This window comes from Schistocerca americana, chromosome 6, assembly GCF_021461395.2.
Source record: "Schistocerca americana isolate TAMUIC-IGC-003095 chromosome 6, iqSchAmer2.1, whole genome shotgun sequence".
Taxonomy (NCBI): Eukaryota; Metazoa; Arthropoda; class Insecta; order Orthoptera; family Acrididae; genus Schistocerca; species Schistocerca americana.
Genome location: NC_060124.1, coordinates 275,480,326 through 275,552,414, shown reverse-complemented (window position 1 = coordinate 275,552,414; position 72,089 = coordinate 275,480,326).

The window sequence follows — 72,089 nt, the reverse complement described above, 5'->3', positions numbered from 1 at the left end:
CACGTGACCAACAAGAAATTAATTACAGAAATTACCGACATGACGACAGACGATATAATCATAACGACAGACCTGAATTTCATCAGAACTGGCGAGATTCAAACAGGGCAGGGCCTTCTCGTCAAGGTGAATTTGTAGAAGTTAGATCTCTAAATTCCAGGAACGATGCACGCCAACAAAGAGACAGACAATGACTCGCACCGCAGGCAGCCACGTGCGCCGCCTGGCTCAGAGAAAAATAACATAGACGCTAAGCTTGAGAAAAATTTGAGCATTCTTTACCGATGTACCATATACCACATGATAATTCCGTTGAAGCTGGAGCTCTGCATAGTAAGAAGAGTAAAGGTTTACATCACATTTCAAATGTAAAACCGTTTATTGAAAGATAATCTGCTTTTTAACTTTGCCTTTGCTGTAAAACTTTTCACTTCACGTTACTAGTATGCTTTGTCAAACTTAGAAACTGTTAACATGGAACAATGTTTGAAGTTAAATATCCAGTCAAGAGGCAAGAAAACTTATTTAAACAGAAATTACAAATGCATTGTTATAATGAACAGACGACACAGTGTTATTGTGTGTGTACATTCTTGCTTGTTAGTTGCACGTTTATGTAACGACTATAAGGCTTACATACTTAGAACATGTACTGCTAATGAGATTTGAATGCAACATTTTGGTTTACTTGAAAAGATATTCTTTATTTGAAGTACTTTCTGTGAGATTAAGGATTACTTAGTATTTGGTTTCTTTGACAGCTACACGATTATATCACGACGCTACTAATATGTGACACAATTTACATTGTTGCTTTTGTGCTGTATCTGTTTTATATCTGCACAGTTTTTCTGTATTATTCTGGAAAGTAAAACATGTTTTAGTAGTAACTTTTGTGGTATAGCTACAATGAGACAGTCTTTTTCGTAGCACAACAATACGTCACATTATAGTACTTTCTTGATCGCGGTAAGGTACGCAATAACTACGATATATATACGCAAGGCATTTCACTTTCGTTTGTGGTGAGGTAAGTACACTGACTTCAGCAGAACTTTGCTTACAGAGGACGATAACTACGACACTTCCACAGAATTATCTTACAGCAAGACTCACATTTAGCGCTACAGGACACGCATTTGAGTGGTTAATTTTGTACTTAAACCATTTATTTTTTAAATTTTTGAATTACAACGAAAGTTTTCCGTGATACATTTCATTCCATTGCTGTAATCTGTAACAACTGAGGGTATAATTACATTAATCCTCAGGGGTACACGCCTACTTTGTGTACCATGTGTCTGGCAGCAGAAGGAGCCCTAGCTAATATGGTATTTGCTTATACAACTTTACACATCGGTACCATATTTCTCTATCACATAAATTACACAGCTATCTGATCATTTAACTGAGAGAGACAAACATTTATTTAACTACATCAGTGACAGATGTTTACGTAATTACACAGTTGGATAATTTCACACTTATGAAATTGTATTTTTTCTGTACTTTGTGAACTGTTCATATTTTTTGGAACCATTGTGATACTATGAGAGCTTTGAATGTCGCATTTGGTTTGAGATCATGATTTTTAAAGTACGTTTGAGGTAGATGACACTATTGAAATGAGCAGAGAATTCTTTTTAGGTTTTGAAATTATTGCAGAAAGCTACGACGATTTTGAGACTTGAGTGAGGTGCTATGACGCTATTGTTACGATGACTATGTGTATTATGCTGTTGAGGTATGTTTATGATCAATAAGCTGATGATATGTGAGGAATTTGATTATGGTATGTATTTATTATGATGAAATATTGAAGACGTGTCGACGAATATGTATACGTATAATAAGGTAAGGAATAATGAGTAGTGATTAGGGACTCTGATTTGTGGAAAAGGATGTTGGAAACCATGAATCGTACTTTAAGAGTTATGAAATGTGTGTAAATGCGTGAATGTACCACAATGCCGACGAAAATTTTTTGGACACTGTTACATTTACAGGATTTTGTTTCTACAGATTTGTAACGCAAATATTTCGACCTGTGAAATCTTATTTGTATCAAACTGTCACTGTAGCGAAAACTGATGTCGTAAATATTTCGGTAAGGAAGGTAGGTCACTGTAAGCACCCAGCTGTGCGACAGTCGCCTGGAAAAAAGCCATTAGTGTGTGCCTTTCAGAGGCACAGGTGGAAAAAAAAGAGGCCATTATCCTCGCTATTGACATTTCTTTGTAGAAAGCATTGCAAATACGACACGCCCAAACTTGAAAACATATGATTACACTGTGGAGCTCTTAATTTATGATATTCACTGAAATGCGTAATGAAATGACGATAAATATTTTATGTCTATACACCTGATTATGACTACTGTCTTTCTAGTTGAGAGATTTTTTTTACTACCTTATGAAATGCCATATGGCTAATGAATGATGTTTCATGCCTTCCTTTGTACATATTTGCTCATTTTGTTTAATATCTAGTTTCTAGCTGCACTGCAGCATTGGTTAAAATAAAATTTTATAGATGTACTAATATAGATATTTTCTGTCTACAGATCCAGTAAATAATAATTTTGTGATACTTCCAAAAAAAATTAGGGAGCACAAAAAGACATTTCCCTTCACAGGAACTGCATACATAATTTTCTTTTCAAGTATTTGGTAATTTATTTCATAGAATAAGTTTTTGTGGTGCACCACTTTAATGACAGATATTAAGATGTGAATAGACATTTCCCTTATCTGCATTGTTGTCTTTATTGTACTATTTTTTCTGCTTGAGCTTTGCCGTGTTTAGGTATAAGTTATAGCATTTGCTGGTGCTGTTTGCCATGCATAGTGCTACTGAATGTCACTTTGTATTACTCTGTTAAGCCAGTTTTACTACTGATTTATATTTCTTGTTGCTGCACATTGGCTCATATTAGTTGTAATGTTGCATTTGCTCTGCTAATTTAGATTTGCTGCTGCTTGCTTTGACAATTTCCATTCTTTTCATTGCTGTTTGTATTAATTGTTTTGTGCTGCTGCATTGCCTCACCCCTTAGTTTAGTATCTGATCTCAGTAGATTTAAGTTAGCTTAAGAGGGGGTAGACTATATAAGAGAATGAGTTGCGATGAATTGGAAGAAATGCATTGAGAAGTTATACGAAAAAAGTACAGAAAGCAGGTATAGGTAGCATTTTCTTGGAAATAAATGATGAGGTAAGATAATGGAAAATAAATAATGAGGTAAGAAATATGTGAACATATAAATACAGAAATCATGCTTGGATAGGATTTTTTTGGTGGAAACAAATGTTGAAATAAGACGAAAGATCTATGGAATGAAGTTTTGGGTTGGGCTGCAGTACCAAATGATACACTGAAAACAAACCCTGTCCTTTCCTTGTGTTATCCCACTATGTGTTTGTGTACCCTTGGGTATTTGTGTTCTTCCTGTTTTTATGTGTTTATCTGATGAGAGTTACGTTGTAGAATTTTTCTGATAATATGTTATTTATTCTGTTTTGTTTTAATGCTCATGTGTGAAGTTGATGTTTCAAAAGTTATTCTGATCTTTTATGTATTTACTTACGTCATAATTCCTGTAACACTGATGTATATGTATATATCTATTCTTTTGTAAAGCCCCTATTACTACAAATGTTATCTGTATTGTCATGTTCTTTAATGATGTATTTTGTACCTTTGTTATTGTATTCTTATGTTATAAGATTGTAATTGACACAAGTTCATCAAATTAAATAACTTGTAAGTTACATTTCACTGCACACGTTTCTGTTGGTCATAGTATATGGACAATATGTGAGAAGTAGGGACTGATAGTGTTTGCACGTGTGTTAATAATTCAGCAAGGGACTGGTTAACAGCATTGCTGGTTCTAAGGACAAGTGCACAAGTGGTGGTTTATGGACTTGCTATATTGTCCGCAAGACTCTTCGATGGTGATTGTGCACCTGTACAGTCGCAACAGATGGCTGCTGGCCGTCTCTACATGGACTACAGTGGGTCTGCATCTTTGATGGACCACCAATACCATTATTTCTACAAGGACTGCAGTGGGTCTGCTCTGTGATGACCTACCTACCAGTATTCTTCAAAACTTCGAATGACTCTGCTGTTGGTTTGCTCTGTTGTGGCCCATTACCTGTCTGCATGTCAAGAGTCAGCACTGTCTTTCTGTTGGAGGGACAACACTACTTCTTCAAGAGTGCATGGAAATCCACTACTTCCGTGTGCATACTCTTTTATTGCTCACACTTTGAGAAAAAAAAAACACTGCAATTTTACTGTGATGAATGATCAGGACTGCCTTTATTGACTGTGAGAAAATTTTAGCTTTTGACCAACATTGTATCAATAAGTGTGTGCATATGATTTCTTTATTATTGTAATTGTGAAAAAAATTTGACAAATATGTATTGGCCAGTGCCCAAAACAATTTGTAAATTTTTTTGTGGGGAGCACGGGGGCTATGCAAGTAGGTGTTTAGGTTTTCTTGTTGGTAACGCCACGTAGCACTCTGTATGAAAATCACTGGCTGTGCTGTGTGCAGTCTGTAACTGGTTGGCATTGTTGTAATACACGCCATTGTATCGTTGGGCAGTTGGCTGTTAACAGCGCGTAGCATTGCGCAGTTGGAGGTGAGCCGCCAGCAGTGGTGGATGTGGGGAGAAAAATGGCGGAATTTTGAAATTTGTAAGAAACTTTTTTTTTAATTATAAATACAATGGCGAGTATTCCAACAAGGCCAACCAGCCACAAAAAAAAAAGTTTCTTACAAATTTCAAAATTCCGCCATTTCTCTCCTCACATCCACCACTGCTGGCGGCTCACCTCCGAACTGCGCAATGCTACGCGCTGTTAACAGCCAACTGCCCAACGCTACAATGGCGAGTATTCCAACAATGCCAACCAGCCACAGACTGCACACAGCACAGCCAGTGATTTTCATACAGAGCGCTACGTGGCGTTACCAATAAGAAAACCTAAACACCTACTTACATACTGCTTGAAGGTGCTGTCGTCGTCGGGGAAGGCGTGAAGCACCGAGGGATGAAAGTAGCCTGTAGCAATATTCACGTAGTCCACAGATGTCATCGTGCCTTCGAAAACCACCAAACTTCCCACCGCAATGAATGTCGCCCATAACATTATGCTATCCCCCACGGTCCAGTCTCGATGATTACAAGTCCACTTCAGTAGTAATTGAAGACGTCGTTGTGGTAATGTTTGAACTTCAGAGGTCGTTTCCTGGGGAGCTGTGTGCTCTGAACGGTGTGTTCCGGAACACTTATGCCTGCTCAAGCATTGTACTCTGTTGTCAGATCTGACACAGACTGCCGCATATTCTTCTTTACAGAGCTGGTAAGCGTCCAACATCTTGTCCCTACTCGTGGTTTCACAGTCTTCCAACCACTTTACACAGCCGTCCACGACAGGATTTCGCGAACAGCCCAGCAGCTTAGTCGTTTCCGTGTTTCTTTGTTCCCTGGCGCCGGGCCATAACAGCCTGCACTTACATTAGTAGCTCTCCCCATTCTCGGGCCGTACGATCGCTAGAATGACATCCCATTCGTCTCTGCTACGCCTTTATACTTTCCTTACTGCATCGTGTGACCACAATGCGAGCAGCAGGCATCCTATCACGTTGCGAGTCATAATGTTTCGGCTCATCAATTTATGATTCGTCTTATGGCGATGGAAGACTGAGTGCTTGTAGCGTTCAATGGCATATTTGTATTGCTGAGAGGTTTGGTGTAAAGGGTGAAACACCGCGCCGACGAGTAGCCAGTTATGAAATAGTGCCAAGGAGGCTCCCAAAGTTAACGTTACTCTCCGACGAAAGGATCACGCAGTGAGAAACTGTGAAGAGATTCAAGGCTGAGCAACAGATAATGAGGCAAGGCCTGGTGATGCGCTAATTTACCCCCACCTCCTTCCCCTACTTGCTAAACAAATATAGGTAATCCATATTTCATCCATCACCAACATTCTAAAGGGCAATGAAAGACTAAACGCCATCGAACTACCGTGCGTCTGTAGTTTAAGCTATAGAGAAATCTTGCGCTAATATTTAAGTGTAGGTACACGTGTTTATTTTATTTATCGTAAGGCATATCTCGCTATTCTTTTACACATCATATGATATCTAATTACAAATTGACATCCAGACACTGAATATAATTGATAGCATCTGTTGCGCTAGAGATGTCGATGAACTATGTGTTGCATTGTTTGTTTTTCAACATCGCAGTCGCAATTTGGAGTTTGTATCTTTCCCCATTTGTAGAGGGCGTCAGCACTTCTTTCGTGACAAATGTGTATGCGGTTTAAGACTGTCCACACTTTGCGTGAGTGATTAAAGACGGACGGTTTCTCATTTACCATGAAGCTTTGGCCTTTTGGTGGGCAGTGTTCTCACCAGTGTTGTTTCTAGAGATTGTATATGCAAAAGTTGGAGGTCGTCATTTCTTTAGCAGTGAGTAGCGTTGGCCATCTCGAGTTACATATTCTGCCCTCCAGGTCAGTTGCTTTTTTTAATACCACTTCACTTTTGTTTGTGTTCGGGCTCTTAATCCACACTGGAGCGCAGTATCCTGCCACTGAGTAGACAGGCCCAATTGTTGACTTGCGGAGTAAGTTTGCTATGCAGCCCCAAGTAGTGCAGTACAATTTATCGATAATATTCCTTCGTGCTCTCATTTTACTTGGAGTCTGTGTCAGGTGTTGAAAGGTGGCTACACTGAGTCACAGCGCCAGAGATTGCGCCAAAGAGTATTATTCAGCCGCCTCCACTGGCAGTGCTTGTTGAGATGTGGTAGTGGAGAGTGCTTATTGAGAAGTAGCAGTAGGCAGTGCTTATTGAGATGTAGCAGTGGTGAGTCGTAGTTGAGAAGTTACGGTAGTGAGTGCTTGTTCGGAATTTGTAGTATTGTTTTGATGGGCTAGACACCAGATGTTATTGGATTGGGGATGCTGTGATGATCAGAGTGTGCTTTTCGTCAATATATATGAAGGTAAAAAATTCCGTTGTTTTTTTTCATTATTTCAATTTCTTAAACAATAATGCCTCTTGGTCACAGGTTCAGTCAACAAAGCATCTGGCTCGTGTTCTTGTATTAGACTGCATTTCTGGTTTCTATGTGCAATTATAGTATTTCTGGTTTTTCTTAAATTACTTCAGTATAAATGGTATTTAAAATATCTTGTCGTATTGAGGAAGAACCGTGCCAGATGTGTACGTTGAATCACACTTCCACACACAGAACAGCGACACTTGTGCCTTATTGTTTCGTAGCTTTCATAGTTGCTGGGGACTTAATTAATTAATTGTGTTTACGGAAATTTCGTTTCATTCTTTGTTGTTGTTCTATGCAGTCAGATTGGGTACAAATCAGGGCCAACCGTTTACGAGACTTCGTAATCGTACATACAGTTACTAAAAATTTAAAAGTATTTGCATTCATTATTTAATTAAGCCCCCATGCACCCATATCTTGTAGTAACATCGGTAGAACATTACGTAGGAAATCAGCATACATTGCACCATTTAGATTGCCATCGATAAAATGGGGGCCAATTATCCTTCCTCCCAGAATGCCGCACCGTACATTAACCCGCGAAGGTCGCTGATGTTCCACTTGTCGCAGCCATCGTGGATATTCCGTTGCCCAATAGTGCATATTATGCCGGCTTACGTTACCGGTGTTGGTGAATAACGCTTCGTCGCTAAATAGAACGCGTGCAAAAAATCTGTCATCGTCCCGTAATTTCTCTTGTGCCCATTGGCAGAACTGTACACGACGTTGAAAGTCGTCGCCATGCAATTCCTGGTGCATAGAAATATGGTACGGGTGCAATCGATGTTGATGTAGCATTCTCAACACCGACGTTTTTGAGGTTCCCGATTCTCGCGCAATTTGCTTACTACTGATGTGCGGATTAGCCGCGACAGCAGCTAAAACACCTATTTGGGCATCATCATTTGTTGCAGGTCGCGGTTGACGCTTCACATGTGGCTGAACACTTCCTGTTTCCTTAAAAAACTTAACTATCCGGCGAACGGTCCGGACACTTGGATGATGTCATCCAGGATACCGAACAGCATACATAGCACACGCCCGTTGGGCATTTTGATCACAATAGACATACATCAACACGATATCGACCTTTTCCGCAATTGGTAAACGGTCCATTTTAATACGGGTAATGTATCACGAAGCAAATACCGTCCGCTTTGGCGGAATGTTGCGTGATACCACGTACTTATACGTTTGTGACTATTACAGCGCCATCTATCACAAAGCGAAAAAAGTGGTCCAACTAAAACATTCATATTTCTTTACGTACTACACGAATACGTAATAAAAAATGGGGGTTTCTATTTTTTTAAAACTCAGTTGATATCCGTTTGAACTATGGCAGCGCCATCTAGCGGGCCACCGTAGCGCCATCTGGTTTCCCCCTTGAAGCTAGACGAGTTTCGTTCTTCGTAGTTTTTTCGTTTGATGCTTATTTCGTGAGATATTTGGCCCGGTCACTGTCAATGGAGCACCCTGTAGACTGATCAGTCCAACGTACTACCAGTGCCACCGGACGTGGCGTTAATGATGCTAACCAATGGAAAGAGATTGTACGGTACCAGTATCAACGTAATTGATCGTAACAGGAGTTTTGTAAGGCTTGGGTAGGTTTCAATCTCCTGTTTTTGGCAGCAGCATTTAGTCATCCCTCCAAGTGGTGTTTGGGAATTGAGGGCGGTTCAGGAGAGGGAACTTGGATTTGGTATTCTGTTCGCTTTCCGGCTGTCATCCTGACTTGTGCCCACTTGCTTTATCTGGAAATTGTAAGTGTCGCTCAGGCTTTAGTGCAATCCATCTTCTAAGCGCCTTGCACTTAGTTAATTCTGTCGTGCATCTTCCAGGCTCACTTCTTCGTATTTAACATTTCTCTCATTTATCTCACATTTGCTAGCTGCCCAGAAGAGGAAGTCTCCCAACAAAAAATGCTGATCCCACAGTGCTTAGCATTACGTTTGCTTTAGTTTACGCCATTTTCAAGAACATTGCTCTGCGCTATTTTGTTGTCTCTTATTCACTTGGCTCGAGCAAATATTCACAACCTTGACTTTATTTTTCAGATCCCAAAATTCCTATAACTTCCCCGTGGTTAGATGACGCTAAAATAAAAAAATAAAAAAAACATGACAAGCAGTTGAGGTCAAGCATTGTATTCAAGTGTATGAGAAAGGCAGAGGTGTTAACGAATGAACTGCGCTAGCATGTTTTATAGCAAGACTAATTTGTTTGCAAGCTATTGATGTCTCTTTCGACATCTGCCCGGGTTGTTATTGCGCCATTATTCATGTTTATAGTGTCAGGTGAGCAATGACGGAACATCTGCATATTGGTTCAAATGGCTCTGAGCACTATGGGACTCAACTGCTGAGGTCATTAGTCCCCTAGAACTTAGAACTAGTTAAACCTAACTAACCTAAGAACATCACAAACATCCATGCCCGAGGCAGGATTCGAACCTGCGACCGTAGCGGTCTTGCGGTTCCAGACTGCAGCGCCTTTAACCGCACGGCCACTTCGGCCGGCTATCTGCATATTTTCCGTTTAATTTTCGCATGCACTTAACACTAGCTAATTATTTGTTTGTCTCACTGGTGATAATTCCGCATAATGTAGACTCATTTGCGTAACAAGTGTATCATTTGGCTTTGCGAAGACCTTCCCATGAAATAACCAGCTAATTTCCATAGCACATCTTTTACCAGGATAAACGCAGAAACAAACATGTAATTTGTAGTTGGTGCAGGAAAATTGCACTATTAGTGAGTACTGGTTCATGTTATGTAATTAACTACTGTAGGATACTCGTTCGCTGGTATCAACATAGCCTACATATAAGGACACTGTGGTTTGTATGCCCTAATGTTACACCATCACATTGAGAGAAAGGATTACTTCCTGTATGGTTGAGGAACGCTCAATGATTACATCCCAGACAGGTTATTCCTTATTCGCAATAACTGTGAGGAACGCGGGATTCTAGGGAAGGTTTATTGCATTTACCTGCAATATTTATCTTCACTGCGTTTCGATAGTTGATGTTCGTCTTCTTATAGGCATTTTGCTTTTCTATATAATGTGACCTTCAGGTCTGCTGGTGGTGGTTTAATATTTTTAAACGTACTGGTTTGAGCGGTGTCTTTGCTAAGTAATCGACACTGTTCCATCATATTTAGTGTTAGCCCGCCCGTTGATCCACAGGGCTTTTTTCTTCTTCGTGAGACTTTTGTTTTTCTAGATGGCTCTCATAACATACGACAGCGTGCTGAAAAGTAGTGCCACCGAATTTTTATGTGAAAATTCTTAAAGCATTTTCATTAATGAACCGTGAAAATTTACTTTCGAAATCTTTTCTTAAGGAATTTACTTTATTTACTAGAGATTCATCAAGAACATTAACATACTATGTGAGCGTGGAAGTAACTGCCAAGGAGTAACTGAAGGAAACATATTAAATTTCAACCAATGGAAATTTTATTCCTAAAGCTTTTTCAAAACAATTTTAAAATTATAAGCAGAAAAGCACCATCGAAATATTAAGTTACAATTATTCAGAGGCAGAATAATTTTTTTTTCTTTTTTTTTTTTTGTTACAGTAGGAGCCTTCGTGCTGAGAAGCTTCCGCCCCCCTTCAACACGGCCGTAGTCACGACCGCTCACAACAGCCTCTGAAAAACTACACTGGTGCAAATCTGCAACACACCAGATTACTTTAAACTAAAAATTTTAACAACTCAGACAAAGACATTAACTATGCACCCCGTAAGAGGGATGGAAATGGTACAAACACTCACACTAAGAACTTATTTTCCACCAAAGTGCAATTTGTTTTTAAAATGGCTCTTACGGTGGAAGGTTCAAATGGCTCTGAGCACTATGGGACTTAACTACTGAGGTCATCAGTCCCCTAGAACTTAGAACTACTTAAACCTAACTAACCTAAGGACATCACACACATCCATGCCCGAGGCAGGATTCGAACCTGCGACCGTAGCGGTCACGCGGATCCAAACTGACGCGCTTAGAACCGCACGGCCACGGTGGAAGGGTGGCCACTTTATAAAAATAACTATTTAAATAAAACCCATTAAATGCAGACTTAGATAAAACGTACAACATGCTCTACATTACACATATACCACCTCGCAAGATGATAGGCAAAATAAAAACATATTTCAAGAATTCGGGCGTCACTTCAAGCGATAAATTCGTTAACACACCGAATCCGACAAACATGGCAGAGGCAGCTATTAACGTATGTCAGACCGACAGACAGACAGACCGACACTAAATGCCTAACAAGTGCGGACGAGAGACAAACGAGCAAGCTGGGGACGAGAGACTAATCAACAACACAAGTAGAATTTAAAAAGTAAATGACACAACGTATGTCCAGTCACTTAACTTCTAATAAGCTGCGATTTCTGGCGAAGACCTTTCGCAGCACCCCCAAAACGCTCTCCCGAACCGTCCGTTGCTAGCCGCTTCAACGGACGCACGAAGGCGCGCCGATCTCCCGTCTCACGGCGTCGCAGCTCGCCCCGGCCAGACCGACGTCGTGGGTTCACTCCTGTTGCTCTTTTCGGCCGCGAAGCAAATATCCCTCGCTATACGGCGCGGCCATTGGACTCACGTGGCGACGTCACTTGCGTCGATCTCCAGGCGGACAAGTGATTTTGTGTCCCAGTGCGAGACCGACCAACCGATCGATCCAACCGCCAATGCCCTTTGCCTGAGCCAACTCGAGCAGACTAGCGGCCTAACACATACTAGCACTGTGGACGACAGACAGACACTAACCGCCTCACCAATGCGGACGAGAGACAGACCCAGACCAACTTGGCTGACCAACTAACCAGACTCACCGACTCAGAATGACCAAGTGCCGAGTTCTTTTTTTTTCTTTATTGTTATTTTGAAACCTTTAGTACAGGCAGGCCTGCAGCAGCATACGACGCCGCTCTTTGGCCGCAGAGGAACACAGATATACAAATGAAGACATTTAGAGAAAAAAACATGGTGGACATAGAAACGGAGACAACACATTGTAAAATACAAGGTGCCGTTCACGGGCGTAGAGTCCAAGATAAAATTGTTCAGACACTTGGACACAGACAGAAACGAAAATAGTCACACATGAACGTAGGTGCACAAAACGACTAACACTGAACCACTTAAGCACAAAACGACGGCACACACAGAACACGAGGCGTTGATCTCCAGCGCGCGAATGTTCACTAACCGTGTACGAGTCCGGGGACCTGCCAAGAGAGGAGGAGTGGGGGAGGGAGGGAGAGGGGAGAGCAGATGCCATGGGCAGGGGAGACAGGGGGAAGGGAGGAAGGGGGAGGGGAAGCCTGGGGGAAGAGGGCTGGAGGGAGGGGATGGGAGGAAATGAAAAGGAAGGGAGGGAGGGTGCCTAAAGGAAAGGACACAGGAAGTGGGGGGGAGGATCAAAGTTGATAGGAGGGGTAGATGGAGGGGAGGAGGACATCATCAGGGAGGAGGAGCTGGCGGAAGCCACCTTGGGAGAGGGTAAGGATGGTGGAGAGATGGAGACCGGGTGGGACGTAGGAATACAGGCGTGGCAGCAGTCGGGGGTGGGAGAGGATGGGTGAGACAAGCGGATGAGGAGGATCGAGTTTGCGGGAGGTGTACAGGGTCTGTATCCTTTCAAGGAAAAGGAGGAGGTGGGGGGAGGGGATGAGATCATACAGGATCCGCGTGGGGGAGGGGAGACGGATGCGATAGGCGAGGCGGAGAGCATGGCGTTCAAGGATTTGGAGGGATTTATAAAAGGTGGGGGGGGGCGGAGATCCAGGCCAGATGGGCGTAACAAAGGATAGGGCGGATGAGGGATTTATAGGTGTGGAGGATGGCGGAGGGGTCCAGACCCCACGTACCGCCGGAAAGGAGCTTGAGGTGACAGAGTTGAGAGCGTGCCTTGGCTTGGATTGTCCGGAGATGGGAAGTCCATGAGAGGCGACGGTCGAGGGTGACGCCAAGGTACTTAAGGGTGGGAGTGAGGGCGATAGGACGGCCATAGATGGTGAGATAGAAATCAAGGAGGCGGAAGGAAGGGGCGGTTTTGCCTACAATGATCGCCTGGGTTTTGGAGGGATTGACCTTGAGCAACCACTGGTTGCACCAGGCGGTGAACCAGTCAAGATGGGATTGGAGAAGGTGTTGGGAGCGCTGCAGGGTGGGGGCAAGGGCAAGGAAGGCGGTGTCATCGGCGAATTGGAGAAGGTGGACGGGGGTGACGGCGGTGGCATGTCTGCCACGTACAAAAGGTACAGAAGGGGGGAGAGGACGGAGCCTTGGGGCACACCGGCGGAGGGGAAAAAGGTGTAGGATTCTGTGTTATGGATGGTGACATAGGAAGGACGGCGGGAGAGAAAGGAGCCGATCAGACGGACGTAGTTAATGGGAAGGGCGAAGGTTTGGAGCTTGAAGAGGAGACCGGAATGCCATATGCAGTCATAAGCTCGTTCAAGGTCCAGGGAGAGGAAGATTGCGGACCGATGGGAATTAAGCTGGTCGGAAAGGAGATGAGTGAGGTGAAGGAGAAGGTCGTCAGAAGAGAAGGACGGCTGAAAGCCACACTGGGTAACGGGAAGGAGGCGGTGCTGGTGGAGATGCTGGTGGATGCGTCAGGTGAGGATAGATTCGAGGACCTTGCTAAAGACAGAGGTAAGGCTGATGGGACGGTAGGAGGAGATGGCGGAAGGCGGTTTGTCAGGCTTAAGGAACATTAGGATACGGGAGGTTTTCCACAGGTCGGGGTAGTAACCAGTGGACAGGACTACATTGTAGAGCCTGGCCAGGGTGGAGAGGAAAGAGACAGGAGCTTCACGAAGGTGACGGTAGGTGACACAATCGTGACCAGGAGGGTGTTGCGTTTCGTGCGGAGTGTAGCAATGATATCCTGTGTAGTATAGGGGCATTGAGTTCTGTGTGTGCAATGTTGTCCAAGTACTGGAAACCAGGTGGGAGGGGAGGGACAGAGGTGTCAGTTCGATCGCAGACATCCGGGAAGAGGGAGTAATCGAACTGGGGATCATCAGGGATGGAAAAGACATAGGAGAGGTAAGAGGTAAAGTGATTGGCCTTACTAAGGGAGTCAGGGAAGGGGTGATCATCATGGAGAAGAGGATAGTAGGGGGAGGGTTTAGTTCTGTTAAGGCGACGGAAGGCTGAGCAGAACTTGGACGAGTTGATAGGGAGGGTAGCATTTAAACGGGTGCATGTCTGTTGCCAGTCCTGGCGTTTCTTAGCCACGAGCAAATTACGAATGTGTCGCTGGAGTTGCCAGTGGCGTCGTAATGTGTCCGGGTCACACATGCGGAGGAACGCACGGTAGAGACGATGGGATTCACAGAGGAGGAGGACGGCCTCTGGGGGTAAGGTAGGACGGTGGGGGTGGATGGCGACAGTAGGGACGTGGGCCTCCACGGCCTCAGACAAGGTCTGTTGGAGAAAGGAGGCGGCATGGATTACATCATCAGGGTGGTGGTAGGTGAAGGGGTGGTTATCGCCCGGGTGGAAACGGTATCCCGGTAGGTATTCCAGTTGGCACAGGAATAGGCATGGATGTACTTAGGGGGAGGGTCATTACGAGGGTCAGGGTGGGGCCGACGACCATCTGAAACGGTGAGGAGGACAGAGAGATGGTCGCTACCAATGGGCTCCAGGACATCCACCATTATGCGGCCAAGGAGGTTGGGGGAGGAAAGGATAACATCGGGAGTGGAGTTGGATTTGGGACGGGTGTGCTGGGGGATGGGGATGAGGTCGCCTTGAAGGGAGGAGAGGAACCGATGCCACCGCCATAAGTGGGCGGCGGAACGACTATGGATGTTGAGGTCGGCGGCGATCACGTAGGAGAAGGTACGGTCAATGTGGGAGAGGAAGTCGAAGGGAATAGGGGCGTTAGGGCGGACATAGATGGTTTCGCAGATAAGGGTAAGGCCGGGGAAGAAGAGACTAAGGATCAGGTGTTCGGTGGGGTCGGGAAGGAGAGGTTGGAGCCGAACGGGGATCTGGCAGTGGTGACGAATGGCAACTCCGCCACGGGAGGGGATTTTCGGAGCGGTGGAGGAGGTAGGGTGAAGTGTGGACAGTGTGGTGGGGCCGGAGGAAGGTTTCATTGAGGAGGAAGGCATCCACGCGGTGGGTGGCAAGGGTGTGCAGGAAGAGGTTCTTGTTGGCGGGAAGGGAGCGGATGTTGTGGAAAAGGATATGGTGCTGTCGCGCCATGACAGGAATTTAAATGAGGGTGTCAAGACGGGAGAAGGTGAAATGGGCCTGGTTGTTGGAGTAGGTGGTGTACACTTTGAGTTGGAAAACGGAACGGGCGGCGAGGGAGATCTCTTGGAGGGTGTGCGGGCGCTGAAAAGGATGAACATTCTGAAGGACAACGGTGAGGAATCTGATGTTGTACTCAGCGGTAGGGGGTGGGTGAAGGGAATTGCCAGGAGGGGTGGGGGCGTCCAGAGGGCAGACAGGAACAGTGAGTTCAGGAGTGGTAGGAGGGGGTCAGGCCTTACATTTCTGGGAGTAGGCAGGATGAGGGAGGTTACAGGTATTACAGGATGGGGGTTGCTGGAGATTGGGGCACTGCTGTAAAAAGTGGGCTTGCCTACAGTGCAGGCAGGTGGGGGCCTCGCGGCACTCAGATATCGGGTGTGCATTATACCGCGAGCACCTTTGGCAGCGGAGGGATTGAGGAGGGGAACGGGAGGGGTCAACTTTATAACATTGGTTAAAAAGGAGGGCACCCTCCTTCAGGAGACGGTCTATGGAGGTGGCGTGCTCAGAAAAGACCCGCATAAGGCAGGTGGGGCCGGCAGCGTTATGTATGCGACGAACCGCACGCACCTCCAGATGGGGATGCGCCTGAAGCTCCACCAACACCTCCTCCTCCGTGATCGTCGGACTAAGCCGAGTGATCACGGCGATGAGGGTTGGGGAGCGACACGGGGGTTGGGGTTGGCGGGAGAGAGGCGGGGAAGGAGCAGGGGTGAGGGAGGCATTAGGGCCAAAGTGGGTGACAGGGATGTGGGAAAGGAGGTCCGTGTGGAGGGTAGAGCTGGGGGAGGAGATGAGCACCGAATCACAGCGAGGAGTGAGGAGGGAGATGGGGGCACCAGGAAAATTCTGGTGAAGGAAGAGGGTGAGGTTCCGGGCTTCAAGAAGGGAGGGATCAGGACGGGAGAGGAGGTAGCGGTAGGAGGAGGGGGTAGAGGAGGAGGAGGAGGGGGCAGAGACAGGCAGGGATACATCCATGGCATCATGGGTGGGGGAAGGGGGACGGGGCGGAGCCTTTTTGGGAGTAGAGGAGGCAGGGGTGCCACTGGGGTGCTTGGCGGGGACAGAGGATATAAGGGGGATGGGAGCGACTGGAAGGTGGCGGGGAGTGGCAGGTCCCGGTGCTGGAGGCGGCGCCGGAGATGGTGAGGGCGATGTCGAAGGCGACGGTGAAGACGATGACGATGAAGGCGAAGGGGAGAGTGGAGCATGGGCCGTAGCCCTCCGGGCGACCACTCAAGCGGGGGCCACAGAAATGGAAGGAGCAGAGGGAGCGAGTGAAGGGAAGGGATCAGAGAAGGCGCGGGATGGAGGAGCCGGGGATGGGGTGACAAATAGGGAGGGAGACGGGAGAGTGAGGAGTGTGGGGATGGACTGAGGGGGGAGTGATGCGGCACACCACGTGATAGTGGTGGCAGCGGCGGAGGGGGAGGGGTATATGATGACAGTGGTGGTGGCTTTAGAAGAGGTGGTGGGGGTCGACATGATGAGAAGGGGGAAAAAACACAGTACAAGACAAGAAGCAAACGAGAGACGGGCAGGACGACGAGAGACACAGAGTAGAAAGGGACGGAGAATGATGAAGGATGAAGGAGACTGGGGCCGAAGCCCCACTCTGCTGCTGCTGGTGGGGTGGGCGACCTGGCTGGCAGGATGGTAGGGATGCCTCCGCTGCTGCTGCTGCTGCTGCTGGTGGTGGTGGTGGTAGCACTGCTGCTGCTGCTGCTGCTCCTGCTGCTGCTGCTGCTTGGGGCAGCTAGGACCACTGCTGGCTGCCGGCTGCGATCGCTTGTGGCTGCAACTGCTGATGGCTGCTGGCGGGGACCATTGCTGGCTGCTGGCTGCTGGCTGCTGACTGCTGGCTGCTGGCTGCTGGCTGCTGGCCAAGACCGGTGCTGGTGGGGACCGCAGCTGGCTGCTGGTGGGGACCACTGCTGGCTGCTGGCGAGGGCCACTGCCAGCTGCTGGCTGCTGGCGGGGACTGCTGCTGGCTGGACTGCTGCGCGTCGACGGGCTGGCTGGCTGGAACCTGCAACACCTAACGCTTCGGTTGGTACCGGAAGAGCACAATCGAAGGGCGGTGTTCAACCGAATTACCGCCGGAGATGCCAAGTGCCGAGCTCATTGCGCACCTTAAATACACGTGAACAGGCAACCTTTCCCCTTTTCCACCAGAGTGAGACACCAAAGCTGTGATTGCCACAGCGGCGCCACCGCCCAGGGCGACTGCTTTACACTACGCGCTGTGGCGCGCTCTTCAAAAAAGCAAATTTTACTACGGCTCAATTAACATTCATTTGTACATATTTATTTCTTAACATATTCAAGTGACGACGAGCACATTTCTCCCAACGAGAGACCAGTTCATTGATAGCATCACTATGGAACCCTTGATTTTGTTTCACAGAACCATAACCTCAACTCCGGTTGCATCGCTTCACCACCATCAAATTGAAGTTCAAAGGCAGATGAAAATCGGTGGGGCCATGTCGAGACTGCATTAGGATGGCAGTGAACCCAAGGCTTCGGAGTGTTGTGGATGTCACAGCGTCCGTGCGTGTTCTGTCTGACTTTGTCATGCTGGAGGAGAGGGTGCTGCATGTGTGAATGAACTCTTTAGTTTCGTGGCTTCAGTTTCCTGAGGAATTGCAGCACGCTGTTTCTCATGCACCTCCATAGTTACATTACATACCGTCATATTACATGTTTCACTTCGGAGTACTGTAGCCACAAAAGGTTGCAACTTGTGTCAGTGAAGCGAGAAAGTCGACCGAGTAATCTGCGCGACATGTAATACCTCAACCGATAATGAGAACAGATCAAAAAATTAGGAGCCACTACTTTACAGAACGTTCTCCTACATTATTAATGAATTAGTTCTCTGGGATCTTCATATCTTAGATCAAGCTTCTACAACACGTCAAAGTCTAAATACTTTTTGCTCTGATGGTCTACATGTAATGTGAAAGCAATGTAGTACTTCTCTTCCTCCTAGTTTTGAGTCCTCAGACATTAGGTAGCGCAGTGGTTAGCACACTGGACTCGCATTCGGGAGGACGACGGTTCAATCCCGTCTCCGGCAATCCTGATTTAGGTTTTCCGCGATTTCCCTAAATCGCTCCACGCAAATGCCGGGATGGTTCCTTTGAAAGGGCACGGCCGACTTCCTTACCCATCCTTTCCTGATCCGATGAGACCGATGACCTCACTGTTTGGTCTCTTCCCCCAAACAATCCAATCCAATCCAATCCTCAGAAATTCTGAACTTTCTCCTCTAAGACTGTCGCCTAATTGCGACAACAAAGTTGATGTACTCGACTGTGAACCATATGGCTATGCTGGAGGAAGCTTCAGTTCTTGGCAGGGCCACCCTAGCCAGACAGTCTGTAACACCGGAAATGGATATCCTTCTATTTCCATCTATTGTACTACAGATTTTTCCTTATTTTGTTACCTGAAGATATGACATTTCTGTGTCTCTATATGTATTGTAATTGTTTTACTATTTGTATATATATATTTATGAATTTATGTCGATGTATAATTGGTTTATTTTGTAAATACTATTTGCATTTTTACGCTGGGTCTTGCCTAGGGAAAACTATGCTATCGAACGAATACATCGATAGGTCGTGTGGAGAACCAAAGTGTTTAGGATCTTGGTAGTGCTAACTGTGCCGCGTGGAACGCGGGCAGAGCAGAGAGAGTCTGACTGGAGTAGGGCAGTGGAGCAGGTGTGTTGTGTGACGCTCCCGCGAGTTGCCGCGCTTTCCAGGTTTGGCAGCATGTAATTGTGGTCGACTTGCTATGATAGTTTCTGACACAGTGTCGCGGAGGGGAAGCATTAGCTGGCGCACATCAAGAGCCCATTTCGCCTGGTGACCGTGTCAAGAAGAAGGATCGCCAACATCCAGCTTCTGCAACAGCGATGGCCAACAATGAGTGACTGTCGTCACCTCCTCGATCGACGACTTCAAATCTTCAATCAACCAACAAGGAAGACTGGAAGCACGTAAGATTTTAGAACTGTATGGCAGACCTCAGCTTTTCAAACTGTCCAATCTGTCTCACTAATTACAGCAACGTAGCATGAACCTTTGTTGCTCATTGTCCCAATTGCATTGCCAAGCAGGGTCCCTTCCTTTTCCGGAATGAACCCGAGTGTCGTTGGAATTCATACGCCAGCATTAAAGTAATATAGTTCTATTTCACTTCTTTAATTTCAAAGTTCAGTTAAAGTATTCATAGCTGGCTACAATATTTAGATTACACAAGCACAAATTAAGAGTGCGAGTTTTGTTACCATATTTTAGCTTACCTGTGACTGTAGCTCAGCTTGGTACGTACTAAATTTTACTATTGTTAACTGTCCAGAATCATTTAATTCAAGTTGAAAGTTAAATCTCTTATTTCTAAATTGCATAGATTCAAGTAGCTTTTGAAATGATTGTTGAGGTAGCCCAAGACTAACCTTATTTCATTGAATTTCGTAGTGCTTCAGAAACAAAGTTCACTATTAATTTCAGTCACTAAATTAACTTTCAATTTTCCGGTTTTATTAATTCTTTTGCTAAGTTAAGTCAGCGTGTAGCGAAATTTATTACTTCTGACAAACATTCTGTTTTCACACAACACGTGTCAACCTTCAGTTGTCACGCTTTTAGTGCTACTTATATGTGCGTTAATCTTTCATTTTCAGTTATTATAGTAGTTGTCCATGGGATTGGCGACCGTAATTTTCCCCAAATCTCAAATATCGAATTAACGCCAATAAATTGTTAACGTAATGACCGCATATTTACTTTCTTTATTAATTTTACCCTTTTCTCAAATTTAATTTCCACCAATTTCATTTGCATTTTTCCTTTCATTTAGATGTAACCCTTTCCTCCCTCCTTACCGACAAATTAACTTCGGTGCCAATTGCTTTTCCCAAATTTCCATTAGGTGCACGTGGTTTAATTTTTCACTGTCATTAAGATCGATAATGGTGGGGGAGGTTACAAGTCTTATGGGCAGGAGTCAGAAGATGAGCAGTCAATATTGTAGGGTTGCGGGGCAGAGGCGGGGTGTGGGCGGACGAAGGTTCTTCCGTGTACAGAAATCGAGGCACGAAATTGACTCCCCTGGTGGCGGTAACCTGAATGAAAATCAGGAAAGGACACCCTACATTATCCTAGAGAGATGTGCCCATAGCCGTAGTGGAGGCAACCATCTAAGAGAGACAACCCCAAAGGAAAACAGGGCTGCTGGGATACCTAATGGTGGCAAACCCACACTAGCTACCCTGCCTACAGGCGGGTATCCTGTAATGGGGGAATTATTACTCAGAATCTCCAGAAAAAATCAAGTCGAAGGAATAAATTTATGACGGCTGTAAGGTACACCAGGAGCAAACGACTTGGAATAGTCAGAGTTTTCAAACTAGCTACTTGGAATGTCATTCAGTTTTGGAGGTAAAGAATCAGAATTAGAAAATTAACTAAATTCGTAAAACAGCGACTGATCTGCCATAACAGGACCCAAAAAGGAATTAAGAGGTGCTTCAACAATAAACAAGTGTGAAATGATCTACAGTAGTGTCTCCAGTAGAGTCTCTCAAAAGGCAAGAGCATGTGCTTTAGTTGCTGTTCTGTGGATGAAGACTTACCGAACAAAATACACTCTTGCACCATTAGTGAACGGATAATTGTAGTCAGAATAAAGATAACAAGAGGTTATCTATCGGTAATCAGAGTATATGCCTCAGGAGAGGGACAGGATGATGACTCTGAAGAATTATATGACGTTTGGAAGAGAACCCCATGTAAGATTACCAAAAATGATTATCTGTTGACAGCAAGAGATATTCACGGAAGGGTAGGTAACAATCCCATGGTAAATATAGCTGGTTCTAATGGGAAAATGTAACAAACAATAATTTACGAATACTGAAGGCCTTCTCATTAAATAATGAGTTAAGAATAACAAACACTTTCTTCAGGCATAGACAGAGCCATTACTACGCCTGGTCAGCTCCAGGGTGTGTCACAATCATAGACTACATGACAGCAAACAATAAGATTGGTCTTCAGTGCAGGGCATAAAAGTATCCAGAGGTCCATATGTCTCTTAAGACCTTTTCCTTTCTAAACTACTTCAAGTACGTAAGTTTAAATTTAAAAGTGTGTAACTATAATGGAGTGGAATAATATAAAAGAAGTACTACTTAAAGCAGCAACAGAAGCACTCAACCACAAGAAATTTTTCTAGAAAGGGTCTCTGACACTGTGATGATGAAATACTCGTACACAGTCTAATTGAGGATCAGGAACATTCTTACTTAAAATGTTAAATTTCCCAGGTGATACAGATCTGAGACTATTACGAAATAAAATAAGTTATAATGAATAAGAAAATCATGTAATTTAAAAACAGCAGTGGTAAAAAAGATATAATTCAGATATTCAGCATGATATAAGAGGAAGACAAGACAAAGATAAAAAAATAATGGAACATTTAAACAAAGGAGATAAGGAGAATCTAGACATAACACAGTATCTGAAGCTAATTGCTTTCTGTGCTGTAAAATACTGTAGGCAGATGCGCAAGATATGTAGTTCTGGCTGAAGCAGATAGGACTGTGAATTTAATAACGCTGGAGAAAGTACCGGATGCAATAACGTCTAGCTACAAGAGGAAGACTCCAGGACATGATGAAATGGATATAGAATCGATAAAATATGCACAAAATACTGCAAAAATAAGAATATTCGATTTTATGAATGTTTGCCTGCAAAGTGGTTATACACCTAAATAGTGGAGTATAGCCCAGATATGTCCCATTTATAAGAAAGGGAATGTCCGAAATTTCAGAGATAACACCATTCTAAGTGCTTGTTATAAATAATACACTAGAATTTAACAAAACGACTATCGCCTATCGCTGAAAACGTATGCGCAACGTGACTTTTACAAAGGACAACCATGCTCAGACTGTACCCACACTGTGACAAAACAAACGAAAAACACTGTGAATCCAGTTTACCAACTTTTCTCGCCTTCATTGATTATGGAAATGCGATTGATGAAGTTAATCGAAGCAAACTGTGGGAAGTTTTAAGAAACGGAGGGATCCCATCTCATCTTGTTAGAACTGTGCACGGTTTATTTACGAACAGCACACTACAAATAAAAATAGTGGGCAGCAGACGAACTATAGCTGAAATAAACCAAGAAGTTAGACACATGTCCCGTTCCACCGTATCTTTTCAATACATTTATCGACGATATAACCAGAAATTGGGTACATACAATAAAACAAATTAACAGTATAGATTGTATTGCACTGCTTTTTGCTGATGACCAAGTAAATGTTAGAATGAAAATTACCTACAACAAGCTGTTTTGAATAACACAGTAAAACAAATTAACAGTATAGATTGTATTGCACTGCTTTTTGCTGACGACCAAGTAAATGTTAGAATGAAAATTACCTACAAGAAGCTGTTTTGAATTTAAGTAAATCTACCAGAGAATAACAGAGGCCTTCAATAAGCAATCCAACTCGTTTTTTCCCTCAACTAATTTCGGTTGAAAAATGCGGAATTACCGCTTGAGCCCCTACATTTTGATGAAGCTCCCGTAACTGTCGGCTCTGTACATAGCATTCTAAATGGCGTCTGCAACGGAGGTGTGTTTCGAGCAGAGATCCGTCACTGAGTTCCTCTTCATGCAAAACCAGAGCATCCCAGATATTCATAGCCGCTTGAAGAACGTCTAAGCAGATCTGGCAGTGAAGAAAAGCACGGTGAGTCTTTGGGCGGGGCATCTCTCAAGATCACAATTAGGTCGCGGAAATCTGTTTGATCTCCCGCGTGTCGGCCGGCCAAACACAGCCTTGGCTTCTCTGATACTGGAACGTGCGGACACTCTTACTGGAGGTGATCGACGGATTATAATCAAACACCTTGCTTCACGACTGGAAGGGTCTGTTGGTAATGCTGACACACACTTCCATCAATTGGGACACTCAAAGATGTATGTCCACTGCTTTCTTGTCGCTTAATGGAAGACCATAAAGAGAATGAAGGACCATCTGTCGCTGGCACGTTACAACGCTGATCGTGGTAACTGTTTGTTGAACATCGTCACAGGCGATGAAACAGGGTTTCATAACTTCCAACAGGAAGTAAAACGGTAATACATGGAGTGGCACCACACCACCTGTCCTGTTGCTATAGAACAATCAGGCAGAACACAGACGTTAGTTCAAGTGCATACTGCAGCAGAATCACAAGAAACACCAGTTACAGTCGATTTGCCACCGGTAGAGCCAGCACAAACAGCAATGGATCCATTTTCTCTCTTAATGATGAAAATGGACCAAAATTTTTAAAATTCAGGAACAGCGTATGCAAGAACAGACAAAACAGCTTGCCACTGAGATTAATAATAGTTTAGATAAACGTATTAGCAGAGTAGATGCACGGATTAGGACCTTTGACGAACGCATCAGTCAATCAGACGAGCGTACGCAGTTAAGCTTTTCACAGTTTTCAAAAGAGATAGATCAAAAGCTTGAAAACACGTTGAAAGAACACGATCGCCAGTTGCGACAGCAAATAGATGCACAGTTGTTTGCTATACAGAACAACATTTCAAGTATGCAACAAACATACCATGACGTATCACAGAATGTAAAGCAAGTAACCCAGGATGTGGACAAATTACAACAGACACACACTTCTTTGGAAGCAGAAATACGCAACATTAGTACACGTATAGAAAACCTTACAGTTGATAATCAAAACGTAATAGAAAAAAAATATGCAAAGAACAAGAAGAACGCATTGTGACCACATTCAACTCATGGCTAAACGACAAAGACAAACAAGTTAGTACTGTTAAACAGAAGGAACTACCTGTGATGTTACGACGAGCAGGAACACAACTGATACATGAAAACAACTCAAAGATCCATGAACTCCAGACTGAATTACAAAACGTGCAGAAAGTGCTAAATGAAACACGTATGCAAACATCTCATTACAGTTTACCGGAGTGTGTTAGTGTCACAGAAACACACACTGATCATTATGAAACGCCTTTAACTGAAAGTAGGGGGCAGACGGGTAATAATTTCAATCCAACACGTGGAGTAACACCCGTTTATGAAGACCATACACAATCATTGGTGACTCAGGATGCTTTAGTGAAGAATTCACAGTTTCAGAAGTTTACCACTGATAAGAACGGACCCCATCCAACTGTGTTTATCAAAGGGATCCGGGGAATAATGCCAAAAAGTTGGAACGAAAGGGAGAAAATTGTCTTTACCATTATGCATATTCAAGGTGAGCCAGCGCTGTTCGCGACACAGAAAGCTGAACACTGCAGCTCCTTCGATGAATTTGAACAAGCTTTTCTGAACAAGTATTGGTCACGTGGGGTACAAGAACGATTAAGAAAAGAAGTTTATAGTCCTGAGCCATTTAATAGAAAAGGCGGTACTTTGCGGAAGTATTTCGAAAAGCATCTGGACGAAGTGAAATATTTATCCACACCAATTCCTGAGCGTGATGTTTTAAAGATATTAAAGGAGAAGTTACCGCGTGATCTAAAGGAGAAATTGTTTCACATTCCGGAAGACAACGTGGAACATTTTCTATCTCTACTGGACTCTTTAGATTTGGTCATCGAAGAGGACAGACACCATTATGGGAATAATTCACCGAATAATGATAATGGTAATGGCAACGGGCGAAACCACAAGAACAATAGTAATAGAAACACCTACTACGGGAATCAAAATCATTGGAATAATCCGAATTATCAATTGCCATCAGGATGACAGAACCACAATATAAACACAAATGGACATTACGGTAATGCACCGAATCACTATTATCATCCATAGAACAATAGTGGACAAAACAATAACGGAAACTTTTCAAAGAAACGGAAACGAGATTTTAGAGCTAATGCCTATTACAATAACGGTAATTTTTCAAATAATCTGCAAAACATGCGACCACCACATTACTGGTCAACACAGAATTATGCACAACAGCAATGGTAGCATCCTAGGCCACCGCAATATCACAACAACAATCATGTACAACCCCCATACAATACAAACATGTCAAATAACATGCAGCAACATATGAATGCGCAGCCATGGCAACAACCGAATCAAAACATCTAGATCATTGAGGTAAGTGAACCACAACCATCAACCAGTACCAGTCAGTCAAACTAGATGCGACGACATTCTGCTCCTGTGTGTCAATCGCTGGGTGTCTAGGGGGCACTTACATGAATGATGATAATAGTAACGAGCAACCAAGCGTGCAGACAACCAGCTGTAGTAACAATGAGAATGTGTGTCGCATAGAATCAGCAGCGATCGGGTCGAACGATGCAAAAGATGCAGTGTGTAGGAATAATTCTGTTGATGTTGCTCAGCAACGTAGTTAAACAATGCAGATGTGAAGATATGATGACGGAGTCTATATACGAGAGGAATTATGTCAAGATTTTCGGAAGAAGTCAAATTTGTGTGAACGGGAAGTTCTACAAGCAGCTATAGTTAGTGATATTTATGGTATTCACTACGGTGATTTTAGATACTGGAGCACCTGTTTCTGTGCTGAATGAATCGTTCTTTCTTCACTTAAACAAGATTAGGAAGATTCCGGTTTTTCCAGTCACTAATTGTCGAGTTACAGGAGCCATTGGTCAGAAAGCCCAACTAGTTACGGAACAGACACGGATTTGTATTAATTTTGGAATGGGAGCCAAAGAGTACACCCTCCTTATTGTAAAGAATTTAGCCGTGAACTGTCTCCTCGGGTTAGATATTTTGCGAGAGACGGAAACTATAATCGATCTCGCAAAGGGTGAATGTAGCATGTGTTTCGGTGACACGAAAATCAGGTTGGACTTGGTAAAGACCAAAGAATTGCATGGCAAGTATTGTCAAATTTTAAAGACAGACCGATTCGCGCACATTTATGGCAGCTTCAAGATAGTTTCAATTGCAGTACATTCCCGGTCATGGAAGATGTGAAGGTCGAGGAGAATATCCACCTCTCTGAAATAGCAGAAAAAGTACAACAGTCCTCTGGTCTTGACAGTCTGCAACAAAAGCAATTATTAGAAACACTTACTAATTATCGCAAAGTATTTTTGGAAAAATCTGGAGTAATTAAAGGTTACGTGTACAACATGCAAGTGTTTCCCCATGAAACTTACTGTCATCAAACGTACTCGATACCCAGCGCGAAAAGGGAAGCAGTAACAAAAGAAATTAGACGAATGCTGGAATGGGGAATTATTGAGACCTCGTTATCACCCTATAGTAACCCACATTTACCGGTAATTAAATCCGATGGAAGCGTAAGGTTGTTTCTCAACGCTCACCGGATTAATCAAATTATTATGCCTGTCAGAATGCAGCCTAAAAATCTAGAAGAAGTATTACAGAAGTTCCATGGGATAAAGTATCTATCAAGCCTCGACCTCCGCGCGTCATACTGGCAGGTGGTCTTAACACCAAGATCTAGGAAATATACAGCATTTATTTATAGAGGAAGAAGCTATCAATTCAAAGTACTGCCATTCGGATTGAATGTCAGTGCCGGAGGCTTTATTAATGCACTTGACACTTTCCTAAGCCTAGATTTGTTAGAGCAGGTCACTGTCTATGTGGACGATTTATTGATTGCTTCACCAACGTGGGACGAGCATATCAAACTAATTAACTAGGTGTTACACAAATTTGAACTTGCAGGTGTTACGGTTAACATTAAGAAGTCCAAGTTTGGAAAGACGGAGATAAAGTTTCTAGGACATTCCTCACAGCTTTACTTCTTCCAGTACATCGTCTTCTACCTTCCAAACTTTGTAGAAGCTCTCCTGCGAACCTTGCAAGGTTCGCAGGAGAGCTTCTGCAAAGTTTGGAATGTAGGAAACGATGTACTGGTAGAAGTAAAGCTGTGAGGACGGGGCGTGAGTCATCCTTGGGTAGCTCAGTTGGTAGAGCACTTGCCTGAGAAAGGCAAAGGTCCCGACTTCGAGTCTCGGTCCGGCACACAGTTTTAATCTGCCAGGAAGTTTCATATCAGCGCACACTCCGCTGCAGAGTAAAAATATCATTCTGGAATCTTTGTCTTTGTTTATATCCGATGTGTACTATCCGTGAAGAAATTAGTCAATTATTTACTGTGTTTTAGAAAGCACAGAGGCATTAGGCTACTGGCTTACTGCTGTTCTATTTCTCTGATATATGTTTATTTAATTGGTTTATGTATTTAATAGTGTGTGTTAGAGTGTGTTTATGGTCTATCTGTAGGAATATTTATTTAATTTCAGGTTATTTAAATGTAAATTCAGTATTGTGAATGTGTTTCCAAATGTTTGTGAGTGTGCGTTGGCTTGGGGACATGGCGGGAGCGCTATCGCCAATCACAGAGCTCGTTACGAATGGAGGCGACTACCGAAGTGAATGGAGGGGGAGTTCTGAACAGGGCGGCGTGAGGAACAGTCGCACAGGACGCGGGGAGTTCTGCACAAAAAGGCGCAGCGGAGGCACAGTCGCGGAGCAGTTTGCGCGTGGTTGCGGGAGATAGAAATGTTTCGGAGTGCCGGAATGTGCTCTTGTGTGATTTCCGTGGCTTCTGCAGTGAAGACATAGTATGCGTTTAGAAGTGAATATCTCGCGAGCTATGTCGTTGTTCACAACTAATTACGTGAAGAAGAAATCTATTGTTTCCCTGTTATTCAACTTATATTTTATTTAATTGCTGGTCCATCGACACCAATAAGTGTTTTACAGTAATAAAGGGCATTCTTAAAGATACTTCTGCTATCGTACTCATAATTTGCCGAGTGATAGGAACCTTCGACCATTCGATTCATTATGTATTCATATTGTATACTGTAGACTCAGCAGTATTTGGCTTGTAATGCGGCAACTACGTATCCCAGCCCCTAGGCAACGAAACCAGCCAAAACTTTTAATATTTCAACTCTGAGTCTGAGGGCATGTAGTTGAGGGCCACCATACCACTATCATCTTCTTTTTAATTTGAAAGCCCGAAAGCAATTGCAAGTTAAATTTGAAACTGATAAGCAGATCACGGTGTAAGTGAGTACATTGAAATATTTAGGTATGGAAGACATGACGAAGTACAAAATAAATTAGACCCAGTCAGCTGTTTCTGTGCAACTATACTTTGGAAAAGAATGTTCACTGAGGTAGCCTACTGAGTTTTATAAGGGCGTGCTATATGGATGCGAAAACTGGACCCTTTAAAAGAGAAATGAAAGAAGAATAGAAGCATGTGAAGTAAACTTCCTTAGATATGTGGTTGCATATAATTTATCGGATAAAATGAGAAATGACTTCATTCGCGCTGAACGGAAGATGCAAAACGTAACTGATCCAATTTAAACACTACCAGTTAAGACGGTGAGAATACATAAACCGTATGCCAGATGCAAGGATCACTAAAACGATGTAAATCAAGAGACAAAAGATATTTAGGAAGACCAATGAACAGAAGGCTTGATGAATTTGAATGAAATGGAACAGACCTAAATGCCCTTCTCCTTATGCAGATGACGAAGATGATCATGATAAAGATGATGAAGATTCTGAATTTCGTATCTAATAACACAATCGACGTAAAAAAAATCAGTTTATGCTTATGTCAACTGACCTGGAAAGTGTTGCAGTGCTAAGGCACTGGACTTAGATTCGGAAGAGTGGTGAGTCGAATCCCGGCCATCAATCTTAAGTCAAAGACAGAATGGTTCTTCTGAAAAGTACACAGCCGATTTCCTTTCCTATTCTTTAGTAAACCATATCACCAACTGTATGTTAAACTTTAATCGCCCTTTCTTCTAACATAAAGTTTTTCTCTTATTACGGTGAAACAGTTGCATAAAAATGAGTAGAAGTGTCAAACATTTCTGACAGGTAGCTTATATTAGTAAAGATATTAATAAATAGTTTACGAATGTGAATGCGATCTCAAAGAAAACTTGGGAAACAAGAAAGAAATACCAACAGCAGCGGCTACTTTTCCAAACGAAGACGACGAGACACTTTTAACAAGGCCATAAGGCAGGCACGTCTACCACAGATATTGGCTTCCCACCAGCTTTGCCGACAACTTTTTTGTCTGGAGGTTTGACGGGACAGGAGAACAACTGGTAGCAACAGAGCCTTCCTGCTCTCCAGCGTAACAAAGGCCGGCTAGTAACGTCCGAAAATCACCTGAAACTTACACGACATGGAGCAAGTCCGCTTCCGCCACAATCTTGCATTCTTACACGTAACGCGAAAGCCTTATATTGTTAATTTGAAGCCACTGTCATAAAAATTGCTTCGGTACTGCTCCGTATTACTATTTTGCATGTCGCTGGAAGATATTCCAAGTCTGTCCACACTCTGCCGTAAAAGTTGTAGCAGAAAGTATAACTGTAATTCTGTTATTATTGAAAGTTGTTACAGTTCCGTGATCTCTAATTCTACAGTAGTTCCTTTCTATAGCTTTCACAGCATCAGAAGTAGGTGATGGATTATATACTAGCTATCGGCTTGTGTCAAGATGTAGCGCATCAATTTAGACACCTGTGTTTTAATCTAGTATTAATGAGTGTTGTGATAGGACAAACTATGTGGACCCTTATGTGAAGTATTTGACACCACACTTATACGTGTTATACGACAAACATTTCACAGTATAGCAGATGTTAAAAAACAACTTTTGCTGCTATGTGTTGTATCAAATAGTATGTAAAATGTAACACACCCATTTAGTCAACTACAGCTCACTGAAATACAATTAACTAGAATCTTTAACTGTTGGAAAAGTATATTATTATTACTATTATTATTATTATACAAATTTGGACGTTAAAGACCGTGAAAACAGTTATTTCTTGCGCTTCTGGGAAGTCTTCTTTCTCTCAGTCCACACTTCTTTCATTCTTGCGCTGAAGGCGGCTTTTCCCTCTTCAGACCATTTAGTTCCACAAGTCTTCTTAATTTTCACACCGAAACCAGTGAATGAATTCAGTTTTTTTCTAAAAAGGTTTCTGTTAAATATTGTTTCCTGATCTATGTCCATTTCTTTTAGATCTCTTTCTGTGTTGATAAACCATAAATTTTTATTTTTTAGATTTGCGATGTACGAAAATATTTGTTTTGTAAGCCTATTCGGGTTCATCCTCATGATGTGAGCATAAAAGGAGCATCTTCTTTTTCTAATTTCGTCTGTAATTTTGCTGCACTTCGTATACACTTCTTTGTTGCTTTTTAGTCTGTATACAGGCTTGCCTTGATCATCTGTTATTTTCCTGTGTCCAAGAATTGTCCTCACAATTCCTCTTTCACGATTTTCTATCTGTTCTGCGTATGTAAAATTTGCCAGTGTTTCTGATGCATATAGTATCTGCGGTCTAATGACAGTCTGGTAGTGTCTGAGTTTAATGTTTTTGGATATACATTTTTTTGAATACATTTGTCTGCAGCAGTGAGTTGCTGTCTCTAGTTTTTGTATTCTAGCCCTGCAGGCTGGATGACCTTTTGCCACAGGCTGAATTAGTTCACCAAGATATTTAAAATGTTTAGATACCTGTATTTTCCCGTATTTCGTAGTTATTTTCTTTGGTGGATTTTTGATATTTGTAATGATTTCTGTCTTTTCAAATGAAATTTGCAAGCCTGCTTTTTCAGCAGTTTCTTTAAGTAATTGTATTTGTTTTATTGTGTCTTTTTGTGTGTAACCTAAACAGGCGAGATCGTCAGCGAAGGCAAAACAGTTGGTTTCAATGGCTTTGTAGCACTTCCCTCCAATTTGGACTTTCTCAACTACATGTTTTTGCGTGAGTTTTCTCCATTCTGCTATGACTTTATCCAGAACACAGTTGAAGAGTACCGGGGACAGCGCATCTCCTTGTCTGACGCCGGTTTTGACCTCGAAATCCCGTGAAATTTGTCCTTGGAATTTTACTTTTGATGTTGTATTTGTTAATGTTTCTTTGATTATGGTGATTGTGACTCTCGCCACCAACAATACTCAAAACTGTGAAATCCTGGCTGAATATTTTGAGACACTCCTAAACTGCCAAACACCCATCCAGAGTCTCACTTTTACGCAACCAGAAACATTACCAACACATTCAACACCTCCGACACGAGAGGAAATCACAAACATAATCAAAAATCTCAAAAACAGGAAAGCATGTGGAGAAGACACAATTACAGCAGAAATGGTCAAGCTTGGGGGAGAAACATCAGTAGAAGCACTACACAAAGAACTTGAACAAGTATGGGAAACCGAGAAAATCCCAAGTCATTGGAAAACTGCCCTAATTCACCCTTTATTTAAAAAAAGGTGACAAAAGGTATGTTAACAACTATCGTGGAATATCGCTTCTCCCAGTCCCATACAAAATTCTATCAAAAGCCCTGCTCAATCGTGTATCACCAATTATAGAGGGAAAACTTGGAGAATATCAAGCTGGCTTCAGACTAGGAAGATCCTGCGCCGAACAAATTTTTAACCTCAAAACAACAATGAACTATTTATCTACAAGGAGCAAGAAATATTTCATAACATTCATTGATTTCAAAAAAGCTTATGACTCAATCGATAGGGACACACTCATCAAAACACTTCGAGAATGTGAAATTGTATTTTATTATAATCATCAACTTTGCGAAATTTACAGCAAAACTAATTGTTTCAATTGTGTAACTATTAGACAACAGTCACATAAAAATATTAGTGCTAAAATTAGTTCAGTAATTAAATGGGAAATTAATTGTCAAAATTAGATTATTTCAAAAAACATGAAAATTGGTGTTCCTGGTAGATTTCTGGCTAATTGATGTACTGAAAGTTGCGTTCACTATCAAGAGATTACGTTTCTATCCAAACTTAAATTAGAATAATTATAATTAAGTCTATAATTACGAGTTCTAGTTCTGTCATAACCAAACTATTATTTCGCTCATTTGGTGGAAACGAGATTATTGCATAAAATTTTAACCTCAAAATCTGTTTCCGCATAATGTAAAGTACTCCAAAATAGGTTTGCATCAAAATTCCTGTTGCAAAAACGAGATATTAATTATTTTGTATCAAGTATTGTTGGTGACATTTCTCAAGCAGAATTTCGATACTAGCTCTGAGAAGCAATTTTAGATATCACGTTTTTTGGATCAGTTATTTATTATCTTCAAATTTGTAACTGTAATTTCTTATGAACCAGCCGAATTTAAGCGTAACTCAGTTGTTGTTGTGGTCTTCAGTCCCGAGACTGGTTTGATGCAGCTCTCCATGCTACTCTATCCCGTGCAAGCTTCTTCATCTCCCAGTACCTACTGCAACCTACATCCTTCTGAATCTGTTTAGTGTATTCATCTCTTGGTCTCCATCTACGATTTTTACCCTCCACGCTGCCCTCCAATACTAAATTGGTAATCCCTTGATGCCTCAGAGCATGTCCTACCAACCGATCCCTTCTTCTAGTTAAGTTGTGCCACAAACGTCTCTTCTCCACAATCCTATTCAATACCTCCTTATTAGTTATATGATCTACCAATCTAATCTTCAGCATTCTTCTGTAGCACCACATTTCGAAAGCTTCTGTTCTCTTCTTGTCAAACTAGTTACCGTCCATGTTTCACTTCCATACATGGCTACGCTCCATACAATTACTTTCAGAAACGTCTTCCTGACACTTAAATCAATACTTGATGTTAACAAATTTCTCTTCTTCTGAAACGCTTTCCTTGCCATTGCCAGTCTACATTTTATATCCTCTCTACTTCGACAATCATCAGTTATTTTTCTCCCCAAATAGCAAAACTCCTTTACCACTTTAAGTGTCTCATTTGCTAATCTAATTCCCTCAACATCACCCGACTTAATTCGACTACATTCCATTATCTTCGTTTTGCTTTTGTTCATGTTCATTTTATACCCTCCTTTCATGACACTGTCCATTCCGTTCAACTGCTCTTCCAAGTCCTTTGCTGTCTCTAACAGAATTACAATGTCATCGGCGAACCTCAAAGTTCTTATTTCTTCTCCGTGGAAGAACGTGACTTTTTCGAACAATACTTTCAAAGAACTTGTATTGTTAAGAAATTATATAAGCAGTGAGCCTAAGATCTCTGGAATGGCAGTAGAGTGGCAGTTGTTTGCAGTTAGTCTATGCATTGCGCAAATGTTCTGGAACAATATAAGCATTAACACAAAAAGCATACTAAAATGTGTATACTTAATTATTTAATATATTTAACATCACCAACTTTCACATTGACTCCTTGGATCTTACAGTGAGGCAATTAATATTATGCCCCCCAATTAACGTTAGATGGTGGAGAAACCAACACGATAAGTACACACTCCAAGCACTTCACTGAGCTTGACAAAGACTCATAATTTACGAGTATATTAATCTAACATTTGTAGCTAGAACCTGGTAAGAGGAGTGTGTTCGAGTGTCTGTTGTAAACAGCGGGTAAAAGAGAAGTGTCTGAGAACAGGTCTAGAGTGTTACGTGAGGCGAGTAGAAACAAGAATTAAAATGAAAACACGTAAAGCCAATATCTGTCTTCCGTTCAGGCAACTGCGTGGTCCGCTACACGCAAGGTTGTTTGCATGCCAGTCGGACCTTGACGCTAGCTCTTCGAAAAGTAAAGGCCGAAATACAGAACAGAGCCAACACGACGTTGGAACTTTAACAGTGGCAACTGTTTATTTACAGTGTTTCATTAATTTACTGACCTTATAGTAAACACCAGCATTGTGTATAACCAGTGGCCAGCGATGTGGAAGTCGTGGGATACTCTTAGCAGTGCCAGTCGTGTTGGCAGTTCGAGCGGCGCGGTCTGTTGCCCGACGAATCTGTTGCAGTTCTGAAGCGAATGCCGTGAAGTGTTTCCTTCAGTTTAGAAAACAAGTTGAACTCACCGGGGCTTAGGTCAGGGGAGTGCAGTAGGTGGTATAGCACTTAGCAGCCCCATCAGTCAAACAAATCAGTAACAGCTTGCACTGTACGTGCTTGAGCGTTGCTCTGCAGAATTGTCAGATCTTGCAGAAAGTGTCATCACTTCTGTCTCTAAGCTGGTCGTCTAACGCACGGCTTTCCGGGCGGGAAGGGGCGCCTGGTTCCCGGCACGAATCTGCTCGGAGGATTTGTGTCGAGGTCCGGTGAACCGGCCGGTCTTTGGATGGTTTTTAGGCGGTTTTCCATCTTCCTCGGCGAATGCGGGCTGGTTCCCCTTATTCCGCTTTAGTTAACTATGTCGGCGATTGCTGCGCAAACAAGTTCTCCACGTACGCGTACACCACCATTACTCTACCACGCAAACATAGGGTTTACTACACTCGTCTGGTGTGAGGCGGTCCCTGGGAGGGGGGGTGGGGCACCGGGGGCCGAACCGCACAATAACCCTGGGTTCGGTGTGGGGCAGCGGAGGGGTGAAGTGGACTGCGGTGGTCGTCGTGGGGTTGAGGACCAGTGTGGCTGCGGCGGGGGACGGAGCCTCTCCGTCGTTTCTAGGTCCCCGGTTACCATACAATACAATACAATACAAGCTTGTCGTAGGTTGTGTTCCAAAAATGAACAACATAAAGACAGAAGTGATGACTCATTCTGCAGGACCTGACCATCATTCTGCACGACAATACTCAAGCCTGTACAGTGCAAGCTGTTACTTATTTGTTTGACTGATGGGGCTGCTAAGCGCTATACCACCTACTGCACTCCCCAGACTTAAGCCCTCGCGAGTTCAACTCGATTTCTAAACTGAAGGAAACACTTCACGGCATTCGCTTTAGAACTGCAACAGATTCTTCGGGCAACAGACCGCGCCGCTCGAACTGCCAACACAACTGGCACTGCCAAGAGTAACCTACGACTTCCACATCGCTGGCCACTGGTTATACACAATGCTGGTGATTACTATAAGGTCAAAATTAATGAAACACGTATCTATTTTGTACGAGCTGTAAATAAATAGTTGCCACTAAGAGTGTTCCGACCCTCGAAGTTTTCTTCCATCCTCAACTGAAATGATGATGCTGCACGACTGGAGGTTTTAGTGAGTTTTCAGTCTACACTGCTTGACAGAAACAGCGAATTACCCGGAAAGAGAGGGGGAAAGTAAATGGAACGTCACAGATTGAGAGGGTAAGTGATAGTACTAAAAAGATAGTGACAAATTTTCGGGTAACTTGGCAATTTAAACCATTTATCAGCATGATGTTGCAACCCACTGGCTTGGATGGAAAGGTGTCGTACAGCCTTTGAATCTTCTCCTGGGGCAAACTGTACGCAGCTGTTGTAGATGGTCACTGATGTCGTTAATACTGGCGCTGAGACTGAGGTGATGTTCCAGTTGGTCGCTACCCATATCATACAGAAGTGGAAATTAGCAGGCTCGGTGGAGATGGTCGTTACGCTGAGATTTATTCTACCAGATTACCATGGTGACTAAAGCAAATGCTGTAACAGGTTGAAAATAATTTTGATTGTTGTCGTTATGTATCGGTGCCAATGCTTAGTCACTTGAGATCAAGGGTGCCAAACACATCTTGCATGACCTTCGGCGTGCAGAGGACTAACGGCCAGATAACGTATGTTAAGTGTCGCGAACACCACAGACCACGACCCTCATACTTCAAGAATCATGTTGACCTCAGAGATAGCTCTGCTCTTCCACTCTCGACATGCTCACTGTAGTGTTTTGTGGAAAAAAACACAGTAATTTTGGAAATGAAAAGGTTCGTTGTAAAAACGGAAACGGATCTACCATGATAACTGAAATCTAATTTGAGAGGCGTATTGTTCTCCAAGAAAGCACATGTTACATCTGCGAGGGATTGCTATTACAATAGTACTTGGCACCTATTGTTGAGACATTGCGAGGGATTGCTATTAAAATTGTATTTGGCACCTGATGTTGAAACATTGTGAGGGATTGATATTACAACAGTACTTAGCACCTGTCATTGAAACCGAGAGCACACGAATGACGGACCATCAGGCTACAGTCTTCCTTTCCCCGCCTTGTGATGGCACATCTACCACTCAAGTTCATATTATTCTTCACTGTGAGTCAGATCCTATTACTAGGATAAATTTGATGTACTTTCGCAACTTCTAGAATAATTCCTCTGTACTGGAAGCACACAGAATTTGGATAAATAATTCCTTTTGCACTGCCACACGGGTCTTTTAATAATGAAACCACAATTGCTCTCACTCGCCCACAAATTGAAACATGAAACAATGAATTGGGTTTCTTTTACACGCAACTAGACCAGTTGACCATCTAATGCGCTCTACCTTTAAAGACATATGGGAAATTCACACCAGCGCCGAGCTATGTGTGAGATCACTTACCCATGTAAATGAGTCAGCACCTTGATTGCGGTACACGGTTCTACTGTTATCCTAAGGTTTGCCATAGTGTAATGAAACTTTGTGCCACACAGTCAAAGTCACTTTCTCGCGTACACTTTTGCTGGTGTGCATTAATAGCGGAATAACCTGTCGCTACTCAACTGCTATTGGAGACACTCGAAGTAGTGTCTGGAATGCTTTTGTACTCTGAAAGTACTTATTGCCTGCATGAGCTGAATATTTCGGAGCGATCAGATACGGATCTGGCCTCAATGATTGGCGATAAGCGACTCCCTGGATTTAGCGTGTCAACCCCTAAGCTAGCATCCCTCCACCGTACGTATACCTCTGCGCCGATGAGTAATCAAGTACTCATTCAATTTAGAAATTAAATGAAAGAATAAGAAATGTAAGAGAGAAAATCGTTTTCTCAAGCACTGTCGTCAATTGCCTTATTTATATAACTATTAAATTACGTTTTTATTAAGCTGAGGGACTAAGAGTAATTGGGACTATTTAGTCTCGATGGTGATAAACGGCCGGGCTCTATGTCCGAGCAGTTCTAGGCGCTTCAGTACGGAACCGCGCTGCTGCTATTGTCGCAGGCTGGAATTCTGCCACGGGCATGAATGTGTGTGATGTCCTTAGGTTAGTTACGTTTAAGTAGTTCTAAGTTTAGGAGACTGATGACCTCAGATGTTAAGTCCCATAGTGCTTAGAGCCATTTGAATTTGATGATGATAAACAATAATGTCGCGCATCAAGGTCGTACGGGAGTTCCCCGCATAAATATCAATCCCGTGCGCTTTCTTGCTACTAGAAAGGAATGTCTATCCTTGACATGTTCTAGAAGTTGCTAGAAGCTTTTTACGTTCCCATGCTCTTGGCACATCCTAATACTTCGAGCTGTCAAAAGTGAAATCTAGCAGCTGAAGCTTTCTTAGCAGTCTCTGTTAAGATATTCATGTATGGAGTAGAAGGAGTTGCCTATCAAAGAGTCTTTCAAAACGTGCTTCATCTGAAACCATGTTTTTAATGGTTGCTGGCAATTTATTGAAAATGTGTGTTCCTGAATATCGGACCCCTTTTCGAACCAAGGTGAGTGATTTTAGGTCTTTATGTAGATTGTTCTTATTCCTACTGATACTATGTATTGAGCTATTGATTGGAAATAGAGATGTATTACTTGCAACAAATTTCATTAAGGAATAAATACACTGAGAAGCAGTGGTTAGAATACAAAGTTCCTTAAACAGGTTTCTACATGATGTTCTTGAATTTACGCCACAAATGATTCTTATAACACGCTTTTTCACCCTAAAAGCTTTTGATCGGTTTGGTGAGTTGCCCCAGCATAAAATCCCATGTGACATAACAGAATCAAAGTAAGCAAAGTCTACTTGACTCAGAGCCTTCTACGCGGATCGTTCTGTCGTATGCCTGCCCAATGCCATCGGAGTTATAAAATGACTTTTTTTTATAATATGAATGTTTATATATGTCACCAGAATGAGATTTTCACTCTGCAGCGGAGTGTGAGCTGATATGAAACTTCCTGGCAGATTAAAACTGTATGCCGGACCGAGACTCGAATTCGGGACCTAGAGCACTAGCCCGCGAAAGGCAAAGGTCCCGAGTTCGAGTCTCGGTCGGACACACAGTTTTAATCTGCCAGGAAGTTTCATATCAGCGCACACTCCGGTGCAGAGTGAAAATCTCGTTCTGGAAACATCCCCCAGGCTGTGGCTAAGCCATGTCTCCGCAGTATCCTTTCTTTCAGGAGTGCTAGTTCTGCAAGGTTCGCAGGAGAGCTTCTGTAAAGTTTGGAAGGTAGGAGACGAGATACTGGCAGAAGTAAAGCTGTGAGTACCGGGCGTGAGTCGTGCTTCGGTAGTTCAGATGGTAGAGCACTTGCCCGCGAAAGGCAAAGGTCCCGAGTTCGAGTCTCGGTCGGGCACACAGTTTTAATCTGCCAGGAAGTTTCATTTATATATGTGTTTGGAGAGAGAGAGAGAGATTGATTTTTTGATTGAGATTTTTACTGTAAGTCGTAACTGGTACCTGAATTTTTTGTTGTTGCCTCGAGGAAGTCATTGTTCTCTAAGGTTTAAAATACGACTCTGTTAGTAACTTCGGCGAATTGCGGATAGCTTTGAGTTTTCGTAGCTTTTCATACGTAAGGGACCACTGTTGTAAGTAAATAAGATCAAACAGCAATCTGCTTTGCGTGAGAAAAGGAGATTGCTTAGCACACAAACTTCCTTCACACTACACGTCCTGCTACATCAAAATTGGTCAGTGGAGTTCAGCACCATACTATTATACAAGAACATACTACAATTACTGTAATTAAGAAATTATGAGAGGTTGTTACTTATTGAATGAAAACTATAAATAATGCATTTCTTTTCCTGTATTTTAGTGAACTTTGTACACTTACAGTTCTGTCGATTGATAGACGGCAACGACAATGAAGTTCAGATCCTTTTCGAAAAACAAGATATTTCTATTCTTCGCTTCCAGAAAATGTGTATACATAAATGTGTGGCAACTCTTACATATACTTTACTCGGTTTTATCACTAAAATATCAATTTTCATTAAATGTAACAATACGTTCTGAGCGACGGCCTAACAACACGTCCTCTTTCCACAAGATACAGATTAACAGTTCTCTTTTCTTTTTTTAATAAATCAATTGTCTTTTTTTTAGAGACCATACTCAAAGATTCACAACTACTATCGTTGCGGAGATTGCGCGCTAAAGAGTTTGTTGCTGTCCAGATGCGCTTCACTTCCCTTCAAGTACTTTTTGAATCAGATTTACATTTACGGTATTTACATAAATTACTGAGCTTCTCAGAATAAAATCAGACACAAATTAGTTAAAAGAAAGGGGGCAGTGAGGCTCAGATAACGTTACGGAGTACTCTCGTTCACTTATGTTTGGACAATAAAGCAAATAAAACAACTCACGTCGCCATATGGGTGGCGTGATTTGTATCAGTTTAATTGTGGACGAAGCCCTTATGATTTTACTATCATAAATCTTATTTTTGAAGTTTTTAAAGGAAACTGAAAGTGAAAAATAGAGATGGTACTTTTACACAGGGGAACTTTTACACAGTACTACGTAACGTAGTTCCTACGTTACACGAGGACAGATGTGGGGTTCTTGCTGGCCGGAGGAGAATCTCAGATGACGTGAACAGTTCACAGAGTCACGTGTCCTGTGGAGAGTAACGGCTGTTCCTGATGACATGCGTGCTGTGAGCGGGGTCAGTCATGCAGTTCGGTGGTTGCCAGCGGAGCAGTTGGAGGCTGTGAGAACGGGAAGCCTCCTTCAATCTGGTACACGAAAAAGTTGTTTACGGACCCCACTAATCTTCAGCGCGGGGCGTGGCTGCTGTGTGGACACAAACTAGCCAGAGGAGAAGTCAGTGGTTTGCCCTGGCGAGCGGCGGGCGACTCCAGCGGAGGCGCAGCCCGGGGCTTCCAGACTGGGGAGGACAAACTGACTGCTTTAGTGACGCGCTGCTTTTATGGACGGTCAAGTGACGCGACATAGTGTACTGTGGAGAGTACAGACTGTGCATTGGGTGTATCGGATGTTCAGTGACATTTCACACGGAAGATCTGCGGGTACAGTGCAGCATGTTATGGTTGTTGTATGGTGACACTCTGGACGTGTTGATGTTTTCTCTTAAAGCTTCAGCCATACTGATTTTGTTATTTACGTGTCGCGAAAGTGGTTTATTTTGTACGTAGAGTTGTACAGAATGTGGTCTTGCAATTATTACCCTATGATTGTGACTGATCATGTTAATGACATTGTATCCACATTTATCATGTTATTTTACCCTGCTGGAGTGACCACTCAATATCTGAGGCTATCCACGCCCATTATATTCCCTACCAGGTCTCGTAATATCACTAAACAGGAACAACATTAATGCACTTTGGTCGCTGTTCCACTTGTCACACAGAACTGCAGCTCTAATCATTTGCATACCCGACGATTGTGCGTACGTGAACGAAGTTACCTTGACGTCCGACGACGTCTTGTGTGTGCTCCACTTTGTATGTCAGGCGTTTACTTTCCTTGCCACTTCATGGAACCACAGTGGCACAAGGCTGCATTCAGTCTCACTATGGGTAGCGGTCATAATATTTTGGTTCATCGGAGTGTATATCCCGTGATACACAGTCTGACGCAATGAGAAGCACTTCTAGTGGGTCATGCGAAGAGTGTCAACCATTAAGGTCATTCTCGAGAAAGAAAAATAATTGTTTGCACACTGTATGTCCCAAACCTTAAGAACGGCAGCACCAGCTGCGACTACAATTTTTGATCATGGTGGTGCAGTCACTACAGCGCTGATCTGGTATTTTAGAGAGGTGGGATTTAAATTCCTGCCCAGTAAACCAGTTAAAAATTTTCTAGTTGTGTAGAACCTGATGTAACCCGTGGCCTAGGGGTAGCGTCTTTGATTATTAATCAAAACACCCTCGGTCCCTGATTCGAATTTCGCCACTGCTTAAATCTTGATTAATCATCAGCATTGGCGGCCGAAGCCTTAAGTCACCCTCATTCTGCCAACGGCCTTGTCAAAGAGGGCGGAGGAGCGGATAGAGGTTCTTCAGGGCACTCTCTTGTCCTAGGGGTGGGAAACTGCCCCTAATGGCGGGAGAATCAGCAATGATCAACGACACGAGGATGCAGAAGGCAATGGAAACCACTTCATTAACGACACGTAACGTGTATCCACAGGACATGTGGCCTGTAGTTGAAAAAGTGTCACGATGATCTCTCCATTGGCAAAACATTCCGGAATGGTTCTCCATGTGGATCTCCGGGAGGGGACTGCCTTGGGGGAGGTTACCATGAGAAAAAGACTGAATAATCAACGAAAGGATAACGTTCTACGAGTCGGGGTGTGGAATGTCAGAAACTTCACCGTGGTAGGGAAAATAGAAAATCAGAAAAGATAAATGCAAAGGCTCAATCTAGATACAGATGGGGTCAGTGAAGTAAAATGGAAGGAAGACAATGATTTCTGGTCAGATGAGTATAGGCTAATATCAACAGCAGCAGAAAATGATACAACGGGAGTAGCATTCGTTATGAACAGGAGGTAAGGTTGTTGTTGTTGTTTTTTGGGGGAAAGGAGACCAGACAGCGAGGTCATCGGTCTCATTGGATTAGGGAAGGACGGGGAAGGAAGTCGGCCGTGCCCTTTCAGAGGAACTATCCAGGCATTTGCCTGGAGCGATTTAAGGAAATCACGGAAAAGCTAAATCAGGATGGCCGGACGCGGGATTGAACCATCGTCCTCCCGAATGCGAATCCAGTGTGCGACCTCGCTCGGTCAGGGAGGTAGGGAAAAGAACAGGTACTATGAACAGTTCAGTGATAGGGTTGTTGTTATTAGAATCTACAGCAAACCAACACCGACGATGACAGTTCGGATATAATGCCACGTCACAGGCTGAAGACGAAGAAATAGAGAAACTATGCGAGGAAATTGAAAGGGTAACACAGTACGTAAATTGAGATGAAAATCTAATAGTCATGGGTGAGTGGAATGCAGTTCTAAGGGAAGGAATAGAAGAAAAGGTTACGGTTCAAGAATCACAAGAGGAGGCGGTATACTTGAAAAAGGCTGGGTGGTACAGGAAGAGTTCAGTTCGATTACACCTTGGTCAGAGAGAGATACTGGTCTGTAAGACCAGATACTGGTCTGTAAGACGTACCCAGAAGCATACATAGATTCAGATCACAGTATAGTGGTGATGTAGGCTGAAGTTTAAGACATTAGCCAGGAAGAATCAATAAGCAATGAAGTGAGATACGGAAGAACTAGGAATGACGAGATTCGCTTGAAGTTCTCTAAGGCTATAGATTAAGCAATAAGGAAAAGCTCAGCAGAAAGTGCAATGGAGAGGAACGGACATCGCTAAAAAGGGCCATCACAGAAATTAGAAAGAAAGACATAGGTTCGAAGAAGGTAAACTGCAAAGGAACCATGGGTAACAGAAGAAATACTTCAGTTAATCGATGAAAGGAGGACGTACAAAAATGTTCTGGGAAACTCAGAAATACAGAAATACAAACAGCTGAAGAATGAAACAAATAGGAAGAGCATGGAAGCTAAGAAGAAATGTGTTCTGCATGAAAAATGTGAAGAAATCGAAAAAGAAATGATTGTCAGAAGGACAGACTCAGCATACAGGTAAGTCAATACAACCTTCGGTGACATTAAAAGCAAGGGTGATAACATTAAGAGTGCAGCGGCAATTGCACTGTTAAATGCAGAGGAGAGGGCATATAGGTGGAAAGTGTACGCTGAAAGCTTCCATAAGGGGGAAGATTTGTTAAATGTGATGCATGAAGAGACAGAAGTCGATTTAGAAGAACAGGGGATCCAGTATTAGACTCAGGATTTAAGAGAGATTTGGCAGACTTAAGATCAAATAATGCGGAAGGGGTAGAAAACATTCCAGCAGAATTTCTAAAATCATTGGGAGAAGTAGCAATAAAACGACTACTCACACCGGTGTGTAGAATGTGAGTCTGGGGACATACCATCTGACTTTCGGGAAAATATCATCCACACTGCTCCGAAGACAGCAAGAGCAGGCAAGTGCGAGAATCATCGCACAATCAGCTTAACAGCGCACGTGTCCAAGTTTCTGACAAGAATAATATACAGAAGAATGGCAAAGAAAATTGGAGATCTGCTAGATGACGATCAGTTTGCCTTTAGAAAAGGTAAAGGCACGAGAGAGGCAATTCTGACGTTGCTGTTGATAATGGAAGCAAGACTAAAAAAAATCAAGACACCTTCATAGAATTTGTCAAAATGGAAAAGGCGTTCGACAATGTAAAATGGTTCAACGTGTTCGAAATTCTGCGAAAAATAGAGGTAAGCTACAGGGAGAGACGGGGAATATGCAATATGTACAAGAGCCGAGAAGGAATAATAAGAGTGGACGACCAAGAAGGAAGTGCTCGGTTTAGAAAGGGTATAAGTCAGAGACGTAGTCTTTTGCCGCTACTGTTCAATCTGTACATCGAAGAAGCAATGATGGAAACAAAAGACAGGTCCAGGAGAGTAATTAAAATTCGAGGTGAAAGGATGTCAATGATACGATTCGCTGATGACATTGCTAACCTGAGCAGAATTGAAGAAGAGTTACATGATCTTCTGAACGGAATGAACAACGCGATGAGAACAGTATATGGACTGAGAGTCAGTCGAAGAAAGACGAAAGTAATGAGAAGTAGCAGAAGTGAGAACAGCGACAAACTTAACATCAGAATTGGTGGTCCGAAGTAGATGAAGTTAAGAAATTCTGCTACCTAGCCAGTAAAATAACCAATGAAGGGCGGAATAAGGAGGACATCAAAAGCGAACTAGCAATGGCAAAATAACCGATGTTGGCGAGAAGAAGTCTGCTAGTATGAGACAAAGGCCTTAATTTTAGGAAGAAATTTCTGAGAATTTACGTTTGGGGCCTAGAATTGTATGATAATGAAACATGGGCCGAGGGGAAGCCGGAACAGAAGAGAATCGAAGGATTTGAGATGTGGTGCTACGGACAAATGTTGAAAATTAGGTGGACTGATAAGGTAAGGAATGAGGAGGTTCTGCGCAGAACTGGAGAAAAATGTGTGGGAAACACTGATAAGGAGAAGGGACAGGATGTTAGGATATCTGTTAAGACAAGAAGGAATTACTTCCATGGTACTAGAGGGAGCTGTAGAGGGCAAAAACTGTAGAAGACGACAGAGATTGGAATACATCCAGCAAATAATTGAGGACGTAGATTACAAGTGCAAAAAAAAAAAAAAAAAATTAGAACCAGGGCGACAAGAAGTAGTCTGGATCTTAGAGAGAAAGGAGCTTTGAAGGATCTATGGATCTCTCTACAATACCATGGAGATTAAATGGGAATGGGAAATGAAAGAAGCCATTTACCAGGATTTTGGAAAGCCACGCATTGGTTGAATGTTAGGCCAGGAGAGGCTACAGTGGTGTGGCCACGTACTTAGAGCTGATGGATACCTCCCATATCGGGTCCTCCATTCTCAGGTTGCCGGAAAACGCTGGAGGGGACGTCCGAGGACGCGGTGGAAAAATCGTGTATTAACAATGCTCAAGGAAGTGGAGCCAACAAAGGAGTCAGATGGAGCTAGAAACCGACACACACCAATGGCTACGATCTCCAGTGGATATCTTCTCTGTTATGACTGACTTTTTTTGTTATTGTGCTTTTGTAATGTATTCTTTTATATTTTTTATAATGCGCTGATATTTTCGGCTTTTGTAGTGAGGTTAATTCATTTGTTTCTTCTGCTGTAGGCCTTAAAGGCCCGTCAATCCAATAAATGATGATGATGAGGAGGATGATGGTGATGGTGAGAGAAAATTACACGCAATTGTTGGGGAATCTGCTTCAGTAAATCCGCTGCAGGTAATTTCTACCTTTCACCTACAATTCTCGTCAGTGATCATCAGAAATGACCTCGACGTCAACGGAACCAAAGCTATAAACTTCTCTCGTTCCTGGGGCTGTCTTTTACGATATGCAAGTGCTAAATTATGAGGACGCAGGCGAATCAAAACAGACGACTCAGTTCAATACACAAACTCAGTTTATTGATGTTGTGTACTGAACGAAATTCGAATTTCGCCATCATAAACAAAGAAAGCTTCTGAACAATGACTTCTGGGAGCAGTTGCAAGGAGAGAATAGACTACCAGTGAGAGATCACTTCGTAGAAACATCAAAGGAATCTTTAGCAGACCGAAAATTTGTTTAAAATGGACTAACATATAAGGGACGATCAAAAAAATTTCGTTCGAAGGCCTTACAGTCTAGAATTGATACACCTATCAGACAAAATCGCCTTGAATACTGAAACAATCATCCTACCGAGGCACCAGGTTAAAGGTAACCGTTTGGTAGACTACCGTAATCTTGCTGTGTGAAGAAATCCGTAAAATACTGCCCCATACACATTCTTCATTCTCCGATGAATGTCTCCCGGTGTTTGTTCTTGGGCAGTCATGAAAAGAATAACAGCACGTTGATCCTTCGTCATAAATCACGTTTTCGTATTTACCGCACGTACGTCGGAAAGATATGAATGTCCCATTAACCCCTTGCCTACATGTCGTTGATGTATACGCGCATCAGACTCGCGCTACGTTGCACATATGCTGCAACAACGCCCTCAAACGGAAACATGTTGATCGCCCCTTGTATGACCCTAACAGAGTGTTATAGTGCATTTTTCGGACGCATGGTTCTCCACAGTTTCCACATACTTAATGTACTACTTTTTTTTTAAATGACACCGTTGAGCTGTGTACTAATTGGGTTGCTTGGAGCTTACCCGACAGACTAGTTGTAAGTATGGTTCTCCAGTGAGACATCGGATGTCATTGTGAAAATTCCGCAATATTTCGTCGGCGCGGCGCAACTGGCCATCATCTTCAGGTGCGGAAAACACACTACTCAGACTGCGTTTATTTTTTTCTTTACTGTTATTTTCATACCTGTACAGGTAGGCCGGCAGCGGCAATACTACGCCGCTCTTCGGCAACAGATATTACAGTTAGTACAGAAAGGAGACATAGAAAAACAAAACAAAATGGTGGATAAAAAACAGTAGACAAAGTTAAAAAATATGGAGCTGTTCACAGGTGCAGTGAAAGAAAAAACGTTCAGCATTAGCACACGAACATAGACAACAGAAATGACACATGTGAACGATGGAGCACAAACGACGAAACACTCAATCACTATCACGAAGGCACACATAAACACTGGCGACGATCTCCGGAGTGTGAATGTTCACTGTTCGTATATGAGTCCGGGGACCTGCGAGAGAGGGAAAGGTGGGGAAGGAGGGAGAGTGGGAGGGTGTAGATGCCAGTGGCAGAGAAGAGGTGGGGGATGGGAGGCGGATGCGATAGGCGAGGTGGAGCGCATGGCATTCCAGGATATGAAGGGATTTGTAAAAGGCAGGAGGGGCGGAGATCCAGGTGGGATGGGCGTAGCACAGGACAGGGCGGATGAGGGATTTATAGGTGTGGAGGACGATGGAGGGGTCCAGACCACATGTGCGGCCAGAAAGGAGCTTGAGGAGACGGATTCGGGAGCATGCCTTGGCTTGGACAGTCCAGAGATGGGCGGTCTCAGGCTGAGACTGAACCCACCTATTTATGACAGTCAGAGAAGAAATTGCACACGCGTGAACGCGTCAAGTTTCAGTGATCAATACCGCAGATATTAAGATTGGCAGCGAGAGGGATAGCTACGCCACCTGTCAGACGATGAACGCACGCACTGAGGAATGCCAGTCACACTGCACGCTGCCATCGGCACACCTCAAGATGTCAGTCACTTGTGCCGACGAAGTATTTTGGAATTTTCATAGCGACACCCGACGTTTCAGCCGAGAATCATATTTACATGCACACTAATTATTTGGTTCAAATGGTTCAAATGGCTCTAAGCACTATGGGACATAACATCTATGGTCATCAGTCCCCTAGAACTTAGCACTACTTAAACCTAACTAACCTAAGGACATCACACAACAGCCAGCCATCACGAGGCAGAGAAACACTAATTATTTATGTGGTGTCACCGCCACACTTGCTAGGTGGTAGCTTAAATCGGCCGCGGTCCATTTAGTACATGTCGGACCCACGTGTCGCCACTGTGTGATCGCAGACCGAGCGCCACCACAAGGCAGGTCTCGAGATACGATATAGCACTCGCCCCAGTTGTACGACGACTTTGCTAGCGACTACACTGACGAAGCCTTCTCTCATTTGCCGAGAGACAGTTAGAATAGCCTTCAGCTAAGTCCATAGCTACGACCTAGCAAGGCGCCATTAGCCTTACATAGTTTGATAGTTATCGAATGAAATGTCTCATCAAGAATGCTGTATTCATAACAACGATAATAAAGTTAAATATTCGAGGAGCTGCATACTTTTCTTATTAGCATTCACTACTTATACTGTTCCAGAATTCACGCCCGTCTGCATTAGATCGTGTGCATTTCGGCCTCCTCTATCTACAAGGTGTTGGCACATTTACCAACACATCAATTTATTTTTAAAAGAACTCATGTCCACTGAACATATAGGGCAAATACCGTCTATTGGCATTTCGACGTCTTGGTCGAAATTGTAATTATGGGTAATGTAATAAGGGTAGAGTCCATATAGTCAAGGGTGAAAATGAAATCTTTTAAAAAGTTTTGCGGGACTGTGGGCTCACAGCAAAACAGTTGTGTAATTATCTATTATTCGACAGGTGTCTGGGACAAGTCCATTTTCAGGAATTTGACACTGGCAATAATTAAATTAAAGTTGAAATCAAATTTCCACTAAGGTGACAAAAGTCATGGGTCTGAGCGCTATGGGACTTAATATCTGAGGTCATCAGTCCCCTTGAACTTAGAACTACTTAAACCTAACTAACCTAAGAACATCACACACATCCATGCCCGAGGCAGGATTCGAACCTGCGCCCGTGGCGGTCGGGCGGATCAAGACTGAAGCGCCTAGAACCACTCGGCCACACCGGCTGGCGACAAAAGTCATGGGCAAGCGATATGCACATGAAGAGATGGCGACAGTATCGCGTACACGAGGTGTAAAAGGGCAGTGCATTCGCGAAGCTTTCATTTGTACCCACGTGATTCATGTGGAAAGCTTTCCGACGTGATTATGGCCGCACGACGATTATTAAGAGGGATGGTAGCTGGAACAAGAAGCATGGGAATTTTCGTTTCGGAAATCGTTAGGAAATTTAATATTCCGAGATCCACAAGGTCAAGAGTGTGCGGAGAATACCAAATTCCAGGCGTCACCTCTCACCAAGAACAACGTAGTGGCCGACGGCCTTCACTTAAAGACCGAGAGCAGTTGTGTTTGCTTGGAGTTATCAGTGCTAACAGACAAGAAACACTGCATGAAATAACCGCAGAAATCAATGTGGGACGTGCGACGAACGTATCCGTTAGGACATTGTGGCGAAATTTGGCGTTAATGGGCTGTGGCAGCAGAGGACCGACGCGAATGCCACTGCTCACAACACGACATAGCCTGCAGCGCCTCTCCTGGGCTCGTGACCATATCAGTTGGACCGTAGACGACTGGAAAACCTTGGCCTGGTCAGACGAGTTCCGATTTCTGTTAATGGTAGGGTTCGAGTGCGGCCTGGACCCTAGAAGCCGTGGACCCAAATTGTCAACAAGCCACTGTAGAAGCTGGTGGTCTCATCATAATGGTGTAGGCTGTGTTTACATGGAATGGACCGGGTTCTCGTGCCCAACTGAACCGATCATTGACTGGGAATGGTTATCTTTGGTTACTTTGAGACCATTTGCAGCCAGTCATGGACATCATGTTCCCAAATAACGATGTCATATTCCCGGCCCACAATTATACGCGATTAGTTTCAAGAATATGAAAAGTGGCTACACTGAGCCACTGCGACAGAGATTGCGCCAAAGAGTATTATTAAGCCGCCTCCACAGTGCTTGTCGAGAGCTCGTAGAAGTCAGTGCTTGTCGAGAGCTCGTGGAAGTCAGTGCTTGTCGAGAGCTCGTAGCAGTCAGTGCTTGGAGAGAGCTCGTAGTAGTCAGTGCCTGTTAAGAACTCGTAGTAGTCAGTGCCTGTCGAGGACTCGGGGTAGTCTGTGCTGAGATGTTGTAGCAGAGAGTGTTTGTTGAGATGTGCTGTTAGGCAGTGCTTGCTGAGATGTGATATTGGAGAGTTCTGGTTGAGATATAATTTAAGGATTGGAGTGATTTTCATCAATATAAATGAGGTAACTAACTCCGTTTGTTTTTATTTCAGTGTCCTAAATAATGCGTCATTACAGGTTCAGTCAACAAAGCATCTGGCGTGTGTTCTTGTATTAGAGTGTAATTCTACTTTCCTTGAGCAATTATAGTATTTCTAATTTTCTTTTATCACGTCAGTATAATTGGTATTTAAAAATTCTTGTCTTGTTGGAGAAGAACCGTGCCAGATGTGTACGTTGAGTCACACTCTCACATACAGAACAGTTATACTTGTGCTTTGGTTTAGTAGGTTTTATAGTTGCCGGGGACTTAATTAATTAACTGTGTTAACAAAAATTTTCATCTCATTCTTTGTTGTTGTTCTTTGCAGTCAGATAGCGTAATAATACTAGTCAGGGCCAACCGATTACGAAACAGCGTAATCGGACTTACAGCTACTAAAAACTAAAAAAGTATTTTCAATCATATTTAATTAAGCCCTCATGCACGTGGCGACCCTGCCAGGATCGTCCCTTGGAATTCTTCTGATTGTAAAAATAGTAGACAGTAGTATTGTTGTAGTAATTTGTAGTTTCGTAATTGTAGTCTATTTTGCATGTGTAGATTTGGTAATTGTCATTCTTCTAATGGTATTTTTTCTCAGAATTGATTTATAGCCTTGTATACGCGTTTGACAATCTAGTGCAATTATTTCAATTGTTCGTTAATCGTGTTTGAGGGAAACTTTTCATGTAAATGGTATTGTTGGAGATAAAGAGTCATTGTGTGTAATTTTCGTACAGTGACGAATTTTTTATGTTTTGTAAATGATTACGTGGTCGATGAAAAAGGCAAAAATGATGAATAGTGAGAATAAAGAAATTGTTGACATGGCGAACTCGCCAACTCAGGATAACAGTATGATGAATAATGGTGTTGAAAACAATTTAATAAGCGGGGAAAATAGTCCGGAAACAGTTCAAAATTTTTCTCAATCAGAAAATTCACAGATTACGTGGTTAACGACAGAAGAAATGGAGCAGTTAATGAGTGCAATATTAAATTTGGTATCAGAAATAGGAACAATTAAAACACAGATGGGAACAATGGAAACACAGTTAGACTCACTACGATCTGAATTAAAAACAGAGATGGGAACTTTGAGATCTGAAATTAAAACAGAAATGAAAACAATGACAACACGGTTAGACTCACGAATAGGGACGTGTTTCAAAAACATGAAAGATGAATCAAAGAAAGAAAGTAGAGAAGAAGCACAACCGATTTTGAAGGCTCACAATAATAGCTTAATTTCAACAGAAATCAGACAAGAGGAACAGGGCAGGGAACAGGAAGAAAAAGATCGCATGATAGTACAGAAATTTTCAGAGTTAAATTTACAATGTGCACACGATAAGGAAGAAATACTTGAGAGAATCGAGGAGTCCGTATCAAATGACAGATTAAATAACATAACACAACAATATGAACAGTTAACTACCAAATGTGTCAATACTGAAACCCGAGTCGCGAAACTTACGGAAGACGTAAATAAACAGAAAGGACAATTAAGTGATTCATCGGAAAGAGTTGAGGAGATCTCAGATAAATTGACAAGTCTTAGTTTAGCAGAGGGGTTTGAAGATAGTAATTTATTTCATTTACGGGATGCAACAAGAGAGCGCCAGGCGCGTGAATTTAACAATAATCGTCATTGTGACTGGGACAGACGCGGTAGGTCTTTGTCGCCACGAGGCGAAAACTTTGACTATAAACACTTTTTGACTGTTCGGAAATTTAAGATCTTCCGCAATTCTAAGAATGACATACATCCATGTTCATGGTTAGATCAATTTACGTACGCACTTCCGCCAAATTTGCCACTAAGTCACAAACTTGAAATTATGTGCAGTTATTAATGTCCTCAGGGGATTCACTACTCTAAGTGAATATGTGCCGTAGCGAGCATAGGGCCCCGAGCTGTAGTGGTGCTATTTCTCTTTTAGTTTTCTGCACCGCTGCCTACTCTTTCACTATTCTTTGCATCTGTCAAACCAACTCTTCGACTATCAATCTATCTAGAGAGTAAGTAAACAATAACGGGATACGACTGTTTTACCCAAAAGTGACTTTGGAATTTACCGTTTGGACTTACTATATTTTCTGCAGCATTCATTCATAGCTTAAATGAAATTTTACCTGTTTATCTTCGTGACAACATTACTTCATATGTGGACGATATTCTTATTGCTAAACATTCTTGGAGTGAGCACAACAAAATTTTGGATTCATTGTTACGTATCTTTGTGAGAGTTGGCATTACAGTGAACTCAGAAAAATCTGAATTTGGTCGTTCTCAGGTGAAATTTCTCGGTCACATTATTTCCACAGAAGGTATTCTTCCTGATCCAGAGAAACTAGATGCTATTCAGTTCGCAATGACATTCTTTTTAAACGAAAATCGCTCGACAACTCTATTTGGTTAGTTTGTATTCCTGATGAGTGGGTTAATAAGCTGATTTGGTATACGCATTTCAGTTATGCACACTTTGGTCCCAGAAAATGCTTTCACAAATTACGAGAAAATTGCTACTTCAGTAATATGGAAAAAAGTATTCGATCTGTTTTGGCCAAATGCAAATTATGTCAAAAGGCTAAGCCGCCAACAGTTTCGCACAGAGCACCGTTGTTTCCTATCATTCCAGCGAAATTAAAGGAGATGGCTGCAGTCGATTTGTTCGGTCCAGTGGTTCGTTCTACTAATGGTTTTGCGTACATTTTCGTAGCAGTGGAGTTGACGTCAAAATATGTATGTTTTACACCTTTACGCAAAGCAACAAATCGTTCAGTATCTAACGCTTTTATCAAACATTTTCTTAAAGAAGTTGGTCATGTTAATAAGATTATATCAGATAATGGATCACAGTTTCGTTCTAAAATTTGGCTTCGTACTCTACAGCGTCGTAAAATTAAACCAATCTTCATTTCACTTTTTCACCCTCAATCTAACGCTTCAGAGAGATGGATGAAGGAAATCAATAAATTGTGTCGTCTTTATTGTCATCAGAATCACAGACTTGGGATCAGTATCTTCATATTTTTCAAAACATTCTGAATGAACTCCCTAATGATTCAACTTCTTTACCGCCTATAATGATATTAAAAAACAAAGCACCGGCAAATCGCATATCTGAAATCGTTCCTTTTCCGCCTACACGGAAACTGCGGCATTCTGAAGTTGTCAACCTGGCTCTACGAAATATTGCATCTGCGGCTGCTAGAAGAGAGAAATCAGCTGAGCGTCCTGGTCGTTCAAAAATCTTGTCAGTTGGTCAGAAGGTGTTAATTAAGTCTCATCGTTTGTCTCACAAAGGAAAAGGCTTGTGTCGCAAATTTTTTCTGCTTTATAACGGTCCATATAGAATTCGTAAAATTATTCATGATAACACTGTCGAAGTAGAAACTCTTAAATCTCGACGCTCTAAAGGAATACATCATATATCTAACGTAAAAATTTTTGTGGAATGACATACTTTTGAGAAACCAACAGCTAGATGTAAACATGCGGAGAGTACAAGGATACCGCGCTGTGTTTTGGCGGCGGCATATACTCAAAGCAACAGTCAAGTCTGCGCGCCGCACTAGGCAGTCGTTGACCGCGAACAATTGCTTCCTACGTCACGCGCCTACAGCTGATCGAGTGCTCAGTGCGAATGCACTGACAGCCGTAAACAAATACACAGTTTTAATTTCTCCGATTAAATTCAGTATAAAGCTATAGTGACTTGTTGAATTATGTTATTAACATTCAGTATTTTTCAGGATACGATTATATAAAATATTTAAGAACTTCAGGTAAATTCTGTGTGTCTCCGACGTTAAGAGGACTTGCTATCGAGAAATTTTCAGGAAGAATGTAATTTCGAAGAAGAAACTAATAAACTAAAAAGGGTAACTATTAATTGAGTTCATTTTTCAGGTAACATATTTCCACTTAGGTACGTACTTTAGACGTAATTTGCTGCTCGCGATTACGTGATTCATACTTTGTGCTAATTTCATGTTCTATGAATTTACTTGTGAAGCGACCTGCTTGCGTACGTTAACTGATTTTGACAATGATTATTAATGAACTGGGTTGTAACTTGTGTATATTATGCATCGCTTGGCTGCACTGTTTTTTCACTGATGTCATATTTTTTTTATTATGTGCCTGCTGTGCTTATTTATTTAAATTATAATTTTCACCTGATTTATTGTGCTGATGCGGTTAGGTATGTGAGTTATACTTTGTGATTTATCTGCTTGCGCCTTCGTGTTTACTTATTAAGATTACATATGAACATTTATTTGCTTATGCTGATATGATGCTAATGACATGTTTACTGCTTTGCGTATGGATTGCATATTTATACATATCTGTTGTTGTCATAACTACTTTTTAATTTGGTGTATAGAAATGCTGATATACTGTGTACAAACAGAGAGTTTAGGTCACGCTATTGGATTAATTACAGATTGTTCGCTTGGCAGAGCCTCGTTGTAAGGATTTGTGCTGCATCCACTTTTTGACATTCTGTTCACTACTGGTATATTTACTCGCTAGTGCTTGTTTTGCTTACGCTCAGTGCCTTATGTTTTTGAGATAAGAAAATGAACTGCTATAATTCGACGAACAACGTTGGTACAAGAAACTTCATAGAAGTCACATGAGCTGAGGTTTTATGGAAGCTGTATAACTTTATGCTAATAGGAAGGAAGCTAACGACATGACATACCATTACTAGGTTTAGACCATTAACAATTATTAAACTGCATTCTTCGTGAGCAATTGAAATAGGAAGTGACACTTGACACAAAAAATACTCCACATGTTTGCTTCTGCCATAATTCTTGAAGTGGTGTACACACTGTGAAATATTATGCTCATTCACATTCCGTAATCGTACTTAATTACTGAGAGTTATTCGAGCTAAGTCTGTTAGAGGTCATGTATGCATTTCTTTGTTTATAATTCATAATGAGTAGAAGATTTGGGTCAGATGGATTACACAGAGGTTGTGTGTTGACAATGTGTCTTCAGATTGTATGGGATGATGAACTGAAGTTTTCACTAGGATTTTATCTGTACTTGTTTGAGGAGACTGACTAGAGGAAAGAGTTGTTATGGAAGTGAGATGATATTGGCAATAAGGTTCATATGTATCGACGTATTGAAGAGGTATTATTGAGGTATTATTGAGATTGTGTGAAGTTGATGATTATTGGAGTTTTGGTGGATAAGAGGTAAAGTAAGTGAGGAGCATATATTGGCAATAAGGTTTATATGTATCGACGTATTGAAGAGGTATTATTGAGGTATTATTGAGATTGTGTGAAGTTGATGATTATTGGAGTTTTGGTGGATAAGAGGTAAAGTAAGTGAGGAGCATATTTTTTTTTGTTGGTCTTATGGAACAAGGAGGATGAAGATAGCAGACTAGAACACTAAAGTAGAAGGAAGATAGTCTATACACACACTTTGTTAAATCACTAAGCAGTATATACTTTTTTTTGAAGAGAGGAAGTATTTGCATATCTTGGCTCACTGACAGTTGTTCAACAACAGTACATTTGATCTGGCTTGGCAAACATTGGTCTTGACATGATGACTATGACGTTGACTTAACTATTATTGACTGTTATACATTGCTGCCACTACTACTTGATACACATGATGAACATCAGATTTTGACAGAATTGCATTTACACAGTCAACACTATTCAATTACACAGTAGTACTTAATGTGGATGAAAGATGAGTGAGTGTGTTTTGTGTGTTTTCCTTTCCTAATCCTACCCACCTATCTCCTAAATATTATTTTATTTGTTTGTTGTGGCTTGCACTGACGCCCATAAATATTATAGGTTTACTGATGTTTGAGTATTTGTAATAGTTAATATGAAAATTATCTGATATCATTTGTGTGTTTGTTATGATTTGTATGTTTAGTGTAAAAGCATTTGTATGTGCATTCAAACTATTGTTCATGCCTGAACTGTCTGATTAGTGATGGTAAATATTATGAACTGTTACCTGCACTTTTTCAACATAATGTGTGACACTTAGGAATGATTAATTTCTGCTGATGAACTGTGTGATCAGTGATAGTGAATATTATGGACTGTTACTTGTACTTTTTCTACATGATTGGTGCCCCTAGGACATGTTTAATTTGTGTTTATATACTCTGATGAACAGTGTGATCAGTGATAGTGAATATCATGGACTGCTCTCTGGACCTGCTCATCATTGCTAGGTGCAACTGATGGACTACTTGTATGGAAATGAAGCCACTTGTTGGTGTATGCACCTACTCAACATTGCTGGATGCCACTGTTAGAACTGTTTCTACTGAAATGATGTTACTTCTTGCTGTCTGCACCTACTCAACATTGCTGGGTGCCACTGATGGATTGCTTCTACTGAACTAATGTGACTTGTTGCTGTGTGTACCTCTTCAACTTTTCTGGGTGCCACAGACGGAACTGCTTCTACTGAAATGATGTCACTTGTTGCTGTCTGCACCTACTCAACATTGCTGGGTGCCACTGTTAGAACTGTTTCTACTGAAATGATGTCACTTGCCGGTGTCTGCACCTACTCAACATTGCTGGGTGCCACTGATGGACTGCTTCTACTGAAATGATGTCACTTGTTGGTGTCTGCACCTGCTCAACATTGCTGGGTGCAACTGATGGACTGCTTCTACTGAAATGATGTCACTTGTTGGTGTCTGCACCTGCTCTCAACATTGCTGGGTGCAACTGATGGACTGTTTCTACTGAAATGATGTCACTTGTTGGTGTCTGCACCTGCTCAACATTGCTGGGTGCAACTGATGGACTGCTTCTACTGAAATGATGTCACTTGTTGGTGTCTGCACCTGCTCTCAACATTTCTGGGTGCAACTGATGGACTGTTTCTGCTGAAATGATGTCACTTGTTGGTGTTTGCACCTGATGACCATTGCTGGGCTGGAATTATCAACTATTTGTTTTTTTTTTGAACAATTAAAAGTATTTTATGTGAACATTTGTATAAACTGATTTTTTGTGTATTGTGCAAACTATTATGTAAAGCCACATGTATGAAAAGAATTTGTATTGCCTACTGTATTTTATATATAAGGCTATTGAAAGGTCAGTGCAAAGCCAAAATTTTAACTAATTATGTGATATTTAGATATTAATATTATCTTTTATTTTTGTCTGTATTTTTGTGGACGAATTTGGTGGTATTTTCACCACCAATGCTGGCAAAAAATACCATCAAATTCTGGCCTGTGGAGGAGGGGCATATGAAAGGTGGCTACACTGAGCCACTGCGACAGAGATTGCGCCAAAGAGTATTATTAAGCCGCCTCCACAGTGCTTGTCGAGAGCTCGTAGAAGTCAGTGCTTGTCGAGAGCTCGTGGAAGTCAGTGCTTGTCCAGAGCTCGTAGCAGTCAGTGCTTGGAGAGAGCTCGTAGTAGTCAGTGCCTGTTAAGAACTCGTAGTAGTCAGTGCCTGTCGAGGACTCGGGGTAGTCTGTGCTGAGATGTTGTAGCAGAGAGTGTTTGTTGAGATGTGCTGTTAGGCAGTGCTTGCTGAGATGTGATATTGGAGAGTTCTGGTTGAGATATAATTTAAGGATTGGAGTGATTTTCATCAATATAAATGAGGTAACTAACTCCGTTTGTTTTTATTTCAGTGTCCTAAATAATGCGTCATTACAGGTTCAGTCAACAAAGCATCTGGCGTGTGTTCTTGTATTAGAGCGTAATTCTACTTTCCTTGAGCAATTATAGTATTTCTAATTTTCTTTTATCACGTCAGTATAATTGGTATTTAAAAATTCTTGTCTTGTTGGAGAAGAACCGTGCCAGATGTGTACGTTGAGTCACACTCTCACATACAGAACAGTTATACTTGTGCTTTGGTTTAGTAGGTTTTATAGTTGCCGGGGACTTAATTAATTAACTGTGTTAACAAAAATTTTCATCTCATTCTTTGTTGTTGTTCTTTGCAGTCAGATAGCGTAATAATACTAGTCAGGGCCAACCGATTACGAAACAGCGTAATCGGACTTACAGCTACTAAAAACTAAAAAAGTATTTTCAATCATATTTAATTAAGCCCCCATGCAAATATTCTGGACAGTTCGAGCGATTGCTTTGGCTGTCCAAATTGGCTGATATCAGTCTCATCGAACTTTTATGGGACGTAATCGACAGGTTAGTTCGATCACAAAATCCTGCACTATCGCAATTATGGACGGCTATAGAGGCAGCATGGATCAGTATTTCTGAGGATGACTTCTAACGATTTGTTGGGTCCATGTCACGTCTAGTTGCTTCACTACGTCTAGCAAAAGGAAGTCCGGCACGATATTAGAAGGTATCCCATGGCCTAGCAGCTGTTAGTATTTCTTTACTTGGAGGAATAATTGAAAAATATTATCATGCAAATATATGATAAAATCCGGAATAAATTTTCATTCTGCTGCGGAGTGAGCTCTGATTTGATGTTTCGTGGTATATTAAAACTATGTACTAGACTGAGACTCGATCCCGAAACTTAGGAAAGTAGGAGAGAAATACTGGGGGATCTAAAGCTATGAGTACGTGTCATGTATAATGAGTTATAGCTTAGTCCGTCGGTAAAGCATTCGCCCACAAAAGGTTAACGTTCCAGGTTCGATTCCAGGTCTGGAGCATAATTATAATGTCATGATATTTCAGATCATGGCACATTCAGCTACGGAGAGAAAAATCGTTCTAGAAGCTTTCCCTTTGTTGGTAAGCTACTCTTCGTGTCTCCAGGAGTGCTAATCCATCAATGTAGGCACGAGAACGTCTGTGAAATTTGGAAAGTAGGAATGTGCTCCCTGAAGCAAAACAGTGAGGTCAGTTCGTGAGTCGTTCCTGGGTAACTTAGTCGGTGGAGCATTTGCCTTCCTGCTTTCGAGTCTGTCAGGAAATTTAACATGGTAACTTATCAAAATCACGAAGTAGATCCAGCATCTCACGCTGTCTAGAGAAATAAAGCAGAAGTAGCAAAGATAGTGTGCTGATAGATTCGAGGGGAGGAATATCCATCCAAGAGCTGAAGCCAAGAGCAAGGACAATGTCGTGTACAAAGTTCACGGAAAGCGCGATGAAGGCCTCTTCGGGAATCAAAGAATTATTAAACATGTAGAAAACGGTTAAGTTATAGACGTATTGGGACGAAATTCATTATGTGTGGAAGAAAACCCCATAAACCTAAGAAAACGTTCTGTACAAATACGTAACCCTACACTTTAGTGTGACACACCTGGTACCAAACAGAAAAATGTAATTGACAAGTTACGTCACAATGGGAGAGAAGTTACCTGTAGTTGAACAACCCTCCACCATCTTTTAGTTAGTTCAAACTGTTATGCGTAATCTAGGGAAGTAGCACACAATTCACAAATAACTGTCAACTGAAGCCAAATAAAAAAATATTTGTCAATCATATTGAAAACTAACTTATGATTGAATTTACTGTGGATACACTTTATGTGATTTCACAACCTATGTAATATGCTTCAGTCTCAGACGGTAAATTTCGTTATATTGACAAGGGAAATTCATAGTTAGAAAAATTCAGTTTTAATTTTTAGGTCAGTCTTCGTGCACTTCAATACACTTTTTTTTACATAAAGTCACATCCAACAAAAATACCTAGGTGTATGTAATCCAAAGAGAACGCAGAGAGACATTTATTTACTATTACTTTCAATGTAAATTTCATGTGATTAACTTTCATCAGCTGATGGAAGATAGATGAACTGACTTTATGAACAACACTGATGAACTTGAAGAATTCCATGTGTTGAATGAGGGGTACATACTGAGCCTGTGTGGGAAACTAGAAATAAATAGTCTGCAGTTGTTATTACATGGTAGAGTAAATCAAGTATGCTTTACTTGAAGGTAAAAAGGTGTCCCGTATTTTTGCGGGAATAGTACTTGTCAAATCTAGGCAAGTCATTTGCACTTATGTATGGAAACAAACGCTTTTTCAAATATGTGTTATTTCAATTCTGTCGAAAATGTTCACTGGGCGGTGGTACACCCTGCCTTTGTATTGAAGATTCCAACTCATTTCTTATTCACTGCTAACATTTTTATCTCACTGACTTGGTTGTGAGCAACAGCTAACTGAGCAGTTCCGTATGGAAGTCACTAAGCGTTGTAGATTCGCAGTTCACAAAATGAATATTACTCGTTTATTCCGAGAGTATTAGGAAGAAATTTCTTAGAAAATACATTTGAAGCACAGCACTGTATGAAGTACAACATGGACCGTAGGGAAACCGGAAGAGAGTCGAAGCCATAGAAAGATATTGAAAATTAAGTGGGCTGATAACGTAAGAAACGTGGTAGTTGTCCGCAGAATTGGCGAGGACATTAACATATGGAAACCGCCTACATGTCACAAGCTACCTGACAGTGTGTGGCGGAGGGTATTTCTGGTACCACTAACTAACCCCCATTCCCTGTCCCATTCACGATTGGCTTGTGGGAAGAAAGATCGTCGGTAAACCTCTATCTTACCTCTAATATCTCGTATTCTCTCGTCGCGGTCGTTTCGCGAAATGTATGTGGAAGGGAGTAGTATGTCGTCTGACTCTTCCCGGAAAGTACTGTTTCAGAGTTTCAATAGTAAACCTCTGCGTGACTGACAACGCATCTCCTGTAGCGCCTGCCACTGCAGTTTGCCGAGCATCTGTGTAACGTGCTCGTGCCCACTAAACGGTCCCGTTACGAAACGCGCCGCTCTTTATTGGATCTTCTCTATCTCTTCCTCCAGGTAACAGTCCCAGATTGATGGACAATACTCAAGAATCCGTCGAACAAGTGAGTTCGGTAGAACAGGTGCCTTGTAACCCACTTCCTTAGTGGATGAGTTACATTTCCTAAAGGCTCTCCCTCTGAATCTCTGTCTAGCTTCTGATTTTCTTACTGTTTATTTTATCTGATCATTCTACTTATTGTCGCTCTGGATAGGTCGCTCTGGATAGTTGGTTCCAGAAATTTTACGGCAGATACAGTTTCCAGCAATTTTTTTATCAATAGTGTAATTGTGCAATAGTGGTTTTCTTTTCCCATGTGTGTGCAATATGTTACATCTATTTGCTTTCAGGATAAAAGTCTCCGCCATTCATCTATCCTCTTATATCTTTTGCTAATCGATACTGTCTTCTGGCATTGCTACTTTTTTTACAGAAAACCCTATCATCGGCGACCAGTATCAAAGAGCGTCCAACGCTTCCTAGTACATCATTTGTAAACATTGCAAACAGTAACGATCCTATCACACTTCCTGGGGTACTCTGGAAATTACCTTTACAACTATCGTTTTGCTCCTTTGAGAACAACGTGTTGAGTTCTGCCTGCAAGGAAGTCTTGAGTTCAATCGCAGATCTGGTCAGATACTCGGTAGGCTCATTTTTTTCCTAAACGGCGGTGCTGGAAGCTGTAAAATGGCTTCCTGAAGTCAACGAACACAGTATCAACCTCAGCGCCAATGTCTACAGGGCTATGCGACTCTTGGAGGAACAGAGCGAGCTGTTTCTGCCGGCTTGAGTAACCGAGCGGTTCTAGGTGTTACTGTCTGGAACCGCTACGGTCGCAGGTTCGAATCCTGCCTCGGGCATGGATGCGTGTGATGTCCTTAGGTTAGTTAGGTTTAAGTAGTTCTAAGTTCTAGGGGACTGACCTCAGCAGTTAAGTCCCATAGTGCTCGGAGCTATTTGGACCATTATATTTTTGAGCTGTTTCTCAAACTGTCTGTGTGAGGAATCAAGCGCGAACGCGAATTAGAGACAAAGCACAAAAGCGAATAGGGGAAACGATGGATTAGGTTTGTTGGCTGAATTGGGGGATTAGGGAAGGAAATCGGGCCGTGCCCTTTCAAAGGAACCATCCTGGCATTTGACTACGGCGATTTAGGGAAATCACGGAAAACCTAAATCAGGATGGCCGGACGCGGGTTTGAATGGTCCTCCTCCCGAAAGCGAGTCCAGTGTGCTTACCACTGCGCCACCTCGCTCGGTTTTTCGGAATCCTTGTTGATTTTTGTACAGGAGATTTTCGTTGTCCATTCTTGTAATTCTTGAGCATAAAACACGCTGCATAACTCTGAGGATTCACGTCAACGATATCCGTACATATTATAAAAGGGGATATGTGTGTGTGTGTGTGTGTGTGTGTGTGTGTGACACATATACCACCTTACTGTCAGGCGACAATCGCTGCGTTTGTAACAACCACCTACTGATCAGAGGGGTGGGGATGAAAAATAAGCTTAGTCCCCAACACGTGAAACCGCAGAATTTGTTCGTCAAGTGTTTGATAATCATTGATTTGATTGAATATTTTACAAATAGTCAAATGGAGGAACTAAAAGGTATTCTCCTTAGCATCTATAAGGCATTTTCGGACAGGCCAGGTTTGGTAAAAGATTTTGAATGCAAAATAAAGTTGAAGGATCATGAACTGTATTCCAAACCATCTTATAATATTCCATTTTCAAAAAAACAAGTGGTGAGAGAAAACATTCAAAAGAGGGTCTCATGGGAGATATTTGAAAGGTCAACCACAGGAATAGTAACCCACTTGTAGTTTAAAGAAGAAGAATGGCAGTGTAAGGTTGGTACTGGATGCCACGAAGTTAAATGAAATTGTAGTAAGAGAGAGTGACAAATTAGCTAACATGGATGCAATTTTGGAGAAGTTCCACAAATGTAAATTTCTCACTTCTTTTGATATTAAAAAATGGTTCAAATGACTCTGAGCACTATGGGACTCAACTACTGAGGTCATTAGTCCCCTAGAACTTATAACTAGTTAAACCTAACTAACCTAAGGACATCACAAACATCCATGCGCGAGGCAGGATTCGAACCTGCGACCGTAGCGGTCTTGCGGTTCCAGACTGCAGCGCCTTTAACCGCACGGCCACTTCGGCCGGCTCTTTTGATATTACCTGTGGCTGTTGGAATATCAGTTTGGAAAAGGAATCTAGACCATGTACAGCATTTTTACATGAGGGTAAGTGTTACGAATACTGTGTGATGCAATTTGGTCTGTACTTGTCTATGTGTGTGTTTATCAGAGCTTTCGACAAGGTGCTAGGTGAGATATTAACCAATGAAATAACGGTCTATGTAGATGATATCCTCGTAGTGAGTGCAGAATGGTTCAAGCACTGTAAGATTCTGAATGAAGTATTGAGAGCTATGTATAGAGAAAGTATGAAACTAAAATTGGTAAATATGAATCTGGAAACAAGGACATTTCATTTGTGGGTCGTAGGATTAACAAGGAACGCATACAGCCTGATACAGAACTTGCAACTAACTTTATCCATAATTTCAAACCTTTATGAAAGTTTTGTCGCTGAGAACTACTAAAAAATAATGTAAAGAAAAATGTTTATCGCTTACTATTTTTACGCTATTCATGCAGTAAAAGTGTGGGTCGAAGTCATAATTTATTACTTCTTTATTACTAACTGATTTCGAGACACATTTTACAGACACAATGTACATACTCATGAGTGTACGTGGAAAATTATGCCAGTGTGCGACACATAATTCAGGAGGTACTACGTCGTCAACATTAAGCACAAGGCCAGACTCTGTATGTTATGGGCGTGGACGGACAGGTATAAATCAATACGTGGACATCCCCGCGTTTCTACGCTAGTAGGCCTATAATTATATGTATCTGTCCTATCACGTTCTTAGAAACAGGGACGACGTGCGCTTTTTTTTCCAGTCGCTGGGTACCCTTCGTTACTCTATCGAACTGCGATAAAGTGGTGCTTGGTGGGGAGGAGTTTCATAACCATAGTCTTTGTAGACTCTAAGTGGTATCTATCTGATCCTTATGACTTCCCACTACGAATCGATTAAAGTTGCTTTTTTACTGCGCGATCGGTTGTCTCAGTATCTGCCATTTCGACGCTAGTACGATGATTAAAAGGAGGGACGGTATTACGATCTCCCGCGGTGAAACAGCTTCTGAGGACCGAATCAAATTTCGGTCTTCTCGTCTGCTATCTTCTGTTTCGGTGCTTGTACTGTCACTGACTGACTGAGTAGATGATTTCGAACTGTTTGCTAATCTTACGTAAGAACAGAACTCTTGGGGGTTTTAGTCAGATAGGGCTACAAAAATTTTACATTCAAAGTAACTGAACGCTTCTCTCATTGCTCTCCTTACGCTCATTTTCGTTTCGTTCAGCTTTTGCTTGCCTGCTCGACTAGAAGAAGGGAAAGAATGTTGTACCACATCAGGAAATATCTTCCGTTGTACTAGTGGCATCTGCAGAGGGTACAAGCTGTACAGGAAGACAGAGATCGCATCGTATCAAACAACTAGTTGAGGACGTAGGTGTAACTGGAAATCTGAGCTGTTGGCACAGGAAAGGAATTCGTGTTGGGCCGTATGAATACAGTTAGAAGGCTGATGGCAAAAGCCTCCATTTGCTTTGTGAATAACAAATTACACCAGTAATGAAGCATGGACACATGCAAATCCTCCGCAACCATGTGTGAGTGAGAACTGCGGACCACAAAGTCGTAGGGCCGTAAACTATACTGCAATTATGTAAATCCTGATTGTTATAATTGTGCGTAACGAATTACCCTTGAAAACAGACAACATACGTAGTTTATATGCGATGTGATGTTTTTCCAGCTTATTTATGACTTGGAGAACTTACGTTGTGATCCGGACTGACATCCTAGAATCCTCCAGGCTGCAATTTATGCATGACAGATAATCGGTCCATTTCCTATCACTATTTAGACAGTACCTAATGAAAAACATTCAGTAAGAAATAGATTGATTGACGAGATTCAGTAACATACCCTCTTATTTCACCTAATCTTGATCGTTACAATTCCTCGCTATGTAGATATTTAAAAATACTGGTGACACAGTCATCACAACTACACACGTTCACTATGTTTGAAATATGTGACCGAATACGAGGGTGGTAAGGCGCGTTCGCACGAGTTCTTAATTATTTGATATGGAGATCTGAAGAACCTGTATGAATGAGTGGTAATCATGTGAATCCTACCTTTGTGTCAATCATCTGTCAATAGACAAATGACAGCTTTCCAGAAGTGCGTAACATTCCATTAGAATTCATGTATGAACGCATAATAAGTATGTCAGCATAACAGTCCCTTTCTCGTCAGAAAAATTTTAAACATGTGTTGATTAACTCTGCAATCTACCGTGGAAATAGCTTCTTCTGCAGTGTAGTAACAAAGTGGTTAGTGAAATGGAAGTACGTCAGGTATGACATGAAAATCTTTCATGTGGTTTGTTGTAATAAAATAATAAACAGTGTTTCCTGTAGAATGAGATTTTCACTCTGCAGTGGAGTGTGCGCTGATATGAAACGTCCTGGTTGATTAAAACTGTGTGCCGGACCAAGACACGAACCCGGGACCTATCTGTACTATCACCCTCCTTAAACAGGAGTGACGTTCGCTTTCTTTTCTAGTTGCTAGGTACCCTTCTTTATAGCAACGAACTGTGATAATGTTCCAGTCTCGGTCCGGCACACAGTTTTAATCTGCCAGAAAGTTTCAATGTTTCCTGTAATTCGTTTATAGCATCGATACTGGCGAGTGGTAATCGGTACTTGTGCAAGTCGCAGTCGACAACTCACAAAATGCTGTAATGTCTATGTCAATTATAATTCAGTGGCGCAAATACAACTTCCCGTCCAAAAGACTCCTGGTTAAATAGTGAAACATTCGAAACCAGTACCGTTTGAAATAAAAACAAAATGTGACTATGCGCAATTTACTGGTAATTTAATTTTTAGCCGGCCGGAGTGGCCGAGCGGTTAAAGCCGCTACAGTCTGGAACCGCACGACCGCTAAGGTCGCAGGTTCGAATCCTGCCTCGGGCATGGATGTGAGTGATGTCCTTAGGTTAGTTAGGTTTAAGTAGTTCTAAGCTCTAGGGGACTTATGACCACAGCAGTTGAGTCCCATAGTGCTCAGAGCCATTTGAACCATTTTTTAATTTTTAAAAGTCTTTGCCGTAACTTCAAATTTAGTATGGCTATTATTAAATTTACATAATTTTCACATTAATAATCTGACCAGTCCGTAAGGAAAAAGTGAGACATTACTTATAACATTATTAGCGACACAGCCTTCTATCGTGTCCATAGCTGTCATGTAAATAAATGTGACGGAGCACCACAGGAAGGAGCACGGCTTAACGCAACACTCGCACACAACGCACGGGTAGCCACTCGTCAGTACGGTACGGAAGCGAGTGGCAAACTTTTCGAAAGACGGAAGACATATTTCTGAAGCCGGTTCTCAATTCGTTCCTGACAAAGAGCCGATTTTTGGCAGTTACATATAAGAACCCTTTCCTAGGTTACGTCCTCCTGCAGCCATCCAGTACAAAGACAATAGATCCCGTATCCTTCGTCTTCTTCAGACGGGTATAGATGTAATTCAGAACGGTGGTTGAATTTCTCAGAGTCATTTTTTACAAGACACAAGGACTCTTTACTCCAGCACATGATTAGGTTCTTAGAACTGTTAATACCTTCCCAACGCAACTGCTACTGAAAAATTTGATCGTATCCAGGGCAACATTATGCCACGAGTATACTTTTCTTAGCGGTAAATGGCTTTTTGAGGGGAAGCTGTACAGAAGAAAAGTAACTGTCAGCTACATTGTGTTGAAGACGTGTCGGGGAGTGGCTTGCAACAGAAGGCGAGCTAGTCGATACGAAAGAAATGCCTCGTGCAAGAGTGCATTGTGATCATGGTCAGTATTTGATGGAGCGGTCTTACGAGCCAGCAGACATTAACAACATACTGTCTGCAGCCAGTGGTCTAGTGGCTAGCGTTGCTGCCTCTGGATCACGGGGTCCCGGGTTCGAATCCCGATTTGGTTGGGAATGGATAAATACAGGTCCTGTGAGGTTTCCAAGGATATAATTAACCATTCTTCCTGCAAAATAGTGGCAAGTTTAGGCAACAATGATAGAGGTGGGTAGTGATAATGCACCCTCCTCTCCAAGGCAGGAGCGCAAGGCTAAAGAATACTGAGATCTGCTGACTGTAGTGAGCGATTGCAGGGCACTCTCACTTCTGATACAGTGTTATGCTGTAATGTTCTTAGGGTAGTTGATGTTTATTACTTGGTTACTATACATGGATACGATCTCACTTCACTTATATGATGAAATGGTTAACAGTAGTTAATGCTCTTGCTTGTGTGCTCTAGTGAAGGAATAGCGGTAAGCTTTACCTGCAGTCAAAGGAAGAGGGTGCCGATTTAAATGACTGCAGTAAAACCGCTGGCTCACCGATAGATCTGTACCTACAGAGTGGAAAATTGCGCAGGTCGCACCAGTGTTTAAGAAGGGTAGTAGGAGTAATCCGTCGAACTACAGACCTATATCATTGGCGTCGGTTTGCAGTAGGGTTTTGTAGCATATACTGTATTCAAACGTTATGAATCACCCCGAAGCGAACGATCTATTGATACGTAATCAGCATGGTTTCAGAAAACATCGTTCATGTGCAACGCAGCTAGTTCTTTATTCACACGAAGTAATGGCCGCTATCGACAGGGGATCTCAAGTTGATTCCGTATTTCTAGATTTCCGGAAAGCTTTTGACACCGTTCCTCACAAGCGACTTCTAATCAAGCTGCGGGCCTATGGGGTATCGTCTCAGTTGTTCGACTGGATTCGTGATTTCCTGTCAGGAGGGTCGCGGTTCGTAGTAATAGACGGCAAATCATCGAATAAAACTGAAGTGACATCAGCTATTCCCCAGGGAAGCGTCCTGGGACCTCTGCTGTTCCTGATCTATATAAATGACCTGGGTGACAATCTGAGCAGTTCTCTTAGGTTGTTCACAGATGATACTGTAATTTACCGTCTAGTAAGGTCATCCGAAGACCAGTATCAGTTGCAAAGCGATTTAGAAAAGATTGCAGTATGGTGTGGCAGGTGAGAGTTGTCGCTAAATATCGAAAAGTGTGAGGTGATCCACATGAGTTCCAAAAGAAATCCGTTGGAATTCGATTGCTCGATAAATAGTACAATTCTCAAGGCTGTCAATTCAACTAAGTACCTGTGTGTTAAAATTACGAACAACTTCAGTAGGAAAGACCACATAGATAATATTGTGGGAAGGCGAGCCAAAGGTTGCGTTTCATTGGCAGGACACTTAGAAGATGCAACAAGTCCACTAAAGAGACAGCTTACACTACACTCGTTTGTCCTCTGTTAGAATACTGCTGCGCGGTGTGGGATCCTTACCAGGTGGGATTGACGGAGGACATCGAAAGGATGCAAAAAAGGGAAGCTCGTTTTGTATTATCACGTAATAGGGGGAGAGTGTGGCAGATACGATACGCGAGTTGGGATGGAAGTCATTAAAGCAAAGACGTCTTTCGTCGCGGCGAGATCTATTTACGAAATTTCAGTCACCAACTCTCTCTTCCGAATGAGAAAATATTTTGTTGAGCCCAACCTACATAGGTAGGAATGATCATCAAAATAAAATAAGAGAAATCAGAGCTCGAACAGAAGGGTTTAGGTGTTCGTTTTCCCGCGCGCTGTTCGGGAGTGGAATGGTAGGGAGATAGTACGATTGTGGTTCGATGAACCCTCTGCCAAGCACTTAAATGTGAATTGCAGAGTAATCATGTAGATGTAGATGAAAAGCGTACGGTGGCTGAGGGCCGAGAGGAGCGTTCTTCCTGCGGAACCTAGGTGAAAACGTTGTGGATTGTGGACTGCCGAGTTACTCGGTCGCATTGTGCACACACGTTGGTGGCGCCAGTCGGTCGGCGGCCACGTCCAGGTAGGCTGATTAGCGCCAAGGAGTCACCGCTGCTTTGGCCAGAGCATTGATAGCGGCAGTAAAGCAGAGGATGAGCCCTTGTTAGGCAGCAAGCCGATGAGACGACTGTGTGTTTCTGCGAACTTCCGTGGGACAGGCTAATGTCACCGAGATGTCCAGACTCTGGTACAAAACATATTTGAGAAGGCACGAGGCTTTTAGCGAGTTTGTGGCCGTTCTTCGGAAAGTTCTAAATGGACGCAGCAGGGGAGATAACAACCTTTTTATGGGGGGCTGTGGTTACATCCAGGTCATACTTTAGCAAAGACACGGCACAAACGCGTGGGAAATAGGCTGCAAAGCTGAATCTTTATTCCTTTTCTCCCAATTAATTTTTAAAGTCGCTGATTGGTCAAATATGTGTATGCAGAGCAAGGGGCAGTCTCCCAGCTTCGAGTGCCTCAGAGTTGTAAATGTGCTAGGCTGCCGAGCTGGCGAGGAAAGCTGAGAGAAAGAGAAGAGGTGACACTTGTACTGGCGCTTTGCCAGTAAGGAACTACAGGTCTTTACCTAAACAGTAAGACTTGTGTCCTTTGCTAATGTGCCACTTAGAGCTTGTACCAGTCACCATCTGAACTGTCAGGGTGCTGCTTCTAGTATCGCGCATACAATGAGTGATACGTGGGTGTACTTATTTGTTTTGAGTTGGTCGAATAAACATTTGACATATTCCGTCATGCATAGTCGTGGTACGGACTCAAATTGGTTTGGCAAACCAGCAAACGGGTCCACCTGCACATTGTAATCCACCGGGGTTTCAGAGGCTCATAGGGAAGTACCTGCATTCCGAATTAGCCAAACACAAGACAGTGTACTTGCATTTTTTGGGCACGCGCCATTAATAACAGATTGCTGGCGTCCATGACTCCAGTTGCAGGGCACATTGGGGTGCGTCACTCTGACCAGCAGGAGGGTAAAGCATTTGCTGCTACGGCGTAGCGCTCCAATATATGCTTCTCAGCACCCTGTTCCTTGGAACCATATTTTTCTACATAGAATGGTGGAGTATAGATGCTTGTTAGTGGTGTATTTTTAAGGCCATACCACGGATTCACATGTATGAAGTCAGGTAAAGCGATTAGTTCTGGTTAGAGTCGTGTGATGATCCCCAACTGATCACTTCGTTCACCATAGACCGCATATTAGTGAAAATGTTTGTCAAATATAAATGTTTGTGTGACTTTTCATTAGCCATTTTTTGTGTTCTGATGTTAAGAATGAATAAATCTATTGTTATTCAGACCCAAACTCCTCCCAGTGTTCTGACTAATATTACCTTTGCCATTAGTATTAGAGTCATGATTGCAATTGAAAGTAGGAAGCTTGCAAGATGCACACACGAAAACAATTCTGGTCAGTGCGATCTGCGTGAATAGGGGCCCTGTCGACTTGGAACAGAGCGTCGCCACTGAGGAACAAATGTCGCACCATGAGATGATGATGATGATGATGATGCTTGGTTTGTGTGGCGCTCAAATGCGTGGTCACCAGCACCCGTACAAAGTCCCAATCGTTACAGAGTCCAATCTAGCCACTTACACAAATGATGATGAAATGATGAGAACTACACAAACATCCAGTCCCCGTTCAGATAAAATCCCCAACCTGGCCGGGAATCGAACCCAGGACCCCATTTGTAGAGTGAGATAAATCTGGTAAGCCAGAATGCTCAGATAAACCACGGCAGTAATGCGACACTGCAGAATAACGACCGGCCTGTGGGATATCTCGATATCACCCAACCAGTGCCATCTTTCACTCTTCTTATGCAGACCTGAGCAGACGCTGGAAACAGATGATCTTTCTTCCCACTCGCCCACAGTCCAGATTTTATTGCCTCGTCACTATGGTTTTCTGTTACGGGAATTTGTAAGATCCTCTCCATATTTCAAGATTCTGTCCTTAGCAGTTTGGGCTGGTCAGTGATGAGTCAGTGAATCAGTCAGGGCTTCTCCTTTTGAACATACAGCCTGCACCCCACAAAGATATTAAAAAATAAATGTGCAGTTAAATTCATAATAAAGTTATGCTACATAGAAATTAAGATAAGAAAGCTGATGTTGATGGAAATTCTCTACCAAATGACTAGTTAGGTGATTAATTGGTCATCTGCATTAAAGAATTCTTAGGATACGGTAGCCAACAGTCTCGCCGCAATTGTAACTCCAATTCCAGTCAGATAACCGAAGTTAAGCGCTGTCAGGCTTATCTAGCACTTGGGTGGGTGACCGTCCAGTCTGCCGAATGCTGTTGGCAAGGGGGGTGCAATCAGTCCTTATGAGGTCAATTGAAGAGCTACTTGACTGGGAAGTAGCGGCTCCAGTCACGAAAATTCATTGTCCTAAAGTACACTACTGGTCACTAAAACTGCTACACCACGAAGATGACGTGCTACAGACGCGAAATTTTACCGACGTGAAGGAGATGCTGTGATATGCAAATGATTAGCTTTTCAGAACAATCACACAAGGTTGGCGCCGGTGGCGACACCTACAACGTGCTGACATCATGAAAGTTACCAACCGATCTCTCATGCACAAACAACAGTTGACCCCTCGCTGCCTGGTGAAACGTTGTTGTGATGCCTCGCGTAAGGAGGAGAAATGCGTACCGTCTTTGACTTTGATTAAGGTCGGTTTGTAGCCTATCGCGATTGCGGTTTATCGTATCGCGACATTGCTGCTCGCGTTGGTCGAGATCCAATGTCTGTTAGCAGAATATGGAATCGATGGGCTCAGGAGGGTAATACGGAAAGCCGTGCTGGATCCCAACGGCCTCGTTATCACTAGCAGTCGACATGACAGGCATCTTATCCGCGTGGCTGTAACGGATCGTGCAGCCACGTCTCGATACCTTAGTCTACAGATGGGGACGTTTGCAAGACAACAACCATCTGCACAAACAGTTCGACGACGTTTGCAGCAGCATGGACTATCAGCTCGGAGACCATGGCTGCGGTTACCCTTGACGCTGCATCACAGACAGGAGCGCCTGCGATGGTGTACACAACGACGAACCTGGGTGCACGAATGACAAAACGTGATTTTTTCGGATGAATCCAGGTTCTGTTTACAGCATCATGATGGTCGCATTCGTGTTTGTCGACATCGCGGTGAAAGCACGTTGGAAGCGTGTATTCGTCATCGCCATAGTGGCGTACCACCCGGCGTGATGGTATGGGGTGCCATTGGTTACAGTCTCGGTCACCTCTTGTTCGCATTGACGGCACTTTGAACAGTGGACGTTACATTTCAGATGTGTTACGACCCGTGGCTCTACCCTTCATTCGATCCCTGCGGAACCCTACATTTCAGCAGGATAATGCATGAGCGCATGTTGCAGGTCCTGTACGGGCCTTTCTGGATACAGAAAATGTTCGACTGCTGCCCTGGCCAGAACATTCTCCAGATCTCTTACGAACTGAAAACGTCTGCTCAATGGTGGCCGAGCAACTGGCTCGTCACAATACGCCAGTCACTACTCTTGATGAACC